Genomic DNA, 72089 nt, shown 5'->3' with positions numbered 1-72089 from the left:
CGTTTCAGCGTAGCAATTCAGAAGTCCCACAGATGTAAGCGGCTGCTGCTAGGGCTATTCCTTGCTCAATGAGAAAAACAGTAACGGGATAAAAAGGCAACCGTTTTCCCCCCATATTCATGTGAAAAAGGTCATGCTATCTATCAGCGCACTATCAAACGACATCACAACCACAGATCTGCAACAATCCTATCGTTTGATGTGATCACATCTAGCGCCCACTGCGAGATTGTGAGAGCGCTGAAGACCATCCTGAGACAATTGAGTTTGCTTTGTCCGCGATGGAAATCCTCTCCAGTTCACTCACATCTTTTCAGAGAAGAGCGGAATGCATTTTTGCCGACAAATGCACAAAATTGCGCTATTTTCTGCAGGAAATGAGAATATTTCCAGCACATTTACAACCCCGTGCAGAAAATGGAAATATAACTTTTTTCAATGCAGAAAGTTTAAGAAACCGACAGATGGATGATAAAAGTGCTGATTTGTTTTCATTGGCACGAAAATGTTGTAGCGGAGGCGTTGCTTGACAAAAAAGTTACAATCTCTAAAAAAAAAAAAACATTTAACAGCTGAACAAATATTCGTTTCTTAAAACATTTCAAACTGCTTGTCTTGGGTATGTGGTCAGTGACGATTGTAAGTCATTTAACTTCAAATTTTGAGGAATGAAAGTCACTTATGCATGTCTTTTGGGACAGAAAAGTTCTCTGCATGGTTACAGACATGTAACACTACCCTGAGTGCCCAACTGTACTGTTGTCTAGATCCCTAAGGCTGATTTTTGTTCTTATAAATAAACACAGATCATGTGTGCGCATAAAGCCACAGGCCGGTCTCATGGCTTTAAGAAGGCAATGGTGGGGTTTGTGGGTTTGAGTATTTTGGGATATGGGGTGATTTAGGGATAGATGGAATAGTGCAAGGAGGTGGAGGAATTTGGTCAGAAAGGGAAACTGGAGTGGCGTTTGGAACAGTTCAAGTGTTGGGCTGGTGTCATGTAGTTGAATAGGGTTAGGGTGGTACTAGGGCAGAAGGAGGAATTGAGGCAGATTTGCTGGAAGCGCTGGTGTCTATTAAACCACTAGTTGAGATAGGACCTCTCTATGTGGCAGACAAGGCAGAGTGCATGTCTTCGAGGATATTAATGACTTGAGGCAGTTGCCGACTGATGCCTTGGATGGCATAAAACAATGTGTCTGCCCCACAGGGAGGTTCCTAAGGCCCTCCAGTGTTTCTGGGATGAGAGCAATAGAGAGATGCCTGGGATGAAGGAGAAACCAGTCCATTTGTTTACCTAGTGCTGGCTTGGTACTGGGGACAGGATTGAAGGTAATGCTGGTGATAGTGATTGCCACATGAGCAGAGGTAGTGGCCTTTGAAGTTTCATTTGCCACCACTAGGGACCAGCCAGAATTGGAGGCTTCAGAACCAAAGGGTGAAGTGCCCTCTTGGCCAGCCCCCTCATCTTGAGTGCTACTAAGTGCTTTAATGTCAGTGGCCTCACATTCTGGCTCCCAGTGAGCCTCCTGATGATCCCTTGAATTGTGGCTCTACCTCGCTTGCTCCGGCGAAAGCCTAAAAGAGACATATGCACAGGGCAGAGTGAATTCATATCTTGTTGATGGCACCTCGTTGAGTCCTGTGACAGCTCATTCATTGTGCGCAATAAGTGCTGGTGCAGGTGGTGCAAGTTGTACTGAACAACAGGATCACCTGCCTTTTCAGCCTGTCACCTTTATATTTGATCGGAGAAGCATGTAAGATGGTATCTACAGTGGTTTATATCACAGTGTTGACATGATTGGGTAAAAACTGAAGTTTTTAAACAAACATTTCCTCACCTATAATGCCCTGACAACACTGCCATGAGCCAGAAAAGTGTGTCTGTTTGTAATATGCACTTTGTATATGGCCACAATTGTTAAATGTGCGACATTATTGACCATTAAGCCATATATACATGATGGGGCTGACGCCATTTGATAGGACTGCACTCAAGAGGTCAGTGGGGAGGGAATGTCCTACAGGTGAGCCAGGCCATACCAGCAGGGCTGGCCTGACAGATCAGTGCATTGGTTGTTTTTTGGGCTGTTTGTGGGCCGATTCTTTTGGCTGGTGTGCTGTGCCAATGCTTGTCTGTAGTTTTTTGGCTATTGTGGGCTGATTTCATTGGCTGGTGGGCTGGTTTTTATTGTTAATTTTTCTGATATTGCCAAACATTGCGTGCTGCAAGCACAAATAGCTAGTCTTCCATACCTTGAAAAACACCTCCTATACGAAATTTCTTTACATTACAGTTTAAAACCTAATTTGCAAATGTGGTCCACTTTTTAGCTATTAGATTTGGCGTTGGAGGGTCTCTCGGAAAAATGCGCGACTTGCTTGGGGTTTAGTAGCTCACGACAATTTTCACGGACCAGAAGTAGCTCTCACTACACAAAAGGTTGGAGACCCCTGGGATAGACCATCTTCCTATACATCTTTCGGTTCATGGAGCATTGTTATTTAAAAATTGAGAGTAAAGTGACCCAAACAATTAGTAGGTGGAAGATGAACAGAAGGATTTTGCTACAACCCGAGATAATAGAGAAGGTGCGTTGCCACACTGAGGATTTTTTCTCATGGAATTTTGGGTCAGCCCCCGTGCATACGGTATGGGATACCTATAAGGCACGGTTCAGAGGTTTAGTTAAAAACCTAACAGTATATTGGGTTAGGGAAGAGAAAAAACACCTTCATAAAATAGAGGAGGAGATAGGTAAAATGCAAAATGTATTAAAAGATAATAAGGGTGTGGAAAGAGAAAGAAAGGAATGGGTAGATCAGCTTGAAGAGCTACAGTTGAAGTTCAGAACCACATTAGAGGAGAAAGTAACCCAACAGTGGGAGGTAAGCAGATCCAGGGATATTGTGCAAGGGGAATGCTGTGGAAAGCTCCTGGCCTGGAAATCAAGGCTGGATAGAAACCAAAACTCTATAGGGAAAATCCTTGAAGAAGATTCGGGACTTATAGTCGAGGAAAGTGAAAAAATTAGAGCCGCATTTACTAAATTCTTTCAGGAGCTATATACAGAAGATCTAGAGGTAACCGAGCAAGAAATAAAAGGATGGCTACTAAGTAAGCAACTTCCCAAACTTACAGAAGCACAAGCCCTCTATCTAGGTCAAGAAATAAATGGTAGCGAAATTCTGGACATTTTGAAAAAGCAAAAAAAGGGGAAAGATGCTGGCCCAGATGGGATCCCGTTCGAAATGTATTCCCTATTACGGGAAGTGATTATCCCGGTGTGGGTCAATTTATTTAATTCTATCCTGATAGATGGGGGCCCCATCCCGATGACATGGAATGAAGCAGTTATCTCCTTAATCTTGAAGCCAGGCAAGAACCCGACACATTGCCAATCATTTCGCCCAACATCTTTACTCAATAATGATTACAAGATATTTTCTGGGGTTTTGGTCGCACATTTGAATAAGGTAATGGGGCTGCTGATCCACCAAGATCAAAAAGGTTTTCTCCCTGAGAGATATATAAATGAGCTTAATTACTCCCTGATTGGCTCTATATATTTAGCTATAATACATGAAGCTCCTCTTGCAATTGTCACGCTAGATGCTGCAAAAGCATTTGATCGTGTTAATTGGAAGTATTTAAAGATCACATTAGAACATTTTGGTCTCAGTAAAAACCTGATAGATACTATTTTTAAAATCTACAGAGCTCCAAATGCAAAGATTCTAGTTAATGATTGCCTGTCTACCCCTGTGTGAATTGAGAGAGGTACAAGACAGGGTTGTCCTCTGTCTCCTGCATCGTTTGATCTTTACATGGAGCCTTTTGCTCAAAGTTTAAGGCTAAATGATGAGATTAAAGCCTTTAAAATTGGGGCATATTTTAGGAAGATCTCGCTTTATGCTGATGACCTTATGATTAACACCTCGGAGGTAGTATCAAATCTACCTCAACTTAATGAAGGAAGTGAGGGAATTTGGAAATTGGCAGGATATGCGGCAAATAAAGAAAAAACAGAAGTAATGATATGGAACCTAGACAGCGGAGAAATAAAATACGTGGAGGAACTGAGGTACCTGGGGATTAAAGTAATCAAAGGCCTTGGAAGGATAGCGGCTGTTAATTTGGGGAAAGTAGGAAAAGAGATAGATGTACTATTAAAAAGATGACAGAATGTTTCACTTACGAGATATGGTCGTATTAATTTGGTGAAAATGTCCAACCTACCAAAACTCACCTTTCTCTTTGGCAATACCCTTTTGCACTTCGAAAAGAAAACACTCCTGAAGTTGCAGGGGAAGATCTTCTCCTTTATATGGGCAAGTAGAGGAATTCGCCTCTCATTGAAAAAGTTGAGACGGAAAATGGGACTGGGAGGTATGGGTCTTCCCGACCTCCAGATCTATTGCTAGGTATTCCAACTTAAAAATGGCAGAATGCTTTTACAAAGGCCTGATGACTCTTTAATAGGGGTTATGTTTAAATCTATGCTGGTGGTCCTTCCCGAGGAGGGTTTCTCTTATAAATATTGGGCTCCAAAATTTTTCAAAAAAGTTAGACTAAAATGTCTCCAGTCAGCGGCAAGAACTTGGTATGAGATAAGATCGGCTCTAGGGATACCTTATTACAGCAGACTATCCCCTCTAAGGGACTCTCCAGGCACCCCTGAATGTCTATTAGATAGCCTTGCAAAACCACTAAATAAGTTAGATGTTAGGCAGTGGGGTCAATTGATAGATGATGGACAAAAGTCCTTGGACGCTTCCAAAGAGAAGTGCCCCCACTGTGGATACAACCTTGCCCTCAAACCCAATACCTTGCCTCCCGCAAGTAAGCAACTGAACATGGCCCTGCTGAATTGCAGATCCTTGCCAAAGCACGCTACAGAAATCTCTATATTACTACATGAGTCAGAAATAGATATCTTATTCCTCACAGAGACCTGGCTCTCACTCAACTCAGACCCCGATGTGATTCAAGCACTCCCCTCGGGTTACATGATCCAACGCCTAGACAGAATAGGCAGCAGAGGTGGAGGAATTGCCATTATCTATAAAGACCAGCTAGTTTGTCGTCTCCTAGATAGCCCTCTGCTAGACTGCGAAAATGATCGATTTTCTATCCAACTGACCCCTTCAGTCACTTTTTCCGGGATCCTTCTATATCGTCCTCCAGGAACTCCTGGAAATTTCTGCAGCTCGCTACTTGAAACCACACTAAATTTAGCTAGCACTTCGTCCAACTTTACTTTGCTTGGAGACTTTAACTTACACCTTGATGAGCTCTCTAATAAAGTGTCAACTGACCTTATGCATGACCTCGCAGCATATCAGCTGCATTTGAAAAACCATCTTGCCACACACTCGAAGGGCCACCTCCTTGACCCTATTTTCTCTAATATTAAAGAGTTAGAGGGACTGGACTCCATCCCCCTTCCCTGGTCAGATCACTTTTTGATCCCTTTTATATGGCACCCTCCCCAGATACACACCCACCTGCTGTCATCACGAATCTGGGGGCGACACTGGCCCAGACTTAGTATCAAGAACTGGACCCACGAACTTGAACGGACCATCCCTAGTCCCGACCCCAATCCTGTAGTTGCAAACAGAAAGTTTCAATCATGGATTGAAAACTCACTTAACACAGTACTTCTTCGTAACAACAGTTTACAAAAAAGCGGTCCTAATAAATGGCCCTGGTTTACTCCTAGCCTCCGCAATCAAAAACAACAATGTAAAAGATTAGAACGAGCCTGGAGGAAAGACTACTCAAGCGAGAAAAAAGCTGCTTATAGATCATCTATTGCTTCCTATAAAACAGAAATTAGAGCAACACAGGCCGCCTACTTTGAGGAAAAAATTCAAGCCTCTGCCAACTCTTCCAAAGAAATCTTTTGAATTGTAAAAAAACTCACACGTACCCCTGACCCCCCTCAGGCGACAGACCCCACTGGTCGTCACTGTGAAGACCTGGCAGGTTTCTTCTCCACAAAAATTTAAAAAATCCTTAATCTTCTCCCACCCATTACGACGAACCATGCACTGAACCCGGAACCCCTGGAAAACAATAGATGTCTTGATTCTTTTGCCCCTCTCTCTGAGGAACACCTCTGTCACATCATAGAGGTAATAAAAAGTGGCTCCCCTAATGACCCGGCTCCCTTCAAAATTCTGAAACAGGCATTGCCTACCATTATTCCTCCCATTGCCAACTTAATCAACGCCTCCTTGGCCTCATGCACAGTCCCTCGTGACTGGAAAAAGGCTATGGTGAGGGCACTTCTAAAGAAACCCCACCTGGATCCTTCGGATTTGGGTAACTATCGACCCATTTCGCTGCTTCCAGGCATCAGTAAGGCCGCAGAAAAATACGTCAATCAAATACTCTCGGCCCACCTGGAAACCTTTAACCTGCTTCACTCCTCACAAACTGGCTTTCGCCCTGGTCAGGGCACCGAGACGGCGCTAATTGCGGTGGTAGAAGAATCACGAAAGATTCTGGATGCGGGAGGCTCCTCAGCCATCATCCTCCTAGACTTGAGCGCCACCTTCGACACGGTGAATCACCACATCTTAACTCACCGTCTCAGAAATGTGGGAGTGACGGGTAAAGCCCTATCCTGGTTGGAGTCATTTCTGGAAGACAGATCCTTCCAGGTATTTGATGGGAACACTCAGTCCCAGCCTGTTCTCCTCCATTGCGGAGTACCGCAGGGCTCCTCTTTGAGCCCTACCCTTTTTAATGTATATATGTCCCCATTAGCACAGATAGTATTCCCGTTTGGAATCCAGCTGGTCACCTACGCAGATGATACCCAGCTCATTGGGGCTCTGAATCAGGAAGAACAGTCCTCTATCAATCTTTGCTCATGCCTCAAAGAAATTAGCAGCTGGATGAGCTTCTCCCATCTCAAGCTCAATGGCGACAAAACATAGCTCATGCTGCTGGGTAATCAAGCTGGCTTCAATCCCAGCATATCATGACCAACATGCATGGGACCTGCACCACTACCCAAACAAGAAATAAAAAGTTTGGGCATATGGCTTGATCGTGATCTTACTCTTAGAACACAAGCAAGGAAAACGGCGGCCACCTGTTATGGTATACTCCGCACTTTACGGAAAGTACTTCCCCTTTTGCCCACCCACTCAAGAAAGCTTGTGGTTCAGGCACTTGTTCTTTCCAGGCTGGACTATGGCAATGCCCTTTATCTGGGCGCACCGAGAGCAGTGATTTCTAAACTTCAGATTGTCCAGAACTCAGCCGCTAGGCTTCTCACCGAAACTAATAGCCGCAGCTCAGCCAAGCCCGCCCTGTACACACTCCATTGGCTACCAATACAGGAAAGAATCCACTTCAAGATCCTCTGTATTGCACACAAAATACTTCATAACAAAGGCCCTCCCGCCATCAAAAACCTTCTTAAACCTTACAAACCCACAAGAATTCTCCATTCAGATCAACTTCATTTAGCGGCAGTCCCCAGAATCAGAAAGGCTCGATCAGGAGGTCGCCTGTTGTCCTACAATGCCCCGAGACTTTGGAACACCCTTCCCCTCTCCATCCGCAAGGAAGCCAACCATCTGTCATTTAGGAAACAACTTAAGACCTGGCTATTTCCTTAATTCCATCTCCGCCTTGATCCTCTCTCCGCAGCGCTGGGATGCTTTCGGGTAGCCATGCGCTATATAAGAACATCTTCATTCATTCATTCATTCAAAGTTAACCTGGAGCTACTGGTTCCACAAGACAAATGGGGCAATATCTAGATTTAAAATTTACCAGATTAATTCTTGGCTTAAGAGTCTGGATGGGCTGGAAAGAGTCTCAAAACAAATGGAGTTGGAACTTCTGATCGCAACGGCAAGAAAAAAAAAGCTGACATTATGGTATCAATTTTTTCTCGACGCAGATGCTGCCAGAAATGAAAACACCATATAGTGTATGGGATGGATGCTTGCCAAACACGGAGCTGGCAGATTTATGGCAAGTATCTTGTGCTACACTTCACTTGGTGGTTAAACCTGCTGCTTTAAAGAACAAACACTTTTTTACCTTGCACAGAATTTACTGGACCCCAAAAAGGCTGGGAAAGATAAAAGAAAGCACAGATCTAAGGTGCAAGCGATGTGGTAGAGGAGATGCTGACGATGTGCATATGTTTGCCAACTGCTCCAAATTGGGAGGGTTCTGGTCAGCAGTGGGTATGACCATAATCGCGGTCTGTGGGTGTCAACATAGAGGTAAGCACTGAGTTCATTATGTTTGGAACTTTAGGAGATTAAACATAAGTATGATCTGCAAGTAAACCACCATTATCTGATATTTTATTTAATACTATTAGCAAGAAGAGAAATCTGTAAACTTTGGGTTCATCTGGAAGCCCCTTCCTGGCAAAAGTGGAAGAACTCTGTGGGCTTTTTCAAGGAAATAGATAAAAGCAGTCTCGGGTTTTGGAACTCTCTAAAATAATGCAGACCTCTTTGTCCAATGATTACACCCTCTCATTTCAGTAACTGGGAGGGCAGTGCAGTTTTCGTAATAACCCAGTAATTCTGATTGATCCATATCCGATCCTGGGCACTCACGAAGGGCGCATCGACTAGTGCTAATCGGTGGTGTCATGAGGACAAAAAAAAAAAAGGAATCCTAAAGGTTACCCTGTAAGCAAAACAATCCATCTTTAGGGTCTCCATTTTCCCATCAGTTTCTTGAACAAAGAGGGGTGATGTTCCTTTTGCTTCAATTTCAAAGAAACTGGGAGTTCCAGTCCACTACTTGCTTGTACTTTTCAGGAAATTGATCGGCTAGCACTGAAATGGTATTGGATAGGGAGAACTCCCAAAACTCCCTCGCGATGTGTAATAGAATGTGGGATCTCTTCCCCACAAACGGTTGATATGATTGACGCCAGAGGTATTGTAAATCCTGAGCAATATACAACAAAATACAACAGTGAGAATTCCTTGCGGTCAGACATCGAATCGTGACTGACCCTGTGATAAGCTCAAGGCAGTTGATATGAAGTCTCAGTTTGTCGTGGGATCCCCTGCCTCCTGTAGATATCTCTACACATCTCATTTTCCACCTTAGGGGACTTGTGTCCCTTTCACTGACAATGTCTAGTGTGACCTCAAAGATGGCACACACGTTCCAAGCTTCCATGTGGCTAACCATCATTGGGGTTCTAGTCTCACTTCCTGAGATAGCGGGATCGACTGCACATGAGAGCCCCTTGTGACGATGCATTACCTTCAGATATTGTAATGTCCTGAAATTTAAGGGCCCTGGGAAAATTGCTTGACGGGGCAGGCAATAGGTCGACCAGACAAACAATCCAAAGCAGAGTCACTTTGCCCTTTGCCAGGACTCTGCAAATTTCTTTTGGGATCACTTTGATCTTCAAATCAGGAAATGAGAGAGTTGTCATTAATAAGTCTTTCACAGGGCCCAGGCACTCTATTTGAATGACTGGAATTTATGAGAGGTTCGTTTGGCTTACCACAAACCACAAATCCTGGAAAAGGGAGCCTGTCATCTGTAGATGGTTTTGCAGAAGGACTGGCTCAATTAACCACTAGGAGGATACTATTGAGCTATCCCATCAGTTGCATTGCTCTCAGTCTAAGGAACTGAACCACCAGTTACCTTAGCTTGGTAAAACACCAAGGGGCTGAAGAAGGCCCATTGGAAGTGTAAGGAATTTGTAAGTTGATGGTTTCCAACTTAACTGCTGTAAACTTCGATGGGGCGGGAAAAGTGGAAGAGACAAATAAGCGTATTTCAGGTCCAAACATACCATAAAGCTTCCTTCTCCCAGAAGTTCTCACAGAAGGTGAATGCCCTCTATTTCAAAATGTTTGTAGAGAATCCAGGTATTGAATTCTCTGAGGTTGATGACAAATCAATAACCTCCTCTTTCTTGTCTACCAGGAATACTTTGCTTGTAAAGACCCGCAGGTGGGGAAAAGTCTCTTTAATCCAGTCGTGGCAGGTGAGAGCGGTGGGGCCAGCTGGGTGGGATTTCGAGAGACGACCACAAGGGAAAATGTGTTATTTACTTCCCTCGTGGTCGTCTCTCGAAATCCTCCCCAGCTGGCCCCACCGCCCCACCACTTTTACCTGCAGCGGCCGCAGCTGCTTGAATTGCTTTCTTCTGATGAAGTGAGAAAATGTCTAAGAAATGTTGTTTCTCCAAAGAAAAATCAATTGCTGTTGGGGGAGAAGTTAGATGAGATGTGTTGAAAAATTCCAGACGAAGTCCCCTCACTTTCTAGACCACCCAAGCATCCTGGGCAATGACAGCCTAGTTTTGATTACGTAGTCATATCATGTCCCCCAGTTCTAATTGGGAAAGGAGGAAGTGAGGGTCTTCCAAGGAAGACTTCACAGTATCCATGCCCACTGGTTGCTCTAGCTTTTAAAGGGAAGGGCATCTCTTCCCTGTAGCAGTCATTTCAATGTCCTCACCTTCTGGAAATGGCTTTAATGGAGGGCTGGAATGAGATACCGCCAGAGGAGCACCCCCTGTCTCTGCTGGCCCTAGTAAAAAGGTTTCGGTGGAAAAAGTGCTTTAGGGCTACCTGCACCAGGTCCAAAGGTGAGTTCACAGTGCTAAAGAAATATTCTTAGACTTGCATTGCTTAATAAACAGATATCTATGTGTCCTACCGATAAGACATCTGGTTCAATCTGAGTTCCCTCGTCTTTAGCTGCAAAGGCTAAGTCTGAAATCTTAGAAAGAGGACCGGCAAGATCTAATAATTTATCTTTACAGGCCTGTCAGGGTCTGTCAATTGCCTTTTTTTGGTTATTAACATATTTCTCCAAAAATGTACACAGTTTAGGATAATTTCCGGGGTAACTGGAATATGACCATCTTCCGCTTTTAAGAGCTTTCTACCTCTTTCCGGAAGGGTCTTCTCAATCTAGCTCGGAAAATAGGCTGCGATCCTAGCGGGAGGGATGCAGTCCAAGGAGCGTGGGTGCACTATCTCCTCAGAAAAAAAAATCATTTTAATAGGTCAAAGGGAAAACTCGAATTAAAGGGCCTGCATCCAAATCCTGGTCATCAATCTTTGACACTTGAGCAGCGGGGACAAGGAATGGTGTACCTCCTCCTCAGAGGTCTCACCATCATCTTGACTGTCCTGATTAGACAGGACATCATCAGAATAAGTATTCATCAATATCTTGAGATTCCCTGGGGAGGGAGTCCGAATTGGCCATTTCAGCATTCTCTGACAAGACTGCTTTAGAAAGCCTCTTTCTTGGTTTTGAGGGAGGTTCATGGCCTAGAGGAGAATGCTCCAATCCCAGACTAGAAGGAAGGAAAGATCAAGCACTAGTAGTAAAGAGAAAAAAGTTTTGACCTATTGGGTCAAGGGATGCAGGGAGTTAGAAATCGATTTTTGCAGATATCTTTGGATAGTGTAATCCATTGCAAGTCTATCTCTCCCCAGAACATATTCCTCTACACCATCAGGTGTAAGATCAATGGATGTTGTAGTAGAGTAGCCTTGAGACATGATCCCTGATGGGAACATTTATAAATTGTCAGATTCAATTAAAGTAGATTTCCTACTGCCCACCTTGTGGTGTGATTTTGGAGGAGGGGACCCTCAGCAAATGTTGTCAAACTGTGTGGACAAATGACTCCTGGGTCCAAAGAACATGATCTGCAACTGATGCAACCAATAACCTCTCACATGAGGCTGGTGTCAAGAGAGCTTAAATGGTTAATATTTTGTGGGCAGAATAGTGCCACCCACGCACTGCTCTGTGGGCGGGCCCAAGTTCTATGGATAAAGGACTGGTCTGAGGGTGAGTGTTGACCCACTCGAGCCAGATCCAGTGAATGAGGAGGTGGTGGCTGTATAATAAGAAGACACTGGAAAGCACAAGGCGTGCAACACGCAAGAGACCTCTAGGTCGGTCTCTGGTGATCTGGAAAATGGCGCTAGCATGGAGCAAGGAAAAAACAAATCTGATAGGAGGGAGTGAAGGGGAAGAAAAATGGCGCGCATCCTGTAGTGTTCAAAGGGCAGTAGGGATAAGCAAGCAGAGAGAATAGGCGCCACCGACAAACATCCACCCGGCGCCGATCTCGGAAACTGGAATGCTAATAACGAGAAAGACATATTAAACTGACTAAAATGGTTATTGATTGTGACAAGGGACTTATCATGGCCGCAATGCTGCAAGAAAGAGGCGGAGCTATGAGTGTTAGGACTGCTTATACCTTCATCTGTAATGCTATTGGTGCTGAGGCATGTGGATGGAAGTTCTAGTTTTCTTAATCAAAGAACCATGGTCATTATAATTCTTTGTTTTTGACTTGGTGCTTTACTATTGTAACATGGCTGTTGTTGGATATAAGCAGGGAAAAGAAAGCATAATCTACTGCAGATGTGGAAGAAGTCTGTCCTCAGCCACAACACTGGATTAGTAAACCATCCGGCAAACCATAAATGAGGTCACATATGTGAGCAGTGCACAACAATCCCCAAGATTGGAGTGGGCCAACTCCAAAATAAAAGTATACGACTGGTGCAGAAGAAGGTGGAAAGGCAGAGGAATTTGAACCGAAAATACCTGTGGGTCCAATTGAGAGGGGCGTGACGCGTAAGTAAACAATAAGTAGCTTAAGACCAACCCCAAACAATAAAAGGTGCCATAAAAATCACCCAGATAAGAGACCGTGCCCGGAAAGTACCAGACTCAGAGCGCCACGAGAGGAAGGAGCATGTAAGAAGGGCCATGCCAGAGCTTGGACGAATAATGTCACCAGCAGCCACCAGGTAAGGGGGCTTCAACAAACAGCAGCAGCACAAGGGGGCTTCAACAAGCAGCAGCAGCAGCACAAGGGGGCTTCAACAAGCAGCAGCACAAGGGGGCTTCAACAAGCAGCAGCAGCACAAGGGGGCTTCAACAGGCAGCAGCACAAGGGGGCTTCAACAAGCAGCAGCACAAGGGGGTTTCAACAAGCAGCAGCACAAGGGGGCTTCAACAAGCAGCAGCAGCACAAGGGGGCTTCAACAGGCAGCAGCACAAGGGGGCTTCAACAGGCAGCAGCACAAGGGGGCTTCAACAAGCAGCAGCAGCACAAGGGGGCTTCAACAAGCAGCAGCACAAGGGGGCTTCAACAACCAGCAGCAGCACAAGGGGGCTTCAACAGGCAGCAGCACAAGGGGGCTTCAACAGGCAGCAGCACAAGGGGGCTTCAACAAGCAGCAGCAGCACAAGGGGGCTTCAACAAGCAGCAGCACAAGGGGGCTTCAACAAGCAGCAGCAGCACAAGGGGGCTTCAACAGGCAGCAGCACAAGGGGGCTTCAACAAGCAGCAGCAGCACAAGGGGGCTTCAACAAGCAGCAGCACAAGGGGGCTTCAACAAGCAGCAGCAGCACAAGGGGGCTTCAACAGGCAGCAGCACAAGGGGGCTTCAACAAGCAGCAGCACAAGGGGGCTTCAACAAGCAGCAGCAGCACAAGGGGGCTTCAACAAGCAGCAGCACAAGGGGGTTAGGGGGTTTCAACAACCAGCAGCACAAGGGGGCTTCAACAGGCAGCAGCACAAGGGGGCTTCAACAAGCAGCAGCACAAGGGGGTTTCAACAGCCACCAGGTAAGGGGGCTTCAACAAACAGCAGCAGCACAAGGGGGATTCAACAAGCAGCAACACAAGGGGGATTCAACAGGCAGCAGCACAAGGGGACTTCAACAAGCAGCAGCACAAGGGGGATTCAACAACCAGCAGCACAAGGGGGCTTCAACACGCGGCAGCACAAGGGGGCTTCAACAGGCAGCAACACAAGGGAGCTTCAACAACCAACAGCACAAGGGGGCTTAAACAACCAGCAGCACAAGGGGGCTTCAACAACCAGCAGCAAAACCATGCTCAGGACTCTACATGTTTTATTGCATCCTCTTGATTCTTGATTCTGATTGAGTGGCACCACAAACTACAGTGCGGTGGGCATATGTGTGTGCTATCTTTTCCATTCCTTTATGTGGGCGTCAGTGCTTTATTTTAGATATCCAAAACATTGTTATATACTGTTTATGTAGTCAAAATATGCACGTTAACTTTTGATGCACAGAAGCCACAAAATGAAATCGACTAAAATAACCCATCTTTATAGTGAATAGTAAATAGCTCCCATCAACTTTTTTGATTCACTTCCTTTTACAACGGCTATCACAGTTTTGGCTCAGCAAAAATCAATGTTTCTATAGAATACAAACTCTTATTTTTTTCTGGGGCGTAATAGCTCTGACCAAATAGAGGAAACCTGCCCACTAATGTTATATGATATATTGTGCTAAAAAGCACCTGAGCGCAAACTAACCACGCAAGCCTGGTGAGGCTGCATGTGTCAGAGTTCCTTTATTTCAGAGAATGCTGTAAGAACTCCTTATGCTAGGCGTCACCTGAGACTTTACATAAAACCATAGTGCAACCCCAATGGGTTAAGCACCCCGCTATGGAGATAGGGATCAACCCAGATAGTGCTGATTCAGTCATTCATCCTTATGAGGTCTACAAGAGACAACCTTTGAGATCAGTGCCTGTTGTAATGCACATAAAGGCACAAATCCGCTTAAAATGTACCTGGCCGCACAGACGGAAGCTCCTATGCGTATGGTTTGATATGTATGTTATAGCATCCATGTGCATGGTATTAGCAGGCACCAGGAGTTTTTATTCTGAAATGTGGCCCTGGACCAATCGGATTGTAATACCGCCCTTTATAGAGACCTAAAAAACATATGTACAGTTTTGGCACGCTCCATCTAATGGCCAATTTTATTAATATTATTGATTCAGTTTTAGTACCGAAGTTTATGATGATGAAGAACAGTACTTCCCTGAAATCCTTTATGAGTCTTATTTGTTATACCTTTTTTCTGTAATGATATAACCATCAGCAAAATACATATATAATCAGAAACTACATTACAGTCGGTTTCAAAACTGAGATAAGTAAACATACATTTAAGGAAAAGAAAAATGGAACTCAGTAGAGAAACCAACTGCGAACGGAAATGTGAAAAAGGGGCAAAAACAAAGAACAAAGCAGCGAGCACTGATACCTCAAGCTTGCATGAGCTGCAATGAGAGGAATCTGCGGAACTCCATTGCCCAGACTACAAAAATCAAACCTACATTTGTCAATTTTCCTTCCTTTCCAAGCAAAAAGTACTGCTGGTATTTTGGCAAATGGATGTGTATCTTAAGATATTTTTGGGAAATCTAAATGGTATTCTATTTCCATCGAAAAGTTGAAATGCACATCTTTGTCAATAAATTGAAAGGGAAAATAGAGAACAAACCAGCTAATCAATATGGCAAGTATGTGTACTTCTTGAGAGCATAAGGTTGTGCATATCAGCCATAACACAGAGGCCTCATACACACCAGACGACACAGCATGGGACTAAAAGCCTCATAGGAAATAAGGTCACAGGTTTATCTCCTCGAAATCTCCCCATATCTCCTCAGTATAAAGTCCAGGGCTATTACACAATTTTATCATAATGTGAGAGTAAAGTAATTTCCATAATTCAATCATCTATGCAAGGGTTAAAGAGTGGTCTGATTTTCTTAGAATTACTTTATTCACTAATGCAAAAGAACAGGACAGCAACCTTTCACCCACTAAAATCAAATCTAAATTACCTGCCATATAAGTACAAGCGGCAAATGTGTATCAAGGACTAATTCTAACTATTATATATATCAGCCGAAAAGAGCAAGTCTGTAGGGCAATGAAGGTCCATATGACTAGGAACACCTCTAGCGTCATTAGAAGCCCAACATTTATCAGAGTTCAGTAAATCAAGCATCCATGGGGCGCTGTGGAAAAGAACCCTAAGTCTCATTTTTAGTGTATTTAAAAAAAATGATGTTTAATTCCATCCTGGCTAGTTGTGCACAAATTCCAGATCTAAGTCCTTGAAGTATCTAGAGTCACCTATTTTCATTATAATGTGGATTTTCCTACACCCTCAAATCAGCATCTACAATCTCTCAGGCATGGGTACATGGGTTAATACATCTTAAGAATTCTGTGGGCAAAGTGCAGATTGTGGGTCTCAGTAGCAGCCCAAGCTGCGCCCCTCCCCCCCGCAATCACCCACTCTCTTCAGGCAGATAAACAGGGTTGCACTGAAATTGTTACTTGCAACCCCAATTATGTACAGTGCTATTAAGTGCAAGAACATGGCATCAATCACATATGTAAACAAATTGTATGTTCAATACATTAAAGCAAATATCAGTTTATCTAACCCTGAACCCCCGTACAAATAAAAATCAATCTTTTCAACATTCAACTGTTAGCAAGCTCAGCTGGATGCAGCCACCGAAGCACAGCTGGATGCAGCCACCGAAGCACAGCTGGATGCAGCCACCGAGTAAATGTATAAGACCAACGGGTTGTTGGTCTCCTGCTGGCATTTAGAGAGAACATGGAAACGCTTCCCGGTGGTATTTCGATAAAACATCGAAAACACAAATATCGCGGGACAAAATATCGAGGACAGGAATATAGTGAAGGTAAATTTCTATAGGTAAGTAAAGTTTTACTATATATGATTCGACATATATGTTCCTTGACGATATATGTATCTTCGAGGTAAATTGATGTGGAGTTAAGAATAGTAAATCTGTACTTACCTCTTTGCACTTACCTTCTCAATATCTTGATCCTCGATATTTTTGACACGATATTCTCTCCCCACGATGTTTGTGTTTTCGATATGCTGTCAGAGATCCGAATATCCAAGACTTAATCAATCAATCAATCAATCAATCAATCAATCAATCAATCAATCAATCAATCAGGTAGTTATAAAGTGAGGCTACTCACCTGTGAGGGTCTGAAGGCTCTGAGGGTGGGTGAGGGGGCGCTAGGGCTCATTCCAAGAGCCAGGTCTTGAGGACGGATACACAAAGCTTTTTCTGTTAGTAGTTTCCAGAGGTAATACAAGTTTCTGGGCCTGTAATCAATCAATCAGTGTTTGTTAAGCACGACTATTCCTTGCAAGGGTTTCAAGGCGCTTGGGGGTGGGGGCTGAAGGTCCTGCTGGGTGCTGAGGTTCAGTCGAAGAGCCAGGTCTTGAGACCCTTCCTGAATTGGGTCAGCGACAAATCATAATCTGTGTGCTACTGGCCCACCTAGAGCTGAAGTTCCCCAGCCGGAGGCTCCACAAAAAGCTGTGAATCCTCTCAAATCATAGAGAAGAATTGCCCTCATAATGGAACTGAATGTTTCATTTGCTAACAATAATAATATCATGCGTAATTTATTTTGTAGTTGTGATGATATTTGAAGCAATCAATATTAAATCATTGAACTTTTGCATATACTTAATTACTTATGCATGTGTTGGCTGTGAAGGGATAGAATACGGTGTAAAGGGAGAGTGAGGGTATGGCGGAAGAACTTGGGGCACAAAGGGACATTTTGGGGTGTGAAGGGCGAGCTTGGGATGTGAGCATCAAACGTTTAATCAGGTAGTTGGAGGAGTATTGAGGAAACAGGGAGGACTGGACAAAGAGTCTGGAGTGAATGCGGGGTCTAGAGGGGGAGAAAGGAGTGTGTAGGGAGGTTGTGCGTGTGAAAGGGGAAGACATGGTCTGAAGAGACAGTGTGAGTGTTGACGCAAAGTGAAGAGTATGAAGGATGCGTGAATTTGTCAGGAGGGTACATTTAAGGAGCGAGTGTGGGTTGTGCAGGTGAATCATGGGATGTAATGGGAGACTGTGGGGCATGAAGGGTGTATAATTTCAGAGTGGAGGTGTGGAGGAGGAGAGACACCATGTAAACAGACAGAGTTGGACTTGTGTGGAGAGCCCGGGTTGTGTACAGGGTCCATGTAAACATAGAGAGTAGGATGTGAGGGGAGAGCCCGAGATGTGTACAGGGTCCATGTAAACATAGAGAGTAGGATGTGAGGGGAGAGCCCAGACTGTGTACAGGGTCCATGTAAACATAGAGAGTAGGATGTGAGGGGAGAGCCCAGGCTGTGTACAGGGTCCATGTAAACATAGAGAGTAGGATGTGAGGGGAGAGGACAGGTTGTGTACAGGGTCTATGTAATCATAGAGAGTAGGATGTGAGGGGAGAGCCCAGGTTGTGTACAGGGTCCATGTAAACATAGAGAGTAGGATGTGAGGGAAGAGGACAGGTTGTGTACAGGGTCTATGTAATCATAGAGAGGAGGATGTGAGGGGAGAGCCTGAGTTGTGTACAGGGTCCATGTAAACATAGAGAGTAGGAAGTGAGGGGAGAGCCCAGGTTGTGTACAGGGTCCATGTAAACATAGAGAGTAGGATGTGAGGGGAGAGCCCAGGCTGTGTACAGGGTCTATGTAATCATAGAGAGTAGGAAGTGAGGGGAGAGCCCAGGTTGTGTACAGGGTCCATGTAAACATAGAGAGTAGGAAGTGAGGGGAGAGCCCAGGTTGTGTACAGGGTCCATGTAAACATAGAGAGTAGGATGTGAGGGGAGAGCCCAGGCTGTGTACAGGGTCCATGTAAACATAGAGAGTAGGATGTGAGGGGAGAGCCCGAGATGTGTACAGGGTCCATGTAAACATAGAGAGTAGGATGTGAGGGGAGAGCCCAGGCTGTGTACAGGGTCCATGTAAACATAGAGAGTAGGATGTGAGGGGATAACCCAGGCTGTGTACAGGGTCCATGTAAACATAGAGAGTAGGATGTGAGGGGAGAGCCCAGGCTGTGTACAGGGTCTATGTAAACATAGAGAGTAGGAAGTGAGGGGAGAGCCCAGGTTGTGTACAGGGTCCATGTAAACATAGAGAGTAGGATGTGAGGGGAGAGGACAGGTTGTGTACAGGGTCCATGTAATCATAGAGAGTAGGATGTGAGGGGAGAGCCTGAGTTGTGTACAGGGTCCATTAAACATAGAGAGTAGGATGTGAGGGAAGAACCTGGGTTGTGTACAGTGTCCATGTAAACATATAGTCGCATGTGAGGGGAGAGCCCGAGTTGTGTGTAGCATCCATGTAAACAGAGAGAATGGGATGTGAGGGGAGGGGAGAGCCCGGGTTGTGTACAGGGTCCATGTAAACAGAGAGAGTGAGATGTGAGGGGGAAGCACAGGTTGTGCACAGGGTCCATATACTTAGAGAGAGTGCAATGTAACGGGAGAACCCGGTTTGTGTACAGCGTCCATGTAAACAGAGAGAGAGTGAGTTGTGAGGGGAGAGCCTGGGTTGTGTACAGTGTCCATGTAAACACAGAGTGCAGGGTTTGAAGCGAGAATATTAGTTGAGTGAGGTATGCATTAAAAGAAAGCGCATGGGTCGTGAAGGGAAAGCATGAGTTTTTGGGAGAATGAATTGAAATAGGGAGTATGGGATGTGAGGGGAGAGCCTGGATTGCATGGAAGGTACATATACAGACAGTGTGGAGTGTGAGGGTAGAGCCTGGCTGTATAGAGAAAGGATTGGTGAATCAATGTAAAGAGTGACTTCTGGGTGTGAGGGGAGAGCCTGGGTTATATGAGGGAATAGCCTGGGTTGCATGAAGGTGCTTGGAAAGAGAGAGTGTGGGTGTGGTGGGAGAGCCTGGGTGATGTGAGGGGAGAGCCTTGGTTGCATGGAGGGTGGATGCAAAGAGAGAGCGCAGGGTGTGATGGGAGAGCCTTGGTTGCATGGAGGGTGCATGCAAATAGAGAGCGCAGGGTGTGAGGGGAGAGCCTTGGTTGCATGGAGGGTGGATGCAAAGAGAGAGTGCAGGGTGTGATGGGAGAGCCTTGGTTGCATGGAAGGTGGATGCAAAGAGAGAGCGCAGGGTGTGAGGGGAGAGCCTTGGTTGCATGGAGGGTGCATGCAAAGAGAGAGCGCAGTGTGTGAGGGGAGAGCCTTGATTGCATGGAGGGTGGATGCAAAAAGAGAGCGCAGGGTGTGAGGGGAGAGCCTTGGTTGCATGGAGGGTGGATGCAAAGAGAGAGCGCAGGGTGTGATGGGAGAGCCTTGGTTGCATGGAAGGTGGATGCAAAGAGAGAGCGCAGGGTGTGAGGGGAGAGCCTTGGTTGCATGGAGGGTGCATGCCAAGAGAGAGCGCAGTGTGTGAGGGGAGAGCCTTGGTTGCATGGAGGGTGGATGCAAAAAGAGAGCGCAGGGTGTGAGGGGAGAGCCTTGGTTGTATGGAGGGTGGATGCAAAGAGAGAGCGCAGGGTGTGAGGGGGAGCCTTGGTTGCATTGAGGGTGCATGCAAAGAGAGAGCGCAGTGTGTGAGGGGAGAGCCTTGGTTGCATGGAGGGTGGATGCAAAGAGAGAGCGCAGGGTGTGAGGGGAGAGCCTTGGTTGCATGGAGGGTGCATGCAAAGAGAGAGAGCAGGGTGTGAGGGGGAGCCTTGGTTGCATTGAGGGTGCATGCAAAGAGAGAGCGCAGTGTGTGAGGGGAGAGCCTTGGTTGCATGGAGGGTGGATGCAAAGAGAGAGCGCAGGGTGTGAGGGGAGAGCCTTGGTTGCATTGAGGGTGCATGCAAAGAGAGAGCGCAGTGTGTGAGGGGAGAGCCTTGGTTGCATTGAGGGTGCATGTAACGAGAGAGGGTGGGATGTGAGGGGAGTACCAGGGTTGAATGGAGGGTGCATGCAAAGAGAGAGAGCAGGGTGTGAGGGGAGAGCCTTGGTTTCATGGAGGGTGCATGCAAAGAGAGAGCGCAGTGTGTGAGGGGAGAGCCTTGGTTGTATTGAGGGTGCATGTAACGAGAGAGGGTGGGATGTGAGGGGAGTACCAGGGTTGAATGGAGGGTGCATGTAAATAGAGAGCGCAGGGTGTGAGGGTAGAGCCTTGCTTACGTGGAGGGTGCCTGCAAAGAGAGAGCGCAGGGTGTGAGGGGAGAGCCTTGGTTGCATTGAGGGTGCATGCAAAGAGAGAGCGCAGTGTGTGAGGGGAGAGCCTTGGTTGCATTGAGGGTGCATGTAACGAGAGAGGGTGGGATGTGAGGGGAGTACCAGGGTTGAATGGAGGGTGCATGTAAATAGAGAGCGCAGGGTGTGAGGGTAGAGCCTTGCTTACGTGGAGGGTGCCTGCAAAGAGAGAGCGCTGGGTGTGAGGGGAGAGCCTTGGTTGCATTGAGGGTGCATGCAAAGAGAGAGCGCAGTGTGTGAGGGGAGAGCCTTGGTTGCATGGAGGGTGGATGCAAAAAGAGAGCGCAGGGTGTGAGGGGAGAGCCTTGGTTGCATTGAGGGTGCATGTAACGAGAGAGGGTGGGATGTGAGGGGAGTACCAGGGTTGAATGGAGGGTGCATGTAAAGAGAGAGCGCAGGGTGTGAGGGTAGAGCCTTGCTTACATGGAGGGTGCCTGAAAAGAGAGAGCGCTGGGTGTGAGGGGAGAGCCTTGGTTGCATTGAGGGTGCATGCAAAGAGAGAGCGCAGGGTGTAAGGGGAGAGCCTTGGTTGCATTGAGGGTGCATGTAACGAGAGAGGGTGGGATGTGAGGGGAGTACCAGGGTTGAATGGAGGGTGCATGTAAATAGAGAGCGCAGGGTGTGAGGGTAGAGCCTTGCTTACGTGGAGGGTGCCTGCAAAGAGAGAGCGCTGGGTGTGAGGGGAGAGCCTTGGTTGCATGGAAGGTGGATGCAAAGAGAGAGCGCAGTGTGTGAGGGGAGAGCCTTGGTTGCATGGAGGGTGGATGCAAAAAGAGAGCGCAGGGTGTGAGGGGAGAGCCTTGCTTACATGGAGGGTGCCTGCAAAGAGAGAGCGCTGGGTGTGAGGGGAGAGCAGGCACTGCAATCCCGGTAGAGTGCCTGGTTCTTTGTGTGCAGTTAAGCGTCTCCCCATTACATCTATAACTCCATAGTAATCCATCATGAAGTGATGAAAGCCTGGATGGGCTGTGCTGGGCTTGGGCCTGCTGACCTGAGGCTACCCATCTGTATGCATCTCGTGTCAGAGACGGATGCGCTATCTTTCCAGCCCAGGGATTCATAACTTAGGAAATAAAAGCATGTCCTGTATATGCAGAAACTGCGGCTCCCAGATCCTCCCCAGGAGTGGTTTTTCATTACACCTGCTGGGTTTTATGTCTCTCATTTTTTATATACTGATCTCTGTGCATCTGTTCCTGCACTAATGTTCCTGATGCAATGTTTGCACAATGACCCAGACGGCCCCTTAAGACAAACAATAAATGAAGCAAAGAAATACAGGGCATGTATCACGGTAAGATGTGCTTAATAAATATGTTAATCAGCAGCCAGTGTCCTGAGGTGACAGAACAGTTTGAATGTAGTTAAGCTGGACTTTAAATTCTGTTCACTGTAACAGCCACCTTAGGTGAGAATGCATTTGTGAATGGATTACGTGCACGGAAAGTGATGGAATTCCCTCTTATACAGGCCCCTTTCTGCCTTTTATACACTCTGTGCAAGTGCTTCACGTCTGGGCATTGAACCAACAATGAAGGCTTGGGGCCTGGGGTGTCAAGAAAAGAAACATGGCTTCTACCAGTCTATTTGATTGATAAAGAGCTTCTCGAGTGGTTTGTAGATCTGCTGTACTGATTCATCAAATTCTGGTTTCGGAGTCTTTTTAGGTCTTCGCCAAACTATTGTTCCCAATATACATAGGGGCAGATTTATAAGCCCTGTGCGTCACTTTTGCACCGCCGTTGCGTCACTTTTGTGGCGCAGCGGCGGCGTAAAGCCAGCGCCATGCTGCGGCAGATTTAAAACGTGACGCATCTAGGGAGATGCGTCACGTTGTAAAGCTTGTGCCACATGTGTGCGTACCTGCACAGGGGGAGGGGCGTTCCGGCGAAGGAACGCCTCCGAAAAGTGGCTGAGTGAAATCTACAAGATTTCACTCAGTCACTTTTCCGGCCATGCTGCGTCAAATCCCTGCGCCTGCTTGAAGCAGGCGTAAGGATTGACGCAGCATGTTAGGGATAGGGGCACCCCGACCCTTGCTGGAGCTGCGTCGTGGTTGCGACGCAACTCCAGCAATGCGCCAACCTTACGCCGGCAGATGCCTCACGCATCTGCTTGTCCTTGCGCCACGATGCACCGCATTGTAAATGCGGCGCATCTGCGGTGGCGCAAGGGCAAACTTGCGTGACGCATCTTCCCTGGCGCATCCCTGCTGATTTGCAGGAATGCGCCAGGGAACATAAATCTGCCCCATAGAGTGTGTTTTGACTCAAGCCTCTGCTCATGAATCGATGGCCTTGCTGTCTATCTCACTTCTCTGCTCTTGTTTCATGGCTTCCTCCCTGATCATGTGTATGTCCAGCTCAGAAGCATTTTGGTTTCATGGTGTTCTAATTGGTTGATACGTATCCTTCCACTGCTTACCTGGCTTGTATTTACTTGTTTTCTTTTTACGTATGCACTTCACGGGAGCTCATGTGTTTTTCTGCTCTTTCCCTTGTGCTGCTTCCCCTTTCAACTTTCCCTCATCCCCCTCGATATGGGCCATATTATCAAGAATGGCGATAACATTATCACCGCTTTAGCGGCAGGAAACTGCCGCTAAAGCGGTGATAAGGGGCTTGATAATATGCCCTGGTGAATTCCAATTGAAGCCCACGTTTGATGTCCTTCACACCAGAACCTGGGCTTCTATTGGAATTCACCAGGGCATATTATCAAGACCCTTATCACCTTCCTTCTATTCACACTCTTTTCATCTCCTCGCCCTGATGTTGGCCACACGTCCTGCTGCACATCTGCCCCCCAGTGATTTTTTTTAAAGATATTTTTTGCTTTAAGAGGACTCGGGAGCTGCAAACTGCTGCCAGGCTGCTCACAACTTTTTTTCGTGCTCTGCAGGCTTCTTTTTAAAAATGTTTTTTTTTTTTAAGGTACTCATTGAACATGGGTGTGAGATGTTAGATTTGTAAACTAATAATATCCGCTGGCGTCTCTAGGCATAATAATGTTAATGTTATAATTGAAAAGAACAATAACAACAATAATAATATTCCATGGAAAAAACAAAGGTCAAGTATAAGTAATAGTTTGGAAAATGTTATTTCTTTTTTGTATACAAACAAAACTTAAACTACACAAACATTAGAAATTCTAAAGTTATAGTTATAACTTATATTTGTAATTTACGCACCACTTTCAAATGACTATAAGTTAATGTTGTAACTCACAGTTATGTTTACACACCACCTTCAAATTTTCTATAAGTGCCACACCTCAGTTGACAATCTTGTCAACTCACTCGCAACACTACATTAATTATAATTCACCACTCTACCATGCACTGTGTTCTGACAAATCATGTGATTTCAGATGTCATAAGTGTTGTTATAAATGCTATGATTCCACATGCATTAACTTATGTAATATGCAAGGGTAAAACTAGTGCATGTTTGTGTAGATTAAGTTGAGTTTGTATACAAAGAAGAAATCAAGTTTTCCTAACTATAACTTATCCTCAAACTTTGTTTTTTTAATGGACTTTCAGTGGTTTTTAAAAAAGTAATACATTGTTTAGTATAATCGTAGTTTACTGCTGTTGAGAGGATAGTGTAAAGTGTAGTGTCATATAGTATAGTGTGAAAGAGTGGAGTGGAGTAGTTGTGTAATGAGGTACATTGGAGTGGCATAGACTTGGGTGACATAGAGAGGAGTGGCCCTGAATAGAGTGGCATATAGTAGAGTGGTATAGAGTGGAATAGCAGACAGCGGAGTGTGGTACAGTGGAGCTGCAAACAGAGGAATAGAGTAGAGTGCTTTGGCATACAGTGTAGTGGCATACAGTGGAGTGTCACAGACTGTGTGTTGTATAGTGTAGTGGCATTCATTGGAATAGCATATAGTGGAATGGCATACAGTGCAGTAGCATACAGTGGAGTGTGGTATGGTGGAATGGCATGCAATGTAATAGCGTAGAGTGGAGTGGCATAGAGTGGAGTGGTATACAGTGGAGTGGAGTAGAGTGGAATTGTGTAGAATGGAGTGAGGTTCATTGTAGTGTCATAAAGCAAATATCGTATAGTGGACTGGCGTAGAGTGGAGTGGTATTCAGTGGAGTGGAGTACAGCAGAATAGTGTAGACTGGAGTGGGGTAGAGTGGAGTGGCGTAGAGTGGAGTTGAGTGGAGTAGAGTGGAGTGGAATAGCGCAACGTGCAGTGGTGTACAGTGGAGTTGCATAGAGTGGAGTGGCATACAGTGCAGTAGCGTACAGTGGAGTGGTGTTGAGTGCAATAACATTGAGTTTAGTGGTGTTAAGTCTAGTGACGTACAGTGGAGTAGCATATAGTAGAGTAGGGTAGACTACAGTGTCGTACAGTGGAATAGCGTAGACTGTAGAAACATAGAGTGTAGTGACATACAGTGGAGTGGCGTTTAGTGGTGTAGAATGTGATGTTGTACAGTGCTATAACATCCACTGGATTGTGGAGTGGCGTATACTGCAGTTGAGTACAGTGAAGTTCCATAGAGTGGAGTCGCATGCAGTGGAATAGCGTAGGGTGCATTGGTGTACCATAAAGTGGCACAGACTTGAATGGCATAGAGTAGAGTAGCGCAGAGTGTAGTGTCATAGAGTGTAGTTGTGTAAAGTGGAATAGAGTGAAGTGTAAGTGGAGGGACATAGAGTTAAGTGGCATAGACTGAAGTGTAATAGAATAGAGTGGCATACAGTATAATAGCGTGGAGTAGAGTGATGTATTGTGTAGTGACGTAGAGTGTAGTGGCGTGGACTACAGACAAGTGGCGTACAATGTAGTGGCATATAATGGCTGTTTGACCACATTGTGCAATTTCTGAGCAGATCACGTCATCTCACTGTGCTATAGTTACTTTGTTAACTTTAATTGCAAGCATATATCAAGCTCTGTAATCAATGACCGGACATTTAAACTTTACAATTAGATAAACTCTGCAAAAGCTTATCAAAGTCAAAATGTGGGATATTCTATGCATGTTAGTTCAACTTACATGTGCAAATGTTGTTTCTTGCACTCATACAAGAATTCACTTTCATGAAGATGGGCCCGAAGTCGTTGGCACTTAAATGTTTGCGTACCCCCACCCGTGTACCCCCGTGTATGTACACCCGTGTACGTACGAGTCGTACCCCCCGTGTATGTACACCCGTGTACGTACGAGTCGTACCCCCACCCATGTATGTACGGTGCGTACCCCCAGCGCTACGCGCTACACACTGGGGGTACGCACCGTACATACACGGGTGGGAGTACGACTCGTACGTACACGGGTGTACATACACGGGGGTACGACTCGTACGTACACGGGTGTACATACACGGGGGGTACACGGGTGGGGGTACGACTCGTACGTACACGGGTGTACATACACGGGGGGGTACGACTCGTACGTACACGGGTGTACATACACGGGGGTACGACTCGTACATACACGGGTGTACATACACGGGGGGTTCGGCGCGTACTCACGGGGGCTGGGGGGGGTTCGCCGCGTACTCACGGGGGCTGGTTCGGCGCATACTCACAGGGGCTGGGGGGGGGTCGGCGCGTATGCGGGCACATGTCTCCATGGTTGCTATGGGAGTTCGGTCCGTACGGTGCATTTTCCATACGGTTGTAACATCGGACGCACGGGACGGATCGTACTTGCGCGCTCGGACTTCACTTTTCACATTTGTACGTAAAATCGTCCGGGGATGTGTCGGACACTTTTTCCGACCCGAGGACGTGTGGGGAAATTTTCCGAATGCGATTCGTATGGACTTTTTCCCATACGAATCGTACTTGGCAGTTTGTACGCTACTTGTACGATTCGTACGGTAAAAAGACCGGATACGAGTCGTACGGGGAAAATTTTTCCAGGATCGGAATCGGCCCCAAAGTCTTAAATATGGAGAAAAAATACTTTTAACAAGTGGACTGTTTTTAAAGTTATGTAATAATTTTATCATACTAAAAATGTGATGCCAAAACCATTCAATTTACCTAAATAAACATTGCCACTTAACAAGATCTACAGCTTGTTCCTCATGTTTATCAATTGCTGCCAGGGGGGGTTTTATAAACAGACACACTTGAATGATATTTATGAATATTTTATCATTATTGTAAGTTCATATACATTTAATAAAATCCAAATTATACAATTTTACTAGAAGTTTTGATCCAAAAGCTAAGACTGTTATAGATCTTTTACAATCATTATTTTTGGCCTATCTGGGTCTAGAATACTTGAATAAACATAAATCTATAGTTTGGTTAAGAATTAATTTTATACAAAGTGGAACCCTTAAACTTTGTTGGAAATATCAAAAAAATAGAAACAGTTGCAAAATTATGGGTAAAAAGATATCGCCAAAATTGAGCCAAGGAATGCTCCTTAAAGATTTCTGGACCTCTGCTAGGAAAGCGTTAAAGTCTAGACAGTAAAAATCCAATAGCAGTTTGTCTGCTGTAGAGGGAGTTGGAAATATGTATCCAATTTTCTTTAAGAAAGATCTTGTTCTACAAATAAAGATCCCTGTTAATTTCTCCAAAATAGTAGCATTATTTGAATCAGAAACAATGACAGAAAGATCATATCCACTTTTACATAATTAGCTAACATTTTACCAGCTTTATTCTACTAATCCCTGTAATAATTGACTCCAATCTTTGGTAACATACCACAAACACTTATTGTTAACAAATTTATTTAACTCAATTGTAACTTTATATAAATTGCTTTTATAAATCAATTGTGGATTTATTTATGTAAATAGACCTTGCTCGAAGTGATTACTGGATATTGAAACAGATGTTAATGATTTAAAATGTAGGAAATATGGTTATAGTCCTGTTTTTTCATAATAACACACTTCCTGTGTGAAATGTTTTGAGAATTAGTAGTTAAATCCAGTATGTGGATTTGGAACTTAGTGTAGGGCATAGTATTTTAGAATTAGTGGCCATTTGGTTAATGGTCAACCAGAAGAAAACTTCTGAAACCCTTTAGTGGCCTATCATTTTGGTGTTCACCAACTGAAGCCATAGGAAATTAGGGAATAAATCATTGAGTTTCAGTGCAAGTGCAAACAATGTTTATTTTGTATATGACATGGAAATACTTGTCTCCCATAAGTATGGGAAGGGTGGATTTGATATCGATGTGTAAACAGCTCTTTCCACCATAATCAGTATTTACTGACAAGCTATTGATATTAGTGGTTTAAAGGGTGTGGAAAGAGATTAGGGATGGGGATGTGCTCATCGTTCAGATAACAGTAAAGGCATTCATTAGATGCAATAACTGTTATTTGCAGGTGGTGGAGATGTGAAGCCAAATTGTGGCATTAGGATTCGAATGAAGTAGTGTAGATGGTCTTCTACCACACTTTCTCCTATTTTGAACACATTGGGTCCAATTTACAAAGGACCTCTGCATTTGTGGCGAAGGCCCCACAGTCGTAGGAGAGTCTCAGCACTCGGGCGGAATCTCCACAATGAAAATTCTCAGTGCGAGGATTCCGTCCGCATGCGGAGACTTCGCCACGACTGCCGGGCCATTGTGAATCGGGCCCATTGATGTTTGTATTAAACTAAATGTCAAGTGTCAATATTTATATTTTTGTGTTGGCTGCTAAGGTGTTGGTGAAATTGGCAGGATGATTTGGGCATCACAGATCTTCATTGTAGGAGGGAAGTGAGTGAGTAAAGTCCTCCACATGCCCACTTGAACTGAACTTGAGTAGGAAGAGGTTTCTAGGTTTTCATTATTCTTCATGTATGGTGACACTCACCATAAAAGAGATTGTTGTATAGCAATCTATGTATAACATAAATATGAACTACATGTATTACTTATTTTATTTACTATAGATTTGTTCATCTGTGATTTCTGTTGACACAAATAGATACAGTTAGATCCTGCTGGAAAATTCCATGATCAATTGAGGAGATTTGCTGCTGAAGCAGCTAAAGTAAGACAATGGAACACTTGATCTGCAGTTGCCCCTTTCCTAAAAAGAGACACATGCAGCTGTTAAAACCATTCATTAATTGAAAACTCGATCTTGGAAGGGTTGCAGCACAGTACTGTGTAATTGGAAGGGGCCTCCAACTCTTGACGGAGAGGGGGTTGAGAGACACCTGGATACATCGCTGTCTTGCTTACCTCTAGAAAATTGTTAGAATATTCTAGAACGACCAGCTTATGTTTAGGATTAGTACATAATCATTTTTCGTAAAACCAGAATTGACAGTCTATTGTTCCTCTGCAATATCATAAGTGAGGTTCACTCTTCAGGGCTCACCCTTAAAAATTGTTAATGATGGTATTATATTTGGGTATTTCAAATTATATAGTTCATGCTGGTGAAGGCACTTTGAATAATTAACTGTTTCTGCTTCCTTAAAGACATTCAGAACCAACACTCAAGACAACATATTTCTTCTTTTAAACTTTCCATGATCTGAATAACATTTTAGGGTAGGTCTAACAAGTTCTGTAAAGGGAGAAAGTACCATCACCACTGAAACAGCTCTTGTTTTTTTCTGTATTTTTATCATGATTGTATTGATGTTTTCTATTGTAATTGTAATGATTTTTATTAATCACTGTGAGAAATTGGCTTGTTGGTTGAGTGGGGTGTGAGCTCTGGTCAAGCAACAGCCACAATCCACTGCAGGGTGAACCAAAAGTCACTAAATTAACCTGTGCTTAACCCTGGGTAACTTGGCACAACAGCAGTCAGGCTTAACTTAGAGGCACTGTGTAAAATATTTATGCAGCACACAAACAGTAATAAAGTGAAAACACAGCACAAGAAAAATCCCATACCAATTAAAAAATAGAGTCAATTTTAATATATTATTCGACACGAAAATGGCAAAAATCCAATCAATAGAACCGTAGTTATGAATTCGTTTTTAGAAAAACTAGCTCCTAAAAGATCGGAGCGCCAACTGCGGACATCAGGTCAAAATCGAAACATATGGCTGAATGCGATGGAGAGCAGTTCGGATGCAAGAAGTGAATTGGAACGGTCAGTGCGTACCTTCGAACTTAGAGGAATTTCTGAGAAACATTTTCTGGGAAGGTAAAGTTCAGCAGAGCAACGCTACAGGAGGTGTCTGGGGAGGGAGCATCATTGCCAGAAAGTCTTGGGTCGAAGCCACAATGAAAATGTCTACATTCGGACATAGTTTTCTGAAATGGAAGTCGAAAATCTCCAGTGGGATTAGGCAGAGAGCTGTAGCCGAAGACAGTTCTGGCTAGGACCGCTGAACAGGATTTTCAGCTGCGGAGAAGAATGTAACTGTAGAAGCCGTGAGCAATCCTGTAGAGTGGCAGTCCTTTCGGCAGCATAGCAGTCCTTCATCCTGGTACAGTACCCACAGGTCCAGAAGTGTATGGAAGAGTTAGTGTCTGAGGTCCTATTTTTTATATCTTGGTGCCCTACTTCTGGAAGGTGGGAGAAGCTTTTAGACAGTGCCTTCAAAAAGCATGAAATTCCGTGACTTGCAAGTGGGGCTGTTGTGCTCAGCTCTACCCCCATCCTGCCATTCAGTTACACCTAATCCCTCTATAGTGTGAGTGTCTGGTATAACTGTTCATTGCACCCAGCCATGTGACCCATGACAGGGCGCAGGAACAAAAGAGCTTGAGGCAGAAAAATGCCAACTTTCTGAAAAAGTAGCATTTTCAAAATTGTAATAAAAACATGAGTTTACCATTAAATAGGATTTTTCATTACAATTCCAAAGAGACCAAACATGAGATAGCTACCTGCTCCCAATTGGATATTATAGCTTATTAAAAGTAATGAGGAATCCCCAATGTTATCCTATGGGAGGGGTAGGCCTCACAGTAGTGAAAAATGACTTTATGAGTTTTTCACTACCAAGACATGTAAAACTAAAAGGTATATGTGCTACCTTTTAATTACAAGGCACTCTGCCCTATGGGCTGCCGAGGGTCTACCTTAGGGGTGACATATGTAATAGGGGAGTTTAGGGCTTGACAAGAGGTTTTTATCTCCAAGTCGACATGGAAGTTTAAAACTGCATTCAGGCTGCAGATGCAAACCTAGGACTAGTTTTAACGTGATTCTTAAGTCTGTGGCACAATACGTGCTGCAGGCCCATTGGTAGCATTTAATTTACTGGCCCTGGGTATATGGTGTACCACTCTACAAGGGATTTATAAGTAAATTAAATATGTCAATTGGGTATAAGCCAAATTAAACATATTTTAGGGGGGTGAGCACAGTCTAAAGGCCAGCAAAACGGAGGAGAAGAGGCAAAAAGTTCAGGGGAATACCAGCCTAAGGCTGAAAGGTCTAACAATCCTTGTGAGTGTTCTTAGATTTGTCACTTGGGCCACAAGAGTGACAGTCCTTAACTTTTTTCTTATACTAATTGATCCATGTAAGGGAACCAATAGTCAACTCTCACTTTGGCTTTTGTGAGATTTGTCCCTAAATGGCCCACCATAAACCTGCTGGTGGCATGATTTTACCTGATTTTAAGATTAAATTCCCCTCTAAGAATAGTTCATCCCTTATGTTCCAAAAAGGTTGTACTTCATCCGGTAGATCTTTGCATTTTTTGGGCCTCTCTTCTATTATTCTTTGTCTCACTGCATCAAGAGTGTGATCCATGTTCATGTGAGCTCCCCATTCAGACTCTAAAAATGGCTGGAACTGAAATTTCAACAATAGCCCTTTTTAGGATTTATGTTGTTTTTGCTACTTGCGAAAGGTAACCTGCTGCACTGTTTTTAGATCAAGGAACATAAGCCAACTTGAAATTATATCCTTGAAGGTCTAAGACCGATTTAGAGATCCTGGGTGTAGTTTTCTCTATTTTCTTCATGGATAATATTTGCACAAGGGGTTTTTGGTCTGTTCTCAATTCAATGGGTAGACCCCAGAAGTAAACTTTAAGGTGAATGATGGCCCAGTAGGATGCCAGTGCCTCTTTCTTCACTAGGAGAGTAATTAACCTATGAGCCGACCAAGGTTATAGAAGGAAACGCCACTGTTTTTTCATTGCTCTCAATATTCTGAGAAAGGGTGGCATCTAGTCCTCTGTTACATGCCTCCGTGGTCAAAATGGTTTCTTGATTCACCTCGAAAATCCCTATATGCGGGGCACTGACAATGTCTTTTTATGTTGATAAAGGTAGTGGTGTGCTCCTCCTTCCAGGTAAAAGGTGCACCTTTTTAACAAATCCCTGAGCGGTTGGACCAACTCCACAAAATTCCCAATTTATCTGGAGATGTACTTGGCCAGACTAAAAAATGATTTGATTTCATCTTTATTATGCAGAGTGGGTGGCCTGCAAACAGATTCCACCAAATTAACACTGGGTTTGCTGCCTTAATTAGAGATGGCGTACCCAAGGTAATCCACTGAAGTGACTCCTATATTGCATTCCCTTTCTTTTATGGTGAAACCTACTTTTCTCAATTTTTCTAAGACTACCCTCAACCGTTCATAATGTTCTTCCTTTATTAGATTCATATATAAGAACGTCGTCTTGAAAATATAGAGCTTTCTCAGAATCTTTCAAAATGTGTTGCGTTATCCTGTGAAATGCAGTGGTTGCTGAAACTAATTCTGAGGAATTCAAATGTTTTCAGTAGTGTAGTAAAGGCAGTTAAAACTTGTGAATTGGGGTGGAGAGTCACCTAGTAGTAAGCTGAAGATAGATCTAGGGCACTGAAATACTTGATTCTCTGTATGGTACTTAACATTTCATGTATCCTGGGTGAAGGATGCCTGTCCACCGATCTGTTTGCGCTCAAATCTCTTAAATCCACACACAGGTGAATATTTTTCCTAGGAGTTAACCATTCAGAACTTTCTATTGTTTAAGTAAGCTTGGCTTCACTAACTTCTGCAGCTCCAGTTTAAAAGGTTCTCTCATCATTAAGGGTACTGATATTGTCTTATGCACCAAAGGAATTGCATTTGCTTTTAGTATTATTTCATATTTGTAGTTGTTCAGCAATCCCAACTTGTCTGTGAATACCTCTGGACATTCTTCAGAACTGTTTTTACCCACTAAGGATTGGTCAACTAGGAGAACTTGAACCTTATTTTTGGGATCCAGAGTTATTCCCAAATCCTTCTGATGTTTCCATCCCAATAAGTTTGACCCTTGTCGTGTAACATATATTTTTCCTACCATGTGCCTATCTTTGAAAGAAATGTGCATTCTTACCATTCTCTCTAGTGGAACTGGTTCCTTGTTGTACCCTCCTGGATGAATGTCAGGGACCCCTAGTTTGTGTTCCTTTGTTAAAAATGTTTTCGGGAAAGTGTCCTTATTTATCAGTGTGTAATGGGAATATGAATCTGCATAGGCTTTGATATTTATCCCATCTAGTTGAATGTGACAGGTAGGATAGTGAATTTCCTCTTCTTTAACTGTGGGATCGATCTAGAAGATAAATTATTTTTTCTCATCAATTTTACTTTCTGCATTAGTGACCACATTTTCTCATCTATGTTACTTCTTGCATCAGTGACCACATGTATATTTTCACCTGGGGATTTACATACTTTTATGCTCACAACCCAGAAGGGACAAGAGATTTGCGCTTTCTCTTGCTCTCCCAAAAGATAAATATAACTCACAGAACGAGAAGGACAAAATTTAAAATAAACAACACATACGCAAATGGGAGAGCCAACTAATCGACACCCTCAGGTCAGTTAGGGAAAACCCTAGTTTTTTTTTTGATTGCCCTCACCAACGAGATAGTGGCATGCTTCATAATAGGGCCCACTGACACACCCTGGAGACACGCAGTCCAGCGCTCAGGGTGGAGCTCTATTATTAACATAAAAGGATTATGAAACACAATAATTTCAAATTAGTGATCCCACATGCAGAGAACAGATAGAATTAAAACTGCCTAAAGGGGCACCCGCCTATATATTTATTATGGGTCCCTATTGGTAGGATAAAAAATTCATTATAAATGGATATATGTGAGAACCTACAACTCTATTACCTTATCTGCTTACACCAACATGTTGGCCTCTTAAATCGCCCAACAGGATCAAAGGCCTTCCTCAGGATGCAGATCCCTTCAACTTTGTAATGCTCCCTCCTAGTTATTCACTATATGTTAGGGAGTGTGTCTGTGACCATTCTTTCCCTTTTTAGACACCTTAGTAGACACACTTTGAATGGAGTGCCCAAGTTTCATTGATCGCAGTCCAAACCAAGAAATAGAATGGGAACATTGCCGGTAGTCACACATTTGTCAAGGTGCAATGTGGCCTGATCCACCACTCTGCTCCATCCGTTGTTATCAGATTTACATACTTTGGCAAAATTCCCCCTTTTATTGAATTTTCTACATATAACTCGCTGTGCAGGGCACTTTGTGCTACTGGCTAAATGATTGTGATTACCACATCTGAAACACCTTCAATAAATCGATCAATCTGGGTTTATAGAGCATGGCTACTCACCCGTGAGGGTCTCAAGGCACTGAAAGGGGGGGGGGACTGCTGATTTGTCTGGGTGCTGAGGTTAAGTCGAAGAGCCAGATCTTGAGCACCTTCCTGCATTGGGTCAGCGACAGGTCTTGGCTGAGGTGGAGAGGCAGTGTGTTTCAGGTCTTGGCGGTGAGGTAAGAGAAGGATCTCTCTCCAGCTCTGGTCTTTTGGATCTGTGGGACAGTGGCCATGTCCAGTTGGGTGGAGCAAAGCTGTCTGATGAAACAGTGGTTCAGATATGCTGGTCTCGCATCGTGGAGAGCTTTGTAGGCATGTGTGAGGCACACCCCCATATGTGCAGAAAATTCCTTGCACACAATGTACCCATCTGCACAAAAGGTGTACGAGATCTTACAACAGTAGACATTAGTTTTTAACAGTAAAAGTTAGAACCCTTTGGTCAAATGCTAATGTTGGAAAGTGGGATAATAGTAGTGATAAATATGCATCTACCACTGGCAATAAGGCCACTAACACAGTCTACGGCTCAGAATAGGTCTCAGTAAATCATTCCCATGCTCAGCCCTTGGTAGCTTGGCTGCTAGCAGGCAGGCTTACTTTAAAAGACGGGTATGTAAAGCATTTAAAAACACCAATTCAGTAAATAATTAAGACACAACACACAATAAAAATCCCACAACAATTTATAAAAGTAGGAAATATTTTTATCTTTCAACTGAAACCAAAATGACAAAAATCCAATGTAGTAAACCAGAGATAAATGTTTAAAGATTTAGCACTATTTAGCACTTAGAAACCTATAGCGCCACCTTGGGACATCTGGTTGCGATTGACCGGGAAAAAGTAAATGGGACTAATTTATGGGCTTTTGCCATAGGGCAGCACCGCACGCCTCCCGGCAGCGCTGCCCTACAGCAAAAGGAAAGGGCAGAAATGTGCTGTATCTATGTGATACAGCGCATTCCTGTCCGTTTCCCCTGTGCCGGCGCACAAGGGCTGCCGTGCGCCAATGCAAGCACCTTTGCACCATGCTGCAAGGGTGCCAGCATTGCAGGGATAATTGATTTTATGCAGAAAGGGGCACCTGTCCAGGACAACAGGGAAGTTCACAGACACCATTTTAGGGCTACTCCGGTGGGGGGCACAATCAGTGCTGCAGGTCCACTAGTAGCATTTGAATTACCAGCCCTGGCACACTCAGTGCACTTTACTAGGGACCTACTGGTAAAACAAAAATGCCAATCATGGATAACCAATCACAATAACAGTTTACAAGGAGAGCATATGCACTTTAGCACTGATCAGCAGTGGTAAAGTGCTCAGAGTCCTATTGCCAACAACCACAGGTCAGGAAAAACAAGGGAGGGAGAAGCAAAAAGTTTGGGGATAACCCTGCAAAACGGGCCATTTGCAACATGCACATTTTGATAACTGCAGCACTTTATGTTGGAATGTTTTCATTGTACTGTATTTTGTAATTTATTGTAACATCCAAAAGCAGGAAGGTCATTTACGTATTTGCACACAGTAGACTGTGCTAATATTTATCAGTCAAGTACAAATGTACCAATATTTGCACATTGGGTATTGGGTATTTGCACACGATAATTGCATATTTGCACGCCTTAGTTGTTAGCAATTTTTAAGCTAGCACAGTGTCCGCCGTACTGGTTTGTGCCATTAATATATAGACTATGTACAATTCAGATTTAGCATATCTTTTTATGTGTGCTACCCTGTGGGTAGGCTCTATTTGCCTTTTCCATAATGTTTGTCGATTCGAGACGCAATAATGGACCGTCTATATATATATTGTTTATGATATTTTTTACAAATTGTGGCACTCCATGCATGATATGTTTATTATAACATCAAGTGTCTGTGTGCCTACATTTATCATAATATTGATATTATATTGTTTTTTTCTCAGGGAGTTGCTAAAATGTCATTTCCTCTATAGGTAGAATAGTGTGTTTTCTATGGTTATTGTAGTCATCACTAGTCACATGGGGTGTTAAATTTCCTTTAAATGCTTTGTAAAGACGCAGCATGGTCATGTGATCAAGGCCACAGGACCTGGCCGAAACACGTCATGGGCTGCACAAGCTTGAAATAAATTTGTTATATCAGCACCAGCGAATTTGGTGTCCATTAGTCTGTTTAGTGCATTACCTGCACTTGGATTGTTTTTTTGATATATATATATATATATATATATATATATATATATATATATATATATATATATATATATATATATATATATTCACTGTAAAAACCATAGGTTTCAGGCACGTTGTAGTTAGAAATTAGCATTTAAAAAACCTTTGAAATTCACTGAAAAAACCATAGGTTTCAGGCACGTTATAGTTAGGAATTAGCATTTAAAAAACCTTAGAAATTCACTGAAAAAAACATAGGTATCAGGGGCGTTATAGTTAGCTGGACATTTCACTCGTACCAAACCCTGGAAATTGCCCCGTTATAGTTAGTTCAGCTAACTATAACTTGTGCGCCTGCAATGCACTGCTGATGACGTCACATATTACATCACTCATGACATGGTCAGTGACATCACTCATGACATCACTGATGACATCTCAAATGACATCACTGATGACATTATCCAGTGAATGTGTGTTTTTCTGAAAATTAAATATGTTTTATATGTGTATATCTCAAGGTCGATGGAAGAATAAATGGGTATATAAGTGTCTAAATGAATGATTATTTTTTTTTAATTGTTTGTATAATGGACTGATTAAGTGTATCTTAGTGAATACATGGGTTAGTGAGTACTTTTTAAATATGTAAATATCTGTATCAGTCTCTCACTCTGTGTATAAGTTACATGCATTGGTTGGTGAGTAGCTACATGAGTGTCTATATGGGTTATTACTTGGTTTTTCGAGTATCAGTATGAGTATCTGAGTGTCTGTATGGTTCAGTGGGGGTATTACTTAGTGCATAGATGCATGAATGAGTGAGTCACTGTTTGTATGTGTTGAAGACAGTATGTGTGCAGGACTGTATAGGTGGATGAGTGTGTGTATGGGTGTGTTAGTGAGTGAATGACTGTCTCAATAGTATCTTTATAAGTAACTACATATATTTTAAACTAGTACATGTGAGTATTGCTTTATATAAGAGAGTATATGTGAGAGTGAGAGATTGGAAGACTTCCTGTACGAATAAGTATGTGTTTCTATAAGTGATTGTTTAAAAGAGTAAGTATGTGTAAGTTTCTGTAGAAGTAAGTGTGGTGGTGTGTGGATAACTGTATATGCAAGTAAATGGATGTTTGATTTTTTGTTAGCATGAGTGACTATGTGTGTGAGTACCTCTATGGATGAGTGGTACAAAAGGGGGTGGTGATGGACGGAGCATCAGAACCAATCAAACACTCACACCCAGTCAACAGATCTGGGTTTGATCCATCACCGTTCTTTAGCCCACTCTGCCACCCCAGTTCAGACATGGCCATATGCAAATCAGTCTGACCCTGTGCCTCATGGGAACAGTCCAGCCCGAACTGCCAAGCCATGCCTTCCCTGGACCGGAAACAAGCTTCCTAGGACCGGTTTCTGGCATTTCAGCCGTCTTCAGCCAGGCTTGCTTGAATCCAGTGGCAAAGTGAGCAAGGGACTCACGTCTGAGCATACCCTGCCAACTTATGGCGAACACAGCGGTACAAAAGGGGGTGGTGATGGACGGAGCATCAGAACCAATCAAACACTCACACCCAGTCAACAGATCTGGGTTTGATTGGTTCTGATGCTCCGTCCATCACTACCCTCTTTTGTACTTCTATGGATGAGTGGCATCCTGGAAGCACCTGGTGGGCTACTTGGCCCCCAGGGGCCCTCAGGATTGAAGGGGAATTATTTCCCCAACCTAAAATGCGCCACATGGCGTGTTTGCACATGTCACCTCAGGGCCCGTCCCCTCCCTTCCCCACTGTGTAAACACGCCCTGTGGCCGTTTTAAGTTGGGAGAATAAGTCCCCTTGAATCCTGAGAGTCCCTAGGGTCAAACTAGCCCACTAGGTACCTCCAGTAAGCACCGTTGCAGAGAGGTGTAAAAAGTGGCACGGCCTGGACCACCTCTCTGAAACCCAGCGCAGTGGTGCTTACTGGAAGCACCTGGTGGGCTAGTTGACCCCCAGGGGCCCTCAGGATTGAAGGGAAATTATTTCCCCAACTTAAAATGCGCCACAGGGCGTGTTTGCACACATCACCTCAGGCCCTGTCCCCTCCCTTCCCCACTGTGTAAACACACCCTGTGGCCGTTTTAAGTTGGGCGATTAAGTCCCCTTGAATCCTGAGAGTCTCTAGGGTCAAACTAGCCCACTAGGTACCTCCAGTAAGCGCCGTTGCAGAGAGGTGTAAAAAGTGGCACAGCCTGGACCACCTCTCTGCAACGCAGCGCAGTGGCGCTTACTGGAAGCACCTGGTGGGCTAGTTGGCCCCCAGGGGCCCTCAGGATTGAAGGGGAATTATTTCCCCAACTTAAAACACACCACAGGGCGTGTTTGCACACGTCACCTCCGGCCCCGTCCCCTCCCTTCCCCCACTGTGTAAACGCACCCTGTGGCAGTTTTAAGTTGGCAAATTAAGTCCCCTTGAATCCTGAGGATCCCTAGGGTGAAACTAGCCCACTAGTACCTCCAGTAAGCGCCACAGAGCTGCTTTGCAGAGAGGTGTTAAAGGGGGCGTGGCCTCTGAACACCTCTTTGCAACGCAGCTCCCTGGTGCATACTGAACGTACTTGGTGGGCTATTTGGCCCTCAGGGACCCTCATTATTTAAGGGGAATTAATTCCCCAAATTACAACTCGCCAGGGGGCGCGTTTGTACAATGATGATGGAAGGGGGCGAGGCCTGAGATGACATGTCTGCAAACACGCCCTGTGGCGCGTTTTAAGTTGGGGAATTAATTCCTCTTCAATCCTGAGGGTCCCTGGGGTCCAACTAGCCCACCAGGTACCTCCAGTATGCGCCAGAGAGCTGCGTTGCACAGAGGTGTTCAGAGGCCACGCCCCTTTTTACAACACTCTGCAACGCAGCTCCGTGGCGCTTACTGCCGGTACCTGGTGGACTAGTTGGCCCCCAAGGACCCTCAGGATTGAAGAGGAATTAATTCCCCAACTTAAAACACGCCACAGGGCATGTTTGCACACATGTCACCTCAAGCCCCACCCCCTCCCTTCACCACTGTGCAAACGCGCCCCATGGCGCGTTTTAAGTTGGGGGATTAACTCCCCTTGAATCCTGAGGGTCCCTGGGGTGCAACCAGCCCACCAGGTACCTCCATTAAGCACCACAGAGCTGCGTTGCAGAGAGGTGTAAAAAGGGGCGTGGCTTCAGAACACATCTCTGCAACGCAGCTCTCTTGCCCATACTGGAGGTTCCTGGTGGGCTAGTTGGCCCCCAGGGACCCCCAGTATTCAAGGGGAATTAGTTCCCCATCTCCAAACGCGCCAGGGGGCGCGTTTGCAGAGTGCTGCAGGGACGGGGCGGGGCCTCTGGCACGATGGCGGTCTTTTTTTTCTTTTTTTTTTAAGAAGGGGGCTGTGTGGCCCCCCTTCTTTTCCTAATTTATCGGCCCTGTGTCCCCATCCCCCAGCGCCTGACCCCTATTTTATTTTATTTTATTTGTAAATTTGGAAGGGGGCTGCGTGGCCCCCCCTCCCAAGGCCATAATTGGCCCCAGGGACCCTGTCCCCGGGACATGGCCATTTTTAAAATTTGTAATAAATTATTGGATGGGGCATGCGTGGCCCCCCTCCACAGGCCCATCCACCGGGGCCGGCCATTCCTTTTTTTTTTTTACAATAATTTATATTTGGGGAGGGAGGCCGCGTGGCCCCCTCCCGGGCCACTAATAGCCCCGGGGGCCCAATCCCCCGGGGCTGGCCCTCTCCGTTGGGGATCATGGGGGGGTCCCCAATCCCCCACGGTCCTGTCGGCTCCCCGCCTCCTGCAGGAGCCGGCATTGCTTTTTCACACAGGGAGCTGCTAAGATGCAGCTCCCCGTGTGGATAAGCAATCTGCTTTGGTATTTGGAAGAGAGAGCAGGATTCCTGCTCTCTCTTCCAAATACAAAGCAGAGTTTGCTATTTGATTTGATTTGATTTGAATTGTGGTTTCTATAGCGCCCGAATCACCCCCTTCGGGGTATCTCAGCTCTGTGACTGCTAATGGCCAGCCAGAGGAGAGTTAGAACAATGTAGTTTTCAGCAGTTTTCTAAATGTCATGAAGTTGGGGCATTGACGCAGCTGGGCCGGAAGCTGATTCCAGTAGCGTGGGGCGAGGTGAGAGAATGCTTTACTGCCCATGCGGGCTAGTTTAAAGCGTGGGACCTGTAGGAGTCCTTGGTTACTTGATCGCAAGGTTCTGGGTGGCGTATATCTGACTAGTTTTTTGGTCAGGTAGCTGGATCCCATGTTGCTCAAGCTTTTGTGTACTATGGCAGGGCGGGAGGCGCGGTGCTCCCGCCCTGCCATAGCAAACTGCAGTGTCCCGGGGGTGGGCACCCCGGGACACTGCAGGAGCCAGCCCTGGGGGTGGCGGTCCCCAGGGCCATGACAGGGCTCCAGGAGGGGGGCCACGCGCCCCCCCACCCAACATTACCAAAGCCCTGGGGAGGTGGTGGTCCGAGGGGCTGGAGGGTCCGTTACAGACCCCCCAATTTTAATATTTAGAGCCCCGGGGAGGTGGCGGTCCCTGGGGCATGTGGGGGGGCTCGAGCCCCACCACATAGTTATTTTTTTTTTTTAACAAAACACAAGCACTGGGGGGTGGCGGGCCCCGGGACTGTGGGGTGGCCGTGAGCCCCCCGCAAATATTTTCTTAAAGCCCCGGGGGGGCGGTACCCCGGGGCTTGGGGGGCCTTTGAGCCCTCCACCCATGTATTTTAGAAGCCCAGGGGTGGCGGTACCCGTGGGCTTGCACTGAGGCTGTGAGCTCCCCGCAAATATTATCAGAAAGCCCGGGGGGTGACGGTCCCCGGGTTTTGGGGGGCCTTTGAGCCCCTCCAACCTTTTATCTTAGAAGCCCCGGGGGGTGGCTGTCCCCGGGACTAGGGGGGCTGTGAGCCCCCCTGCACATATTTCTTTAAAGCCCCTGGGGGTGGCGGTCCCCGAGGCTGGAATAAAAATATTGCCCCCGGGACTTGGCCCACCCGGGAGCTAAATAGTAACGAAGCGCGGGAGCCCGCGCTTCGGTTTTTTTTTTCCAGCCGGATACGCGGATTTTCCTGATTTTTTTTTAAAGAATAAAATGTTTGGGGGGACCCCCTAAACAGGCCTAGGGGGTCAGGGTGTTTCTACCCTGCCCCCTTTTCTCTTTTTTCGCGTTTGTTTCACTGATTTCTTGTGCCTCGGTTCTACCGAGGCACAAGATGGCTGCCAACACTTCCTGGTTTGGAGTGTTGACAGCCAATTAGCATGGAGCTCGTGATCGGGAGGATGCGCGGATCCTCCACGGCCATAGATATCGAAACTCTTTTAATTTTGATTCTCTCAGCAACTACTGAACAAATTTACACCATTTAACAAAAAGGGATATTTCTGAACCAAGAGCTACCTTTTTGCCAAATTTAGTGTAATTCCGTTCAGCAGTTCGGGCTGTAGCCGTGTCTAAAGTTTCCTATGGGAAATTGCTTGGGGAAAACACGTTTTGGGACCCTCCTTTTTTCTCAGCCCCCGCTTGACGAATCACCCCGAAACTTTCAAGAAAGGAGCGGACCGGAGCGCCCCACGAGTTTTGAAAATTTCGCGAAGATTCGTCAACCGGCGCCAAAGTTATTGGGAATAGAATGTTGCGAATTTCCTATGAAAAATAGGTCCTAACTCTAACTGCCTACTGGCAACCGCCAGTAGGTAATATATATACATCTCCAAAGAAACATCGGGTGTATTTACAAGTGAAACGGTGGAGTGCGGCTTTGGCCTTGTTGGCTTAACTCCGCTCTCTGTCACTTCTGAAACGCAGGGCTGAACTGTATTTACAAGAATACGTTGCAGCCCTGCGTTTCTCCCTGCGCTTGCTCTAATTACAGCTGCTTAGCGCAAATGCAGGCACCCTTGTACAAGGGTGTCTGCATTGTTTATGTGCAGGAAGGTGTCCCTTTCTGCACATAAGCAATCTGAAATGGCGATTTGTAACTTCAATGTGTGCTGCTTTGTGCAGCACACATGAAGTTGCAACTTGTCATTTTTTTTTTTTAAATGATTGTTTATGTGCTGGAAAGGACACCTTCCTGCACATAAATAATCAATGATGTTTTGCTATTTTTATGTGTTCTGCACAATACAGCACACATAGAAATAGCAAAAACAAGGAGAAAATAAGCATGTCTCCTCATTTTGCAAAGGCAAGACCAGGTTTTCCCTGGTCTTAATTTTGGCACTGCCCCATATTGACGCCACCCTGGTAAATATGGGGCAGCCTCAAAAACAGTGGGTGTTGCGGTGGAACACCCACCACAACAACCATTGCCCGTCCCTTTCATGCTAAGTATAGCGTGAAAGGGTGCCTTATTCACAAGGCGGAATTAAACCCACATTATAAGTGGCTTAACACCGCCTTGTGAATAAGGCAAAGCCCCTATCGCCACATTGACGTTCCCGTTGCGATAGGGTCTTGTAAATATGCCCCAGTGCGTCTACAGGTTAAAACACAAAATCCCGCAGTCCGGGAATAATTTTCCTATTGATTTAATGGTGGCTACACTTTGCAACCTTACGGGTGTCCTCACAGAACTTTTCGGGTTACATACAATGAGTTGAAAAAAAATTGTTAATAGCAAGAGATTGGGAAGAGTAGGTGAAATGTTATTGGGACTGTTGATTGTAAGAATTCTAAGTTGACCACCATATAGCACAACCTAATCTGCCTTGATAGAATTCAACATTTACAAACCTTATATTATATAGATATGAGTTTGTAAATTAGTCTTTATTTTTTTGTACCTTGAGACTCACTATAATTGCACGTGTCTCCAGATAGAAAACAAAAAGCTTAACACATATACCGGGTTGCTTTTTCCGTACCTGGCAGCGTGCGCTTTCATTGAATTTTATCTTCCATACCTGCTAAAATTGAGAATTTACTGAAATATCAAATCCTAGAAACCTTTAAAATCATTTTTGAGTCTTCCTATAGAAATGCCTCCATTGTTTAGCCTGTCCCCAAATGTTATACCACATAGCCCAGTTTCAGCTTTCACCATTTAAATTCATTGTTCAGATACAAACTTGTTAGTTTTTCAGTATTGACAAATGTTCCTCCCCACACTGGAAAGAGTCCTGCAAATATCACGAGTAAGACCCTGTCCACAGTGGAAAAGTAATGGGTACCCCACATTTCATGTGAGTGTAGAAGAAGGGACTTCTTCAAATGCTAAATGTGTTTGTTTTTCATAGGGGGGGAGGTATGGTTGTGTCCTTGCCGCAACCCTGTTCATATTGTACGTCAACGGCCTGATAGATCATTGTGGCACAAGCCAGAGTGATGCCCCAAGACTAGAAGCTACCAGCATTAATGTTTGCGCATGATACGCTCACATGTCTAAATCTCCGATGGGGTTACAGCATATTTTAAACCGGTTCAGTAGTTTCTGTGAGCTAAGGGGGTTAGAAATTAATGTGGAAAAAACAAAATATATGGTGTTCAACCTCCGCCCAACAAGCAGAACTAATTCTACATTAAAAGGGGGTTTTACTTGAAGCGGGTACACACCAGAGAGTATCTTGGGGTCGCCCTTACAGAGCACTTTGAGTGGGTTTCTCACATCTCGAAGCACAGACTGAAACTTTATCATCATATTGGAGGGCTGTTAAAAGCCCAAAGGAGCTCTTTCTGCAAACCCGTTTCCCCTGCAATCCAAGTATATTACTATCAAGCCAGAGGGGTTGCTCTGTATGGCGCAGAACTATGAGGCCACAGGGAGCTACAAGGACTGGAGGGCGTAGAAAAACGCATTTTGCGACAATTGTTGGGTCTCCCGGTTAATGCCCCCCTACTTCCTCGTAGCGTGGATGCGGTCTGAGGACAATCTCCGATGGCACTGGTGTTAGACTGATCCTATATTGGAGAAGGATCTAGGCACTCCTGGATTGGAATCCTATAGACTAGGGTTGGAGGAAATACTCAATCAGCCCGGGTCAAGAAATTTACCATGGCTAAACTATGAGGGTGAATCCTTGAGGGCCATAGGAATTGATAGTCTGTGGGAGGCCCCACGGGAGGTCTACGTATCTGCAGCAAGAATTGTTCTTTAGATAAATTATTTACAGTTTAAACAGGGTACCTTGTCATCTAGGAATTCATTGGGTTCTCTGACTGGTGCTCTCCTACAATTGAAGGATGACTACAGTGAAGAGGGGTTTCATGAGATTTAGCCTGCACAGGCGGGGAAGTTGAATATCCAGTTCCGGTTTTGGACCCTGCAGGGACATGCTTTCACTGCTGGCTGTGCTGGCCCAATAAGAAAGACTCAGATGACTTGACCAGCAGGTGGACATTTCTCAAAAGCTGGGCTACAGATTTTTTTTCTGCCCAGTGTACGCAACTGTAAGGGCAAAATGGCTGATTCCTATATGTCGTAATTTGGGAACTAGGCGCTACCTGAAAGCTTTTAGGATTCTCCAATTTGACACAAGCCGGCACACAGGCTTTGCTGTTTCTAGATTTTTATACTCCTGTAAAAGTTTTTCCCAAAACATCCAAACTAATAACTGCATACATGTTATCGATTAATAGGCATTGTGTGAGAGCTGCTTCCTACTTTTCATGCATTCTCTTATTCAACCCTATGCTGTGACCGTGAATGTTTTACTGGTTCTAATGGTTTGCATATTTTAATATTATTCATAATTACATTCTTTTTATTATTGACATTGATTAATGTTCTAATAATTGTTTTAAATGAAGGTCTTTTAGTATGTAATTAATCATTTTAAGTTTTTCTTGTAAATTGGATAGATTAAACTGTTGTTTTATGGCTAATATGCCGAACTAGTAAAAATTGGGATGATGGTAACAAAAATGTAATAAATATATTTTTTGCACATTTTAGCGACACCTGTTCCAGCACACTGTCTACCATTTCAACAAGCCCCTAGAGTATAATAGTGGACCATAAGCAAGTATTGGAATATATGAGTAGCATATTCTTTAAATTCCTGGCGGTGCAATTGTCTAGGCAAAGTGTAGGCATTAGTCTCTGTGTGGAGGTAGACTTTTCTGTGAGCCCAGCCCATTCTGATGTTAAACATTCCATTGATGTAAATAAATGGAGAATCTGATGCACCTACCAGCTAAACTATAGTTTATTCTGTTAATGTATGGATTCTCGCCATTTTGTTGCCACATAAGCCTTCTTGTACTATATAGTATCACACAAAATGTAATTGATGTTCAGTCTCTTTTATTACATTCATAAAGTCTTTAACTGTACCAGCAACATTTCAAATTTGTTTTATCTGCAGCATGTACACAACTGAAGAAGGGACCAGGAAAGAAGGTAATGATAAACCATAAAGTAGAAATAATTTGAGTATGTTGCATGTCAGACGTTACACCGAACATAGAAGCAAACGATCATGTTAATGTTATTAATCCAATTCATAAATGGGCACTGACAAGCTGAATTTGTGTGTGATTCATTAATAATGATCAGTTATTTGGTCTGGGGTTTCACTGATGATATAAATGGAAGGGGTTGATTCTGCTATGCAGGAGACATGCATCTTAGACGGTTCGCTCTATGACACTGTTAATTACTATTGTTTTCTTATTAGAATTAGCATTGTATTTGTAGAGTTCACTAGCACCATGAATGTTTCCTGGCAGTTTTCTGGCACTAGGAGAAGCAAAAGAACTGCAGAATGGCAACCAAGGAGAAAATAAAATTAACCAAAGCAGGCCTGCAAAGCTTGTCTGCAAGCTAAGTGTTTGGCCAAGAGATCAATCCTAAATAGAATGGCATTCCAAAGTGTGTGGGTCAGGTGGCAGAAAGAGTGGCCACCAAGACACACTTTCATCAAGCAAAGTACATTGACCAGGAGGGGATTTAATAACGGTGAGAACAGTGGGGATTACAAGGCACGTTTTCCTGTGAGCAAGGCAGAGGCCAGTAAATCAAACTCTTTGCTCGACTGGTGCCCGGTAGTGGGAGCGCTATGTCTCCAAAATATGGTCATATTTGTGTAGCTCGCAAATAGACCACATGGCTAACTCCTGAATTTTGCTGCTCTTTCTTAATAAAGTAGCCAGGAAGACCAAATTACAGCCTGTCCAACCATGGTAAAATTGCGGCCTGCACTACAATAAACATTTATCAGCCAGCAGAAAAAAATACTACCTTCGTAAGGAGGTAAAGGCCAAGAAGCATGAGTATATAACAGAATTGACACGTATTGAAAGAGAGGAGTCGTAGTTGATGGTAACTCCTAGAACCTTCACTTTAATGGCTGTAGTTGGCCCACACCAGAAGGCCATAACATAGTGTCCAAGTGAGCATGGTTGCTGCTCAGAAGCAGAAGCTCTGTCATGGAGGTATTAAGTTTTAAAAAGTTATGGCTCATCCACTGTTGCATAGCAATCAGACAGTCCTTCAGCATGGTCACAGAATTTAAGGAACAGATCATCTGACCTCATGATGATCATCATAGTGAACCCAAAGGACCTAATGAGAAGAAGCGAGCCATGCTGAAAAGCATCGATGATAATAATGAGCTCCGCAGGACTTTGCAATGAATAACAGCCTTGTAAGACATGAAGGGGGTAATGATAAAAGCTGGGCTTAGTTAGGTAGAAACTCATTAAACCAGGCAAGGAGTCTAATGTTGGCCATATGGTTATGCAAGGTCCTTTTTTTGAAATTATTTCATAGATGGAAAAGCCCTGCTTTGTTGTCTTCGTTTTTACACTTCACAGTTTGGAATCTGTTGGTATCATGGTTGTGAGTGTCCTGACAAACATCCGAGATTTTGGGCTACAAGTTAAGTGGGGGAGCTGGTTGTGATTGTAAATGGTTTAGATTGATTTGATGATGTTGCAGACTAAAGGGGAGCCAGTTGAGTTCCATCATGATGGGGGTTGAAGTATCATATTTCTTCAGTTCAGATGAGACGTTCTGCAGCATGTAGGGTGCCCGTAAGTCATGCCAGTGTGAAGTCTGGGATGCCATGGAGCAGGGCATTACCACCATCCAGATGTGACAGTATGATGGCTTGAACTGCACTTCGGAAGTCACTTTTTGGCAGAAACAGTTTGACTTTTCTTTAGAAGAAGGAGTGGAGAGAGCTTGTAAAAGGCTGCCTTTGTTTTTTGGCAATGTGTTCCTTGAGAGTGAGGTTGGTGTCCCACATAAATCCAAGTGACTTGTCATTTGATGAAAGATGGGGTTCAAAGCCATGAACGCTCATGGCATCGAACTAGGTTTGTACTGATTCTCATTTGTTATAGGCTATAGGCTAAAAACAGGAATTCTTTCTTGGTTGAGTTCAGATTCCGGTAGGTGCAGGACATCCAGGCCTAACTGATGTGCAGGCAGTGTTAGAGGCGTTGGATGTCTGAAGCAGAGAAGACTTCTTTGCTAGTATGTAGTTAAAGGTGCCCTTTCTCACCAGCCTAGAAAGGAAGCAAATCTGAGCCCTGATATAAATGAATCCTGTGACATGTAAGTTACTTATGAATCATTACAGGTGGCTAAAACAGGAGAAATGAAATGAAATACCAGCATTTGTAAGGCGCACAGCTACCTCCAGAGAGGTGTCCCGGCTCTGGGAGCCGTCGGGAAGATTAAGCGAGCTATTGCCCAGAGTCACATGGTGCTGGGCTAACCTGTCGCTGGCACTGAGGATTGAACCGTGAACCCCGTGGTCAGGAGTCAGCCACCCTGGCCGCTGCGCCACACCTCTTCCACGAGCCCCCTAAGCACTTGAAGCCTGGCGAGAACTGTAAATTATCTTTCAGTCAGACTACACTCCCAAACCAGGATCTGCTTTATCTTATGAAGTTAGTATACACAAACAAATTGAGAGCGTGTAGTTTTGAAAGCAGGTAAATGGCCAGTCCTCACGCCTGAGATTCTGTCTCACCTCTAGGTATCTCAGTAGAGCCAGTACAGAAAGAACTCCAAACCCCCACATGAAGTTTCACTGGCACTCAACTGGATGATTTTAGAGCACTGAAAAGCTTGAACAATGAAGTCCATCATCAATCCCACATCTTCTAGAGGGAAACAGAGAGATGGTTTGATTCAAGGGAGAATCTCATCTTCGTACCCCACCAGGGATACTCCTATGTTTAAGTCTATGAGCATGAAAAGAAGGAAATTATGCCTAGGGCTTTTTTCTGTGTCGCAAGGTTAGAAGTATCCTGCAATCTATAGTTGAGAATTATGCGGTCTGGACAACAGGGCAATTGCCAACTGTGGATGCATAACCACTTCCCCAATTGCAGATTGTTTCTGCAAATGTTTTCCTGATCTTACCCATTATTGCACATTGAAAATGTCACAGGTATTATTGCTACCAGTCTGAACCCCATATAGTGATCACTTATCCAAAGAAATGTCACAAATTATGTAACCTGAGACATAAATTAAACATGTCTATGTTAATGTAAAAAGAAGAACAAGAAAGCCACCTCTTAATACATGGTATGTTTTTAAATCTATTTATAGATGCAATAAGTATGATAAATGCATTTAGTCTTGGATACTGTACACTTTTTTGCTCTGATGACTAAAATGCACTGGGATATATATGTATGACCTGGTTTACAGACCTATCTGAGACTCACATAATTGTGGCACCATTGTATCTGGGGCCCTACTCTTGCTTATACCTACATTTTGAGTGTATAAGTGTTGGAAAGCAATTCATGCAATAACACAGATCATTCGCAACCGTAGCAGGCCACTCTAACAGTACAAAAATGCTGTTCATCTGATTATGACAGTTGCATTTTAGCGCTGGGACGCCCCTTTGCTGGTGTGGCTGTGCGCTCTATAAAATTTATAACATAACACAACATTAGCAGTGTAGGAGGTTTAGGGTGGGGGGTGTCACCAAAATGACTGCAAACTACACCCTGTGATTTACAAACATTCTATTTTTTTAGGTGAAATTGATCGGACGTATGAGATCGTCATGGTGTCAATCGGCGGATTCTTCGTACTGGTGGCAGTGATTATTTTTGGTCTGTTGATTACAAGAAAGTGAGTAGAACATGCATATAAAATACAATGAGCCAATTCATAAAATCATTCAGGAGAAGAAGGTACTACTATCGGAGGACTCTTTTCCGTACTCGAAAAGGCCTTTGTGAAGCAGCACAAAAATTAGAAAAAGTGCAGAGGGCACAGTCCTTTCTGTTTGTACTAATGATGTATGAATATTCGCTGAATGTGCCTATGTTGTTACCATTATCATTCCAGATGTTTTGAGGCCCATTCATAAAGGCATGTAAGAGTATGTGAAAAGGAGAAGTTTGGCGCAGACGCCAGAGTGACTGAAGCATCATGTCACTGGGCAATAGCTCACTTAATCTCCCCGACGGCCCCCAGCGCCTGGATACCCTTAGAGGTGATAAGTCACGTTTTACAAATATGGAATTTAGATTTTTTACTATTGGAGTAATACTACGCATACTCATAAATGCTTTTGTAATTAGGCCCCTTTAATTGTGGGTAGGCATGAAATGGAGATCCAGGATGACAATTTCACTTGCTTACTTAATGATCTGTTGTGTAAGTGTTGCATAAACTCTTCTACAAATCATTATGTACACCGAAATCCAGCGTACCAAATGAAATATATATCAAGCCATGCAGGATGTACACGAATAACCAATGGCAGACTGTGGTGATGTGTTACTTTAAGAAGTAGCTGGTTGGCTATGAGGTCAACAGAATGGGGGACTGTGAAGGCTCTTCAATAAGCTGTTGAAGTTCAGATGATGCTGGGGGTGACTGGTGAAGAAGATGTTAAGAAGAAGAATTAAAAAAATAAGAAATCAAACTAGATCTCAGAGCACATTACTACAATTCTTTGGCGATGAGTGACTGCACAGGGTCAGAAACTGCAGCTTAACCCTCACCCCTGGAAAACGTTAATTTACAGCACCGAAGAAAGTCAGTCAATAAAGTGAAATACTTTGTTATGTACTACTGGAAGCTGTAGATACTACTTTATTACTACCTACGCGCAGGCTTAATCTGAGAGTGCCAATATGCTTAATTATTCTGGCCGGATACTCGTTAAATGACGTACCGGCATTTCATGTGATGAGTCCTCGAGCTGCCGCACATGCATAGCAACAGTAGTTCGCAGCCCGGGCACTGCGGTTTCATTTTATTTATTGTATTCATTTATTTGTTGAGCATAACAGTGTGCTGGCTGTACACGCAAGTGAGCTTTGGGGAAAGCGTATAAGTCGCTGTGCCAGCTGTACACACGCGCAGCTTTCGAGCTCTGCATGCGAAATGTATGTGAGGCTTGAGCACCCGGCTTTGTTTCGAGCACCCTGCCTCATTTACAGGCATTCCTCCAGCTCTAAGACACAAAATAAATCAAAGGAGTAGATCATCGCTCTAGCAGCATTTTGGGCCTTAAGGGGGGCAGCACAGACCACAGGCTAGCTTGTTGGTGTGCCGCTTTATTGGAAACAGGTGCACCTTACATAAAAACATACCTTGGCCTGTGCGTACAAAACTAATCCTCACTAAATATAGTCTTCCTATCTGGCCCCCCACCCCCTCCCCTAAAACTGTTTCCCCCCGCAACAATCATAACACAACTTACAATTCCTAACTTCCTATCCCTGACCAAATAACGTAGCAACCTGACCACTGTGTCCAAATCTCCAGCAAATCCCTTCTCATTTGCTTCAACAACGCCAGGTCTTTGCACTGCACCAAATCATTTTCCCCTAAATGTATGACCAAAACATCAGGACACACTCCCTCTTTTACCGCCCTGTTCAGCACCGGAAAAAGCTCATGCCATCTCATACCCCCCTGCCCATGCCACTGACAGCGAAACAACCTAGGATCCAATTCTGAATTAAGGTTCCTGCTCTTGTCCCATTCATATCGCTGGGCTCGCTTGACGAAAGAGTGGCCCAGGATGAGGATGGACAACCCGGCCACGTCCGGCCCCGCCACCGCACCTAGAAAGAGACACATGTCAGCACAAAGGAAGTACTCTGCCTACTTCCTCCCCCCCCGGAACTCTGCAACCGAACGTATGTCTGGTAACAGTCTGACTTCCACCTCCCCAAGCGCATAATGTCCTCCCTCCCCCTCCCCTGGCAAGCCGCATCCGTTGCCGCACCGATCCGAAAGGAATGCGTCCCGAAAATGTTTGGCTCCTCACCCATACCGAGCAGGGCGTGCCGCAGAACCCACAGCAGCTGGGCCGCCCTCACCCGCTCCCCCGCGACCCGTTGAAATATTTCACCCTCCACCGACCGCAACTGGGATGCCAACCACCCCCCCCCCATTCCGCCGGGCAGATGTCTTGCTCCGACGCGGGCCCCAGAAACACCCAGGTCCCGGAGGAGCGCTGCAACCGAACCGCCACCTCCCCGGCCCGCAACTCCACCTCCTCCCATCGAACCCCGGGTTTTCCCCTCTGCCCCACCAGGACACCCTGAAGGCCCAAAAATACACCCACGACATCAGAGTGGAAAACAAAAGAATCTCTTCCCGATTATGGCAGAAACTAGGCAGGCGCTGTAGCACACCCCTGTAGCATGCGCCCTGTGATGGGATGACGCTGATGAGCCGTAGCACCTTGTTCTCGCACCCAGCCCTCCAGTAAGTCTGCGTCCAACTACCCCACTGACGGCGCATAGCCCCACCACAACTTCCCCATAAACGCTATGGCCGACAACTTACCTGCAATCGTCCCCTTTGACATACCCTTATCCATCAACGTCAACATGAACTGAACAACCTGCTCACACCGAACCCCCCGATCACCCTGCCTCCCCACCCCACTGTCTAAGAACTCCCGCCACGCCTGGTCGTATGCCCTCCACGTTGACCTGGCCACCGACCCTCTTACCAGTTGTACGACCCTTTCTCTCCTACCGACCACATCCCCACTGGCACTGGCGTCTTGTGTTCGTCCGCCTCCGTGGCTAGCCCATGGAACCTCTTCCACTGTGAACGAGACAAAGCATCCGCAATGTCATTGTCCACCCCCGGCACATGCTGTGCTTGAAACAAGATGTCATGCTCCAAACAACGCAGCACAAACACCCGAAACAACTTGAGCACCTGCAGATTCCTAGCGGACTGTCGATTGGCGACGTGGACCACCGACATATTGTCCACCTTGAAAATCACACGTTTGTGCGCCAGCTCCCGCGCGCACACAGTCACAGCCACCACCAACGGGAACAACTCCAAAAACGCGATGCTCCTCCCTCCGCCATGCCAGTGCGGCGGCCAGTCCTCCGCGCACCACCTCCCTTGCAAAAAGAGACCAAAACCGCCCACTCCCGCCGCATCCGAAGAGATGGTGACATCCCACTCCCAATCCTCTGGGGAGCCATCGGGATCCCGTTGAAATGCGCCAGGAACACCCGCCACATACGCAGATCCTCTTTGGTGCCCACCGACAATCGCATATGATGGTGCGGCAATGTACCTCCTGCCAGGGCCCGCCTTGCCATCTACAAAACGTACGCCCTGCCCGCACCACCCGGAACGCAAAATTCAAATGTCCCAAAAGAACCTGCACCTCCCTCACCGTCACCTTCCGCTGCCCCAGCATGCACAACTTTTTCCCTCCTGTAACCGAGCCTCCATGGCCACCGAGTCTAGCTCAATGTCCAAAAATGACAGCACCGTGCTGGGACCTTGTGTCTTCTCTGGCGCCAGGGGCACACCCAGGTAGCCCATGAGCTCTGTAAAACTGTTCAGCTGTTGCTGGCAGTCAGCCGAACCGGGCAGTCCCACCATGAAAAAGTCATCCAGGTAGTGCGTCATCGTCTCCTTCCCTGTGCGCCATGAAAATGCCCACTGTAAGAAGGTACTGAAGCGCTCAAACAAAGCACAAGAAATCAAACACCCCATTGGCAACGCTTTGTCCACAAAAATGGCACCGTCAAACTGGATACCCAACAGTTGATAATCATCCGGGTGGACTGGCAACAACCGGAACGCTGACTTGATATCGCACTTCGCCATGAGTGCCCCGGGCCCCACCGCCGTCACCAAACACCGCGCCACGTCCACTGATGAGTACGATACCAAGGACAACTCCACCGCAATGTAATCATTGATCGACGTCCCTTCCGGCCAGGACAGATGCTGGATCAGGCAAAACTGTCCCTGCTCCTTCTTTGGCACCACTCCGATGGGCGAGATTATCAGATCCCAGATCGGCGCCTCCCCAAATGACCCCACCATCCGGCCCTCCCGTACCTCCCTGTCCAATTTCTCCCTGACCACCGACTTATGCGCAGCGACCGATTTCAAGTTTTCGGCCCACCGGGCGATGAGCGGACCCTCGTAGCCCAGCCGGAACCCCCGCCGTATCAGCCCCGCGTCCTCGGTCCGTGGATAAGACGCCAGCAGGGGTTCCAACCGATCCTGCCTAACCGGCGTGCGAGCCTTTTCCCACAGTCCCCTGTTCTCCCGACCTCCCCGACTGCCCGCCTGCTGTCACCCTGGAGTGGACTGCTGCCCTTGGTTGCTTCCCGTCCCCGAGCATTGCACCACCGGGTGACGCTTCCCGCATTTGGAGCATTCATGCCTGAATTTGCAATATTGTCGTGTACAAAGACCTTTGTTGAAACGCCAGCACGCTCCCACTGGGGACCCCCCGGTATTGTCGCCTTGCCCCACCCCCCCACGGGTGGGGTGGCTGGGAAAGGGGTGGGGCGCGAGGGGCAGCCTGCTCGCCGTATAGATTGTCTTGCCAAACTTCCCCCCCCATGGTCTGCTGGTACAGATCCGAATCGATCTCCCCCCATTTTGCCTCCGGATCCCAGGCCAAACGCGCCCGAAACTCCTCATCGTAATGCGACCACGCGTATCCCCCATAGGTAACCTGTGCCCTCCGGACCACATCCATGTACTTAAAAAGGGCGATGGACCGTTCCGGGTATTTTTCGCAGTATGCACTGGCGAAAATCAAAAACCCCGCGGACCAATTCTCTATATTCAGGGGCACCCTCGGATGCTTGGCTAATTCCAGTTCCTCCTCTTTGGACCCCCCCTCTGCCGTCAGCTCCCTATGCAGGAGCTTCAGGATGTCCACGTAGTCCCCTTTCCAAATCTTTTCTTTAGTGGCCAACGACAAATGCGCCCCCAAAGGTTTCGTAATGCCCATATAGGGCAGGTTGCGCACTGGCAGCTCATGGCTCTCCTTCCCCTCCTTTCCGCCCTTCCCCTTATCCTCATCCGGGGCCGCGGAGCCTCCCCCCGCCGAACCCGTGCCCTCCGGTCTCACCCCGCATCACACACATACGTGCCCTTACTCAGACGCACCCCCCCACCCCCCGCATCCATGCTGACCGAGACTGTGCTTGTGTCCCCACTTGAATCCCTCCCTGCCCCGTTCCCCGCCTTACCTGGCGTCAAGGTCGGCGTCCGCACCGGATCCTGCCGCCTCACCAGTGGAACAGGGGGGGCCGTCACTGTCGCTGCTTTGCTCCGACGGGGCGCCTCCTGTAAGGTACTAGACAAGGCATTACTCTGCTCCCCCCGCTCCTCCCCCCGCCCAGCTCACATATTTCCCCTTCCTTTTCACTCTCCTCCTCATAATCCAATGTCACTCCCCCATCCTCATAATCTACCCTGGGGTCCTGCCATAGGCCGCCCTCCGCGGGCTACAGCCTGCTCAAACCCACCCGCTCCCTACACGTGTGTAACAGCTCACTAAGATCCACACTCTCCCTACGCCGCTTGATGTGACGCTCTTCGGGGTCCTGATCTGAGCGGACGGACCGCTGCCCCCGTCCCCCAGAGGCCGCATCGACCCGTCGGGGTGGGGCTGGCAGGGACTTACCGCCCTGCCTTTCGTGTGCCACCACTGCCAGGTCCCTCGCTGGAGCGCGACCGCCCGCATAAGGCAGAGCCCATCCCCTCGGTGGCGGATTGGAGCTGCATGCAGCTCTCCCGAGCATCTCGCCAACCTGTCCTGTGGAAAGAAATAGGTGGAGTCCAACATGCCGTGGTTAAAGTGGCCCACCACCGCCCCCCACCCTCCCGCATCCCCCCCACGCTCCCCCGCCCCTCCTGACCCAGGACGAATGACCCCCGCGCCGTGAAGGAGTCGACTGCCATGCCCCCACGTCCCACCCCCGCCCCCAGCATCCGCCCCGCCCCCCATCCCCCTGCACCCTCCTCCCCCTCACTCCACTCCAGGGAATCCAATTCCTGCCGCACTGCCCCACCCCGCCCGGGCCACACCCCGCCACCCCACCCCACCCCCGTCCCCCGATGGCCCCGCCGTTACCCCCAGGCCACCCACGTGCACCCCCTACCCCTCCCCTTCCACCGACGCCCCGCCTGACCCCCCGCTTGGCACCTCCAAGACAACCCCCCGCCTCTCCAAACCCACCCCCCCCCCTGCCACTGCTACAAGCCCCCCCAGCACCACCCCATCCTGCACCTCCCCCCCCAGGCTCCGCAATCTTGCCACCCACGCATCCCCGCGCTGGCTGCAGGGCCCCCCCCGCTCCCCTCTCCCCCTCCTTCGAGCTCTCTATCAGAAATGGTGGAGACCCACCCCCACTACCCACTGCCGGCACTTCCCCCACCCCCCTGCCGCAAGCCTTCATCCTGGTCGCCCTCACCCCCTGCTTGCACCGGCTCTCCTGTCAAAGCCTGCCCCCCACGCATGTGGTGACCCCACCGCCCCCCACAAACTGAACACTGGCAGCAGTGCCACGCCCCGCCTCCCCCCCGCCTCCACCGTGCCGGCGCCAACGTCGCCCCCATGCGGCTGCGCCCCCCTGCCGCCACCCGCTTCCCGGCCTGCGGCAGCTCGCACGCGAGGATCGCTGCGGCGACTCCTCTCGTCGCGCACCGCTGAGGCCTCACCTTCGCATCGGGCCGCAACAAATCAGTGCGGCCCGCTTCAGCAAGGAGGCGGAGGGCCTCCACCACCCTCGGGTCATCCTGGCACGCCATACCGGTGCCTCACCACACGCTAACACGACCTGCCAAACACTGCGCACCCGCCTCCGAATACCCAGGACGTCGCTCCACTCGCAGGAAAACAACGCAGCACACTCTGTCCTTCGATCGACGCTCCGACCACAGGCCCCACAAGCAGCGCCAACAACAAGCTCCTCAACGCTCGACAAAGCTCGCCACAAAGCTCGCCCCAACCACCCAGCCGGCTGTTGTGTCACGATCCACCAAAATGGTGACCGCCACACAAAATGCCCGTCTATATAATCCCCCAGCCCAAAAGGAGCCCAAACAGAGCCCAACCAGCCCAAGTAGCCCAACCAGCCCAATCCGCCCCCGTGCTCCGGCTGCCCCCCGGCCCAAAAACCCCCGGGCGGGCGAGCCTCTAGTTGGTCGGTCGCCCCCCCAAAGCCCTATTATAAAATGTGAATTAGCGTATGAGTTACTCACCAATGTTAGAGTTTGACGGCTCATTTTCTGCCAGTCATGATGAGGGTCACTGCAACCAAAGAGGGACTATTTTGACGTCTCCATTAAAATTAAAAACAAGCATTTGCAATGCAATAGGTCTCGCATTTGCAAGAGTTTGAGCTATTGGCATTGTAAATGACAATGCCTTTTATTTATGTGTTGTTTTTGAAAACAGAAAAATAGGCATTTTCATTTACAATGCCAATGGCTCCAACTTTTGCAAATGCAAGACATATTGCATTGCAAATGCTTGTTCATTAAGCTCTGGATGCAGGGCCATCAAAACCCCGCAGAGTGCTCTGAAAGCAAGAAAGCGCTTGAAATGGGATGCAATTGTACTGATTTTTCAGATCGTCCTCTATCACAAAGCACTCCAAAGTCATTAGCATAATATTCCTCTGAGGGCACTTTCACAGCACTCTGCAGCTCTCGGAGCACTTTCACAGTACTCTGCATCCCTGAGAGCACTTTAATAGCACTCTGCACCTCTAAGAGCACTTTCACAGCACTCTGCGCCTTTCACAGCACTTTAACAGCACTCTGCAGCTCTCAGAACACTTTCACAGTACTCTGCACCTCTCAGAGCACTTTCACAGTACTCTACATCTCTGAGATCACTTTCACAGCACTCTGCACGCCTCAGAGCACTTTCACAGCACTCTGCGCCTTTTATAGCACTTTAACAGCACTCTGCAGCTGTCAGGGCACTTTCACAACACTCTGCACCTCTCAGAGCACTTTCACAGCACTCTGCACCTCTCAGAGCACTTTCACAGCATGCACTCTGCAGCTGCCAGGGCACTTTCACAGCACTCTGCACCCCTCAGATCACTTTCACAGCATTCTGCACCTCTCAGGTCACTTTTACAGCACTCTGCGCCTTTCATAGCACTTTCACAGCATTCTGCACCTCTCAAGAGTACTTTCACAGCATTCTGCATGACCTTGTGTGTTTATTTATTTATGCTTTTTTATATAGCGCGGACATTACACAGAGGTGACAGACCGCTTTGCAATAGAGCAAAAGAACATTACATGAGAAATTTAGAGTAACATGGTAGTAGGTGACAATACGTATAGCTACTACGGTTACTCATGGTGGGAGTTACGTATTTACAAATAGCATATTCCTTACAAATTACATATTTTTAAAAGTTTAAGTGATTAGATTTACATAAATACATATTTCATATTTACAGGGTTGAAGCACAAAGGTTGTTATCGCTCTCGAGGGTGTCATGTAACAGTCAGGATCAGGCCATTAAATGTGATGGCATATGCCATGTGGGGAGCTTGGTGAGGAGTGTTATTGTTATTGCCCTATCTGCCAAACAACTTCAGTGCTAGGTAGTACCTCTTCTGCTGTGGGCGAGGCGGGAGAGGGATAGCTCGACGCCGAAGAGGGTAGCGGGACCCACGTGAATGCTTGACTCCTTTTTTTCAATCGAGGGTCCATGAGACCCTCGAGCTGAGCCACAAATCTGGCTTAAGCCTTCTGTGACTTACCCACCTCCTCTTAAACCGAGACCCTCCTCTAAAAGAGCTCTTCCAGTTTGGCTAGTATTGCTGTGTGCCCATTTTATGCAGTTTTTACTAAATGTTGCCATCTTGGTAAACTTTATGAAGATTGCATGATTCCCAAAAAATCTCCTGGAAATGTAGGCTTCAGAAAAGAAAGAAACTGCAAAAACTCATTTTTGCTGGAGGTATCTGACACACAAAAAACGTTGTAGTGGGAAAAATGACCAACCGAAAGTGTCTCCTTTTCCTCCCTCCCCTATGCCCCCTTGTTTAATCTGGTCCGTGGCCTGCTTTCCATGCGGTGTTGTGCAGGGTTCACAAAGGCAGACATATTTATTGCATTATGCGCATGAAAATGGTTTAACGAGCAGAAGCAGCAGCACATGGCTTCCAGCGCGCGAAAAACAAGGTCTATATCAAGTACTACTCACGATTCATGGGACACGTGCAAGGCAGCAGTCTTTCTGTTCTTATCTATATTTTTGAGTTAAGTTTTTTGAGAAAGATTAAATGTGGCGAGCCGTGAAGAAAACTAGAGGGTGGTGTGGAAAAGAGCAGAAAGGAGAAAAGAGAGTGGTAAGGAACAAAAAGTATGTATAAAAAGAAAAGATTGAGTTTGAGATAAATCTATGGAAGCCAAGCGAGAGACAGGCTGGATGAGGAAAGAGGGTGGAGAGATACAAGAGGAGAGAGGGCGAGAGTACAGAGAGAGGAGGGGAAGTGACATGTTCAGCGCTTCCTGGGTGAGGGCCAGTCCTGTACACTGCAAAGCTCACAAGTTGCAGGCTGGCTTCATTTGAACTCTTTTCCAAGACTCAGTTCAAGCTGTGTCCAGGCTCCGCCTCTGCCCACCCTCGTGGTTGGAGGGTAGTGTCGGGGGGCAAAAGGGCTTTGATCACGCTCGCCAGCTGACCAGGGGGAAGGGAGGGCCCTGGGGGGGGGGGGGAGGAATGCCCCTAGGGATGAGGGATCTGACTCCGAGACCTGCCCAGTGACAGTGTCTAGCCTGTGGCATAGTTCAGTCGGTGGCATAGTTCAGTCGGTTGATGTGTCAGCAGCAGAGATATGCGTGTAACCTGCACGTCATAGGGTTTATCTGACCAACACCACTCAGCGGTTATCGTCCCGATCCAGAGCTCTGTGTAAACCTCAAGAGCTTCCGTCCCAGTAGGCAGGACAGGCAGCTGCAGCAGAGCGGTGTATTTTGAAGTCACACCTTCAACACTCCCCTGGGGTACAGGCCCCCAGAGGAGCCCACGCTCACCGCCACCAGTCACCCTCCCAGCCCATCTGCACAGTCCATCTGCCACACGCCTGTTTTGCCTGTGCCCTGCTGGTGACCAGGCAATATTCCCAACGCTGCACCCTGTGGTGCTAATGTGGTCACACTGAGGGCGGCCATATCAGAGAAGCCACCACCAGGGGAGCCTGATGTTATCCCCATTCCCCAGCTGAACTTCAAACCACCCGAGAACAAAGAGTAGACAAACAAGCATTTGCAATGCAACAGGTCCGATGGCATTGCAAATGCTTAAGTTTAAAACTGAGCGCGACGTCGCTTCATGGACACAGCGCTCAGTTTCTTTATATATTTGTTTACATTAACACTGAGCGCGGTGTCCTTGAAACGGACGCTGCGCTCAGTGTTAAAGTTAAAAAATATATAAATAAACCGAGCACAGTGTCCATGAAGCAGCGCCGTGCTAAGTTTCAAAGTTAAACAAGAATTACAGCCGTATTAGTGATCTAACCTCCGCTGCTAACCTGTGTACAATCTGAAAACCTATGGCTTCGGAGTGGATATAAAGTAAATTTTACCTGCAATGTAATTTGCATTTATAAAAGCGCTATCCACTTCGCCAGAGCACACCCCCTAACAGCACAATTCTGTGTAATACAGGGAACGCTCGTCTCATGAGTTCAGGGAAACAAAGGAAGGAAGGGGTTAAGTACGGGTGCATGGTGGCAACCACAACCCCATTGAAAAAAATGTCTGCGCACAGAGACCAGGCTGTTACCAAATGCTGCTCTCCACAAATATCCATTAACATAAGTCTGACCCAAAAAATTTATTTTATTTATTTTCGCAGTTTTATACAGTGCGAACTCGACCTGAAGGCCACATCCGTTTTTAAAAGGGACAGGGGAATTAACTTAATTCAATTAAGTGATTTGACCAGAATCATAGGATGTTGAGCAGACGCCGAGATTCTAAGCTGATCCCGCAGTGTGTGTCAACCTCGGGCCTTTCCAAGCCCAGCAGACCCTGAAACATGGCTGGCTCTGCCCCCGCCCTACTTAACTTTTACCTTCGCAGCATAACGGACTTTACACTTGTAATCCCAAAATATTGAATGCCTTTTTATGAGCCTAACTCAAGGCGCTCATCGGATATGTGAAATTTATATGACTTCCTTTACAATAAGTTGTCATCACAAAATATTGAATGCCTTTTTATGAGCCTAAATCAATGCGCTCATGGGATGTGTGAAAGTAATATCTAGGAGTCAAATCTCTAAATGAATCCGCTGAAGCTGGTCCATATAGCCAAAATAGAATAGACGGATTCCACGGTGAAAGGGGCGGAGCCTTAGTTGCGGGGGTCCTCGGCGCTGTAAGATGAGCTCTCGTAAACATTTACTCACCGCACTCATGGAAGAGCTGAATAAAGTTAGATTCACCTGGGAGATGGGAGCGTCCGGTTTCGGGGGCCGGCCATTTGGTAATCTGTCCGATAGCCCATTGTTCCAAATTGAGCCCGCTATCTCCCCCCCTCCCAAACACACACACAGGTTGAAGCCTCCTGCAGCTCCGGGTGATGGGATCTGGCCAGACAATGTCATGGTTCCCCTCGGGCTTCAGCGAAATCTCATCAAATCATGTGTACAGAGCTTTAAATGACGAGGGACGGGCCCAGGGCGGAACAAGTACCGTGGAAGCACAGCGAGAAAGGTCTGCCGAAGATCACACAGAATGAAGATTCTTCTGCAAAAAAGTAAGCCGCGCCCTGCTGTGCCACCAAATACACACACTCGCTTCCTTCATCCAGGCACTTGTGTGCTCTTCTTTTTCTCTTGCTCATGGACAATGATGATAAGAACCCTCAACAAGCTTGCGAGGCAGGAGGAGGAGGTGCGGCAGCAGGGGGGATGAGGGTGGCCTGCACTTGGGGAGCGATAATTGCTGCCATATGGCGGTGCGCGCTCCCGCAAGTAGATCGCCTCACGTGCACGCGTTGCCATTGATGGCAATGGAACGCGTGCACGTTTTTGGCTGAAAAGCCAAAGCGATCGGAAAAGGTCTTTTTGCCTACGCAGCAATGCGCGCTGCGTAGGCGAGACCTAAAAAAGACTTGTTTCCAGTTCTGGAAAACAGATATCTAAACTACAAAAGATATTGCTAAGAAGTTTCATTTTTTTAAACAATTGTTTTAATTCATTATTTTGGTTTATTATAATTTCTTATTTTAGTATTTTTTTTGTAGTTTGTTATTTTCTTTTACTTTCCAGGACGATGTCATGGTAGTTGGAAAATCATTTGAGGACCATGATGAGTTGTTGCATGAGGTGCTGCATAGGATCATGGTCTTACTGTACAGAGAGAGAAATGACAATTCAGGAGAGAACAGGGGAATTATTTGGGGCATGAAATAACTGCAGGTGGTATAAGGCCAAAAAAAAGCATTGTGAAAGCTGTGGAAGATGCCCCACAACCGGGTGATAAAGAACAGCTGAAGTCTTTTTTAGGACTTGCAAAATATTGTTCCAACTTTTTTCAAATTTTGCAGATATAGTGGAACCTATGAGAGCATTGCTGAAGAAAGGTGTGATGTTTCAATGAGGTGCTGAATGTGAAGAGGCGTTCAACAAAGTTAAGGTATCTCTTGATGTCAAGGGTAGGACTATCGTGACAAGGGATGCCAGCAATGTTGGAGTTGCTGCTGTGTTCACTCAGAATATGGATGGTGAAGAGAGAATAATAGGATTTGCGTTGCGACATTGGCAAGGGGCAGAAAAATCATATTCTTCTATTGAGAAGGAGGCTTTGTCCTGTTGTTGGGGGGTGAACCACATTAAGCATTACCTGTGGGGATTACCTTTTGTGCTCAAAACTGACCACAAGCCCTTGTTACATATATTCAAATGTGGAAGGGGTTTCGAGGTCAGTCTTACTTCTTGCATCTCCATGTGGTTGTTGTCGGTGATTAATTTTATTTTTGTGGTGGAGTTTGTTAGAGGTAAGAAAAAATTGATTGCTGACTGTTTATCACATATGCCTGTGGAGGAAGAGGTGAAGGATTTTCCTGTTTTTGTGGGGGTTGAATTGGTGTCATTTTCTGTTGATGGGGAATTGGCTTTAAGCCAGGAAGAGTGGAAAGAAGCGTTGCTGGTGGATGATGAATACAAGAAGTTGAATGAGATCATAAGTGAGGGGTGGATGCAAGAGGCTGATTTGTGTGAGTACCTGAAACAGTATTCAGCAGTGAAGGATGAGTTAAGTGTCCAGGAGGATAAGCTTTTGAGAGCGCCAAGACACCTTCGGGTATTTGTGCGCTTTTATAAATTTATTTAACATAACATAACAGATGTAATAGGAATGTTCCTCCCAAGGTATTGAGAGGAAGCTCAGGGAAGATTGTACATGAGGGACACCTTGTCAGGAATTTGTGGAAACGTAGGTTAAGACAGTTCTTTTGGTGGCCGAGCATGGACAAGGATGTGGAGATGGCTGAGGTTGAGTGTCATGGTTGTAGCACCACTGATTTGGGGTGAGTGAGATAGACAACCACCTTTTGGGTGTACAGTGTTTCCTACCCAACCGTGGGAAAAGTTGGCATTGGATTTTTTAGGGTCCTGTGGAGAGTTTGGGTCTGAGGAGTAATTTTTAGCAGTTCTAGTTGATTACCATAGCAAATGGTTTGTAGTCTGTGCTTTGGAACAAATTACGAGCAGGAAAGTGATCGAGTTTTTAAGGGATGCGTTTCTTGAAGAAGGTATACCAAAGGCATTAGTTACGGACAATGGTGTGCAGTTAGTTTCTTCTACCATGATGGAATTCCTCGCGAATTTGGGTATCAGGCATGGCAGGGTGGTGCTATGCAGGCCACAGGCTAATGGTCGTGTGGAAAGAATGAATCGTATTATCATGGCAAACATTCAGTTGTCCTTGGCCAATGGCTTAATGTGGAAGGAGGAGTTGAATAAGATGGTGTGGGTTCATAGGATAACATCACATTCCGTGACCGGTGTGTCTCCATTCATTGCTCTTAAGGGTAGAGAACCTGTGACTAAGGAATCTCTCATGTGGTTGTGCAAGAAGGATTAGGCATGGTTGGATCATGAATCAATGAATGGAAAGTCAGCTACGCAAATAAATGGATTATGACAACAGGAAAGGGGTGAAAGATGTGGACAAGAGACAATGTGACTGGGTAGTGATAAGAAAGATGGGCTACATGAGAAAAAGAGAGAGCAAATGTTCCCAACCGCAGAGAGTGATCAAGGTGATGAATAACTTTGTGAGATTGGAGAATGGGAAAGGATGGAGTGTGGGAAGTTTTTGTAAAGTACAGGCTCCTAGTGAGGAATAGTAACTTAACCATGGTACAGTATGGGGTAATAGCGTTGAAAAGGGAAATCCAAATGTTGTATATATTATTCAGTTTTTCCATGTTTTATTTTAGAACCCTGAAGTTCTTTTGGTCAAATGTCCTGGTCAGATTGAAGTCCTTTTGTTTCTCTGTGATGTTATTTTATGATAAGTGGGGAGATGTGTGGTGATGTTACTTTAGGAAGTAGCTGGTTGGCTATGAGTTCAACATAGAATGGGGTACTGTGAAGGTTCTTAAATGAGCTGGTGAAGTTCAGATGATGCGGGGGGTTACTGGTGAAGAAGATGGTAAGAAGAAGAATAAAGAAACAAGAAATCAAACTGGATCTCAGAGCACATTACTACACAGAGGTGAATCACGGACAAGCATGAATATTTTGCAATTCTGTTTGCTTCAGTGAAGTCATCCTGACAAATAAAGAAGTTAACCCACAGCATAAAACCTAGCAAAACATATCTTATTTGTGCTGTTGTGAAATGTTTCAAAAAGCATGTTTATTCATATTTACTGAATAAAGTCAAAAATTCCAAAGCTGGAAACAAAAGTTACATTTATACAATTCCAGCGTTTTGCAACAAATGTGACTAAGTGTTTAGCTATTTACACGTAGTGTCAAGAGAATAACACATTCCCACCCGCCTGCCTGGGATGCAGAAATGTGAGTGCCTTACAGCTCCACTTCTCCACCCCCTCTAGCACCCTGCCCCTCCCCCCCCCCAGCACTCCCCTTTATGGGATCCTGCTTTGCAGTCCCTCCCAGTTTGGTGAGTTCATTACACCTTAAAAGCAAGTCATAACTCATTGTCATTAAAACTGATTGGGTTTGGGAGGGTGACTGAGAACTATGCCATAGCGGGAATCTCAGGGTCAGCCCATCCTTTTTTCATTTCCCATCATGCCACGGATATACCACAGATATATTCTAATAAAAAACAGACACAATCGCTGGTGGTACAGATTTTCATAAGGAGGAATGGACACAGCATGCCTAGCAATTTAAGTTATGCTTCATACTTGGATGCCTAGGTTTTTATTATGAAAATGATGTCATCACTGTCATTCATGTTACACATGATGTCACATTATTTGCAACGATAAAGCGCCCAAAGAAAGTTGTATCTAACTTGTAATTTTGTGAAGTTTAGCTATTGTCGCTAGAGTTGTGTTGTGGGAATTTTGCTACATTTGGTAGCATCTCATCCCAAAGGCACACCCTACGTCCTGAAAAATATATTTTATTTGTTGGCTATGATATTGTGAGATTGTTATAATGTGATGAAAATCCCCAATATTAAATATTATTCTCTAGAATAAGAGATCGAAGAGGAGGGGGATTCCTATTTTCAATTTCTGAAATATGCGAAAGCCCAAATACTTTCTTTCGCAAATGTTAAAGGTTTATTAAACTTTCATAAAGTATTTTAACTACGGTTGAAGATAGACAGACTCAGCTGATGAATAGTCCAGGACGCTTCATGCAGCCTCAATCTCTTAAAAAATAGGATACCTATGTTTGATTATAGGGAAGAGCTTTCTTACACACCGTAGTCCACTTTCAGGTACAAAGGGAATGATTGCTTTAATAAATACCCCTAAGGTATTGATATATGTTACTTACATTGTACTGTGTTCAAGCAGCATTTACAATTATCATTTCATTTTTAATAATATATCATTTTAAAAGGATTCACCATGGCCTCTGATGTATAAAAGTAAAATGCAAAGTTCACCTGTTGCACATGATCTCCACAAGAAGGGAGTACATTCTAAATATACATTCTATAATTGTGTGTACAATTTCCGTAAGGAAAAACAACAATCCTTTTTTAAATATAGTAGCTACACAACAATGCAACGATATTTAAAAGGCAAGACAGGTCAGTATGGCCCACGGACAATTGAATAATCGTTTCTTAGCAGGCTTAGAGAGCACAGTTTTTGGTATGAATGTCTTAAACAGTTAAAATTTCCCAAAGTTGACAAAATAAAATATAGATCATGGTTGTTCTATGAGCAAAGTAAACTATTAACAGTGAATTGTGTTAAATAACAAGGGAGGACAAACAGCCTTTGCTTATTTCCTAAATGTTTTAGTGCTCCTATGTTCAATTTATCTGATGGGCAGAATCCAAAGGGTTTTCAATATCTAAAAATTACTTTCCTCTAGGAGAAGCAAAGGCAAAAAAGCTAGAGGTAAATGTACATTCACGCTTACTTTACGCATGTGAGGATGGACAGCTGTCACCATTTGAAATGCAGAAATGTTTACACATTTGAGTAGTCATGAAAATCCACAACTGTCATAAAAATGTACTGAGGATCAATCAATCGTATACACTACAGCTGTTAGGTAACCGGGTGAACAAAAGGGCGCTCTACTGTAAATCTAGGTCTCAGTATCAAACTGATAATTAATCTATATCGGTGCTCTTAGGGGAAGAAGAGTTGGTTACCTAGCAACCCTACCTAAACCTGCAAAAGCAGATAACAATTTCAATATATACCATCTTCTTTTCAAATCAAGTTTCCTTCAATCGAAAAGAAGATGAATAAACCTAAGGACATTCAAATATAATTTTGTGATTTGTGTGCTCGGGGAGGGTATATATTGAGATCAATCAATCGTAATGCCTCCTTTGCGTGGAATAATTATCAATACTGTATCATTAGGAAGAATTCTGTGGCTGCCAGCTCTCTGCTCCAATGGTGAGCACTGTTATGTCTGACTCATGAATGGGATGCACACTTTATAGTATCTTCCTCATCATTCAGGCTTCAGCTAATTGTAGACCCATCACTGTTCAGAACGCCGTGCCCAAAGGAGGTTTTGAGTAGTTCGGTGTAGCTCCGGCTCACTCTCCAACAGCTTTGACCCATAATTGTGAGAGCATGTAATTAACACATGTTATTGAGCACAAATTAGATTTATAACAATTACAACGCAGGGTGCTTTTCCATTATAACCAATCAATCAGGTTTCTTGTAAAGCAAGACTACTCACCCGTAAGGGTCTCAAGGCGCTGAACAGGACAGACTGTTCAGGACAGAGTTAAACAAAAGAGGTAACATGTTTATATTTCCCGGGAAATACTTCCCTCCTATTTATTGCATTAATTTGACATTTTTACTCAACCCAGCAAAATATTACAAAGGCAATCTCTTTTTTCTAGATTTCAGAAGATAAGCAAAACGGCCAGCTATCACCATACAAGAGAAAGCACAATTAGCCGGGAACAAAATAGATGTGATGGAGTTTTAACAGCCGAGTTCAGTGGTCCAGCCACCATCTTTTACATTTCAGACCCAAAGATCACTCGCGGAGGAGAAGAAGCAGTCCCTAAACTGAAACTCTCCAGAGAAGCTCTACTCTACATCTCATTGATGACCTGCATCAATCTACCTGACATCCAGGATGACCCTTCAGAAATATGATTGTACATTATGCTAAATCCATAATCAACGCAAAGATAGCAGGATTTTTCAACAGGCAATGTGTTGCTACAATCCATTCTTATGAACTCCAGTTGTATCTCCTTAGAACTTTACGATTTGTTAACAAGCAAGAAACTTGTAAACACAGAGACATTACAAAAGAGAGTACTTGTAAAAACAGACACTTGGATCTTGCATGCAAAGTCCATCACCTAAGGTCCCAAACAAGAACCAGTGAAAATCTAGCCTACTTTCATATTTGCTAGAACCGATTTGTAAATAATTTACTATCTACATGATATAAAAAGGGTTATAGTGTCAACGGAAAGGTGTAAAAACACTCCTGGACAGGTTGCCTGAACTGCATACATGGATTAAAAGGGGCGACAGTTCTACGCCTTTTACATTCTTCTTTTGTGGAACCATCTGGTGTTTTTTGCTGTTTTGTTGCTGGTAGTCTTGTTTCTGTGCATTCCAGCGGCTCCTGAGGCTTTCTATCTGTATCTTTGGGATTGATTCACTGATCACAGTAAAATCGATGGCTTGAAGGCCTTAATGGGAAAAGTTGACCTCGTGAACTCAAACTCATGAACCCATTGGTCAGAGTCTCTCATTTCAGAAGACCTCATGAAGTTCTGCACGAAAAATGAGGACCTTACCCACTGTTGAACTGTATAGACAGTATATGGGACATGGGACTTTAGGACACGTGGTAGTCGAAGTGTTATATAATGTATTTGTAAATAAAATATTTATAGTGCGGGGAAATAGTTTTTTTTCCATTTGCTCATTCACTGGTAACAGAATCCAAACCAAATAATGTTTATATACGAATTGCTCTTTGTCAAGTTGTTTTTTTCTAGAATCAACCCCATGGACATGTCATATTTGCTAACTAATGAATCAAAGTCTAAGCTTAGGTGTCTAAGGTCTACACAATGCGTGACGTCTGCATTTGTTCAGAGGGGGTCTATGTGTGTAATGTGTTGAAAAGCCGCCACCCTGACTCAGTTTGTGGTGCATGGTGTATGATGCGGTCGGTACATAGCTCACTGCTTTTAGTGCTTTCAAGCTCCCCTTGTGATTCCGATGTTTATGTTACCTGACTGGTAGTGGTTCAGCAGGATGCTTTCTAGGCGTTTTGCCCTTCCTCTTCAACATGTGAGCAAAGGGACCGGTGTGGGAGAGTTTATCTACAGGCTTTCTACAGCCTCACTATGGGCTCAGGAGTGGAAGTTCTCCAGGTCTGGTTCTACCAACCCTAGGACAGATGGTGCAGCCCACTCTAGTTCCAAGACCTGAACCCTTGCTCAGCATTCTGGCTTCCAGAAGCAAGTTCTCAGCAGGCAGGGTTCAAGCAGATGCATGTCTAGATATTCATGGGGAGCAAACTCTGGCTCCCCTGGTCTGGAAGCAGAGATTCAAGTCAGAGGAGGATTAGCCTGCCCAGAGCTCCGATCACAGGCAGAGAAATGCATCTTGCGTCATGGAGGGAACCCACTTTCCAGATGAGGGTCCAGGCTGGTCTTGAAGTGCAAGTGCATGCGCATTTTAGACGTTTACTGTCATTGTTAGGTGATCATAATGCGAGCACCTAGAAAGTTCCTAGATTGCATACTTGCTTTCATTTCTTGGGATGTAGAGCCTGTTCTGAGCGTGGGACTTGCAGCACAGACATTCTCCCGGAACATGCACCATCTCTTCTGCCCTTTAATCACACCAAGCACTAACCTATTCAACCAACTCAAAATGCATCTCAGTAGCTTCTGCTGGTACTACCCCAGGAGATCCCAGAGAACAGTGGAGAGAGGAGAGAGGAGTCAGGCGTGGACCTTACCTTGGAGGCTGGTAGGGCTAGAAATTATACTTATTAACAGATGTAACAATATTAATCCTCCAATCTGTTGAAAATTGTTTGCATCCCCTTGGTAGCACAGAGCAGGCATGTGGCTTGTGCAGGACTGTGTAGAGGTGTGAAACAGCCAAAACTGGGTGATTGTGTACACTCAGAATCCAAAGGCAAGGACATCTCTTTATTCCTCTTTGCCTAGTTTGGGCACACCATTTTCCTTATCTCATTTGTGATGAAGGCAGGTTAGCAGTTTAAAAGTGACCACACTGTGGGAATTAATTATTCTGCTCCTTAGTGTCAATAAATGAGTACTAGGCAACACCAGACGGCATCCCATACCATTATAGTCGTCTGGCAAGGATGCATAATTAATATCTGTTAATAATAATGTTCCCAGTGACAGTTTAGTGCCCAGACAATGAGCCTGGCTAGGCCTACAGCAGGAAGTCAAGCCATCGATCTAAATTGTGCAGATGTGACTAAGGTTATTCAGCATTCCTGAGTCAATCAAAACAACATTTTAAAATAAAATTGGAAACATTTCAAAGAATGTTCACATTTTCAAAGATTTTTTTTTTCAAAAGGAACAATAGGGCCACTACAGATGGATGTTCTCATATGTTTAGCACAGCCACTTACCCCTTTGAAGCTTTCAGCAGCTAACAAGAGGAATCAGTATTTTCGCAACCTATGCGGGCATAAGGTTTTTTTTTTATTTTAAATCTTTTTTTATTGAGTGAGAAAACAGAGAAAATAAAAAAACAGGTCCAATTCCTTCTAGAGATCTCACACATATTTTTAACCATTTTTACCCCCGTGCCTGCACCACCCCACCCCATCCTTAGACCAGCAAAAAAAAAATGCCAGATTGCGTAATGGGTTTTTCAAACCTACACTTTAACAAGTCCTTTAATCCAAAGTCTTTCCTTATCTAGTCCTGTATTTTTCAAGCAAAGTCCCTTTCTTTTCACACTTCTATTGATCTTAATACATTTTTATAGTAGCCTTTTCACATTTTATCAGATCCTTATCGGAGCACGTTGTGCTCGTACATACAATTATACACATTTTAAACCACCCATAATTTATCTAATAGCCATAATCAAGTTCCTAAAATAAATGGTCGATCTAACTTCACCTGGATGTCTATACATAAATATTCATCACCAAGAAACCCTATTGAAGCTCTCCTCTTAATGTAAAGTGGGCATGCATACATTACATTAGACTCATTATTCATTTATGCACAATATTTGATGAGGTTAAAATCCTACGCAACAGACTTTATCAAAATATCAGAAAAAAAATCAAAAGAAGTGTCGCTGCACAAATATTCATCATCTGGGCCGCATATACAACCCTTCTTCGTGTTATAAAGTGCTAGTGCATACATTATGTCTTATATGTTATACTCGTTATACATATTAATTGTCTTGCAAAGTAGCAGCTTAATTAACAAAGTGCAGAGTGCCAGGTTCTAAGAAAGTGAATTTACAGGAAAACTTCCAACATCTTTGCTTATCTAGCCAAGTTATTATCCTCCTCTTCCTCCCATATTCTTATACAAGCCATCTCCTAAAGTGCAAGTGCTACCTTACATTGGTTTATAGCAGTCGCATTATTAAGGGACAATGTTTCAATAAAGTGCGTAAATGCAATCTTGACCGGCATTATAGCATTCCTGGCCATAATTCACTTGTCTAAATTGCCCACTATTCTAAATTCGATTGATAACAATTCCCAAAATGCAAGTGCATCATTACGCCAAGTTCTAGCAGCCAAGTTGGTACAATATTTCGATAAAGTGCATATGTGAAATCTCTACAGGCTTTATAACTTAACGGTAAATCATCTCGAAAACCTATTTCTCCGCTTGGTCCCTCCAGGTAGAGAGGTGTTTCCAGATTCTCCCTCCTTTCTTTTTAGTCTTAATACCCCTTCAATCATATATAGCTTCCTCAAGACTATACATTTTCATTAAATGGGCTAACCACTGATGAAAAGTTGGTGGATTAGGATCGAGCCATACCGATGCTATGACAATTCTATAAACTGCCATAGCAATACAAATCAAGGCCCCACCTTCTTCTAAGCACAGGTTATGTATTCCAAGCATTATTACCTGTGGGGTAATTTTCACCTGTATCTGTAACTTCCCCTCCAGAAAAATCTCTATTTCTCGTATCAGCGGGATGAGTTCCCGGCAAGTGGCGAACATATGTATCAAATCGGCTTTATAAAGTGCACATCTTGGACAAAATTTGCCTTTCCCCTCTCCCCACTTAGCGATCCGATATGGCGTGTAATACAATTCAAAGCATGTTTTATAAAATTGTGCCTGGACATTAGCAGGCATTAAAATCCCTAAACTATCAAAAAATACTTCTTGAAAATCACTATCTGTTATTCCCAGCATCCCTTGTCACTTTGCTGAGCATTTTCCCAGATCATCTTTCATGTAATTATTTAATAATACATATATTTGTCCAATCTTCGGGCCTTGGGTTGGCTTAGTCTCTCCACTAATTCACAGCTGTCAAATTTCTGAATACCGCCTGCCTTTTTTAACAAGAAATCCCTCATCTATAGGTATTTAAAAAAAATCCCTATTAG

The 72089-nt window shown here is 45.3% G+C and overlaps 1 protein-coding gene across 1 annotated transcript; it reads left to right on the top strand.

Annotated features, from left to right (window-relative positions):
* Window positions 1-12737: 12737 nt before the first annotated feature.
* Window positions 12738-68392, top strand: LOC146863921 (uncharacterized). Its single transcript, XM_085640697.1, has 4 exons — window positions 12738-12819; window positions 45914-45948; window positions 49557-49653; window positions 67363-68392. Exons 1-4 carry the CDS (start codon window positions 12779-12781, stop codon window positions 67622-67624), a joined length of 435 nt encoding a protein of 144 aa, XP_085496823.1. The 5' UTR covers window positions 12738-12778; the 3' UTR covers window positions 67625-68392.
* Window positions 68393-72089: the final 3697 nt, after the last annotated feature.

The sequence above is a fragment of the Triturus cristatus genome, chromosome 2_1, assembly GCF_964204655.1.
Source record: "Triturus cristatus chromosome 2_1, aTriCri1.1, whole genome shotgun sequence".
Classification (NCBI taxonomy): Eukaryota; Metazoa; Chordata; class Amphibia; order Caudata; family Salamandridae; genus Triturus; species Triturus cristatus.
This window is presented reverse-complemented; position numbering and strand designations above follow the sequence as displayed.

Bases quoted from the DNA above. Each gene is read 5' to 3' on its own strand.
- LOC146863921 (XM_085640697.1), top strand. From the start codon at position 12,779: ATGCCAGAGCTTGGACGAATAATGTCACCAGCAGCCACCAG. The intron at 45,949-49,556 runs GTAATGATAAAC...CTATTTTTTTAG, and splicing joins AGAAGGGACCAGGAAAGAAG to GTGAAATTGATCGGACGTAT. The intron at 49,654-67,362 runs GTGAGTAGAACA...TCTTTTTTCTAG, and splicing joins GGTCTGTTGATTACAAGAAA to ATTTCAGAAGATAAGCAAAA.